The following is a 72089-nucleotide window of genomic DNA, read 5'->3' on the forward strand; positions in this document are numbered from 1 at the left end:
ACAGACATTTTGCTTTCTGACCTCCTGTTTTGATTGTGTGCTGAACTTCGTCTTTGCTGGCTTTGGGACTCTGCACACCTTACCACTTCTATCCAGTGCTTAAGTGCATGTGCTCTGTGTCTACAACATGGTGACATTGGCTTCTCCACAATTGGCATATTTGATTTATTAGTAAGTCCCTAGGAAAATACACTATATGTGCCCAGTGTGGGAAAGTACAATTTTTCTTGACATGTTACCCCCAATGTCTGCCTGTTTGTCAGTATGTTTCCCTGTCTCGTGGGATCCTGCTATCCAGGACCCCAGTGCTCATAGTTTGTGGCCTATATGTGTTGTCAGTATGCTTGACTGTGTCACTGAATTTCTGCTAACCAGAACTCCAGTGCTTATGCTCTCTCTACTTACCAAAGTTGTCACTACAGTTTAGTGACTCCATATTCCAATTCTGAGTAGCACACTGGATCCCCCTTATAAGTCCCTAGTATATGGTATCTAGGTACCCAAGGCATTGGCGTTCCAGGAGATCCTTATGGGCTGCAGCATTTCTTTTGCCACCCATAAGGAGCTTATAGAAACCTTTCATCAGGATTGCCACTGCAGCCTGAGTGAAATAGCGCACACACTATTTCACAGCCATTTTACACTGCACTAAGTAACTTATAAGTCACCTATATGTCTAACCTTCATTTACTGAAGGCTAGGTGCAAAGTTACTGTGTGTGAGGGTACCCTTGCACTAGCAAAGGTACCCCCACTTTGTCCAGGGCCAATTCCCTAGACTTCGTGAGTGTGGGGACACCATGATAAGCTTGCACTACATGCATGTCAATACATATATGTAGCTTCACAATCGTAACTCCAAATATGGCCATGTGAGGTGTCTAAGATCATATAAATGTCCCCCAATCCAAATCTGGTATTGGGGGGCCCATCCCATGCACCCTCGGGGCTCCACCATGGACCCCCAGTACTGCCAAACCAGCTCTCTGAGGTTTCCACTGCAGCCACCTCACAGACAGGTTAGCAGCTCAATCCTAGGGAGGGAGAACAATGCATTTCCTTTAGGAGAGGGGTGTTACACCCTCTCCCATTGGAAATAGGTGTTACAGGCACAGGAAGGATAGCCTCCCAGAGCCTCTAGAAATGCTTTAAAGACCGCTCCCCTGTCCATCACCACCACCCCAGGGGTGGTGTCCAGAGCACCTCCAGACCTCTGAGTTGCCAGTGCCAGCAGGTGAAGTCAGAGACCCCTCCTGATAGGTGCATACCTAGGTAGGTAGCCATTCACCCTCTCAGGGTTGTTTAGAGTCTCTCCTCTGGGTGTTTTCTCAGATTCGGATTGCAAGATTCCTCCAGGACTCCTCTGCATCCTCTGCTTCAGTTTCTGATCGTCGGATCAACCGCAAACTGCTCCAGGAACCGGTGTAACCGACGACTCCTGTGATCTGCAACTTCAGCTCCAGCCAGCATTTGCAACAGGTTCCTGTAAGGAAATGCCTCCTTGGCATGGTTACCCCCTAACTTTTTGCCTTGGCTGATGCTAAGTTATGATTTGAAAGTGTGCTGGGACCCTGCTAACCAGGCCCCAGCACCAGTGTTCTTTCCCTAAACTGTACCTTTGTCTCCACAATTGGCACAACCTTGGCACTCAGGTAAGTCCCTTGTAACTGGTACCGCTGGTACCAAGGGCCCTGATGCCAGGGAAGGTCTCTAAGGGGTACAGCATGTCTTATGCCACCCTAGGGACCCCTCACTCAGCACATGCACACTGCTTCGCAGCTTGTGTGTGCTGGTGGGGAGAAAATGACTAAGTCGACTTGGCACTCGCCTCAGAGTGCCATGCCAGCTTCACACTGCCTGTAGCATAGGTAAGTCACCCCTCTAGCAGGCCTTACAGCCCTAAGGCAGGGTGCACTATACCACAGGTGAGGGCATATGTGCATGAGCACTATGCCCCTACGGTGTCTAAGCAAAACCTTAGACATTGTAAGTGCAGGGTACCCATAAGAGTATATGGTCTGGGAGTTTGTCAAACACGAACTCCACAGTTCCATAATGGCTACACTGAAAGCTGGGAAGTTTGGTATCAAACTTCTCAGCACAATAAATGCACACTGATGCCAGTGTGCAATTTATTGTAACATGCACCCAGAGGGCATCTTAGAGATGCCCCCTGAATACCTACCCGACTTCTAGTGTAGGCTGACCAGTTTCTGCCAACCTGCTACACACCAGACATGTTGCTGGCCACATGGGGAGGGTGCCTTTGTCACTCTGTGGCCAGGAACAAAGCCTGTACTGGGTGGAGGTGCTTCTCACCTCCCCCTGCAGGAACTGTAACACCTGGCGGTGAGCCTCAAAGGCTCACCCCTTTTGTTACAGCGCCCCAGGGCATCTCAGCTAGTGGAGATGCCCGCCCCTCCGGCCACTGCCCCCACTTTTGGCGGCAAGGCTGGAGGAGATAATGAGAAAAACAAGGAGGAGTCACTCACCAGTCAGGACAGCCCCTAAGGTGTCCTGAGCTGAGGTCACCCGTGCCTAGAGAAATCCTCCATCTTGAGTTTGGAGGATTCCCCCAATAGGATTAGGGATGTGCCCCCCTCCCCACAGGGAGGAGGCACAAAGAGGGTGTAACCACCCTCAAGGACAGTAGCCATTGGCTACTGCCCTCCCAGACCTAAACACACCCCTAAATTCAGTATTTAGGGACTCCCCAGATCCCAGGAAATCAGATTCCTGCAACCTGAAGAAAGAAGAAGGACTGTTGACCTACAAGCCTGCAGAGAAGGAGGAAGACGACAACTGCTTTGGCCTCAGCCCTACCGGCCTGTCTCCAACGTAGAAAACCTGCTCCAGCGACGCATCCTCAGAGGACTGCCCTGGACTACAGGACCAAAAAACTCCAGTGAACAGTGGCTCTGTTCAAAACCAGCTACTTCTTTGCAGCAAAGAAGCAACTTCCAAAGACTTCACGTTTCCCACCGGAAGCGTGAGACTTTACACTCTGCACCCAACGCCCCCGGCTCAACCTGCAGAAAACCAACACCTCAGGGAGGACTCCCCGGTGACTGCGAGCCCGTGAGTAACCAGAGACGACCCCCCTGAGGCCCCACAGCGACGCCTGCAGAGGGAATCTAGAGGCTCCCCCTGACTGCAACTGCCCTTAATAAGGGACCCGACGCCTGGAACCAACATTGCACCTGCAGCCCCCATGACCTGAATGAACCGAACTTCAACGCAGGAGTAACCCCCAGGCGACCCTCTGCCTTGCCCAGGTGGTGGCTGACCCAAGAAGCCCCCCTGTGCCTGCCTGCACCGCTAGAGTGACCCCCGGGTCCCTCCATTGAAACCAAACAAAACCCGATGCCTGCTTCGCACACTGCACCCGGCTGCCCCTGTGCCGCTGAGGGTGTGTTTTGTGTGCCTACTTGTGTCCCCCCCAGTGCTCTACAAAACCCCCCTGGTCTTCCCCCTGAGGACGCAGGTACTTATCTGCTGGCAGACTGGAACCGGAGCACCCCTGTTCTCCATAGGCGCCTATGTGTTTTGGGCACTTCTTTGACCTCTTCACCTGACCGGCCCTGAGCTGCTGGTGTGGTAACTTTGGGGTTGACTTGAACCCCCAACGGTGGGTTGCCTATGCCCCAGGACTGAGACTTGAAAGTGTTTTACTTACCTCCTATATCTAACCTTTACTTACCTCCCCCAGGAACTGTTGATTTTTGCAGTGTCCACTTTGAAAATAGCTTATTGCCATTTTTACAAAGACTGTACATCATATTTTTTTCATTCAAAGTTCCTAAAGTATCTAAGTGAAGTACCTTAAATTTAAAGTGTTTGATGTAAATCTTGAACCTGTGGTTCTTAAAATAAAGTAAGAAAAGATATCTTTCAAAATAAAATCCTATTGGCCTAGAGTAAGTCTTTGAATGTGTGTTCCTCATGTATTGCCTGTGTGTGTACAACAAATGCTTAACACTACCCTCTGATAAGCCTACTGCTCGACCACACTACCACAAAATAGAGCATTAGAATGATCTACTTTTGCCACTATCTTACCTCTAAGGGGAACCCTTGGACTATGTGCACACTATTTCTTACTTTGAAATAGTATATACAAAGCCATCTTCCTACAGTTCCAAGATGTGCACGCTCTCAGGACTGCCTGTCTTCACCCTGCACCAAAAGAACCGAAGGAATCTCCTGTGGAGTGACAGGAGTCACTTCCCTGCTTCTGCAGGCACCCTTCTGCGAAGATGACTGGTACTCTGGATCTCCTCTCCTGATGACGAGAGTGCTCCCTGCAACACAGGCGGTTGACCGAAGTGACCCAGACTGTCCAAAGGTCCAGCTGTCCAAATTTGGTCGGAAGTAAGAGCTTGCCACCTTGTGCAGCGATAGTCAGTACTCCTGTGTGTAGGAAAGTACCATCTTGCCTGGCATGTTACCCCCATTTTTCACTGTATATATGTTGTTTTAGTTGTATGTGTCACTGGGACCCTGTTCACCAGGGCCCCAGTGCTCATAAGTGTGCCTGAATGTGTTACCTGTGTAGTGACTAACTGTCTCACTGAGGCTCTGCTAATCAGAACCTCAGTGGTTATGCTCTCTCATTTCTTTCCAAATTGTCACTAACAGGCTAGTGACCATTTTTACCAATTTACATTGGCTTACTGGAACACCCTTATAATTCCCTAGTATATGGTACTGAGGTACCCAGGGTATTGGGGTTCCAGGAGATCCCTATGGGCTGCAGCATTTCTTTTGCCACCCATAGGGAGCTCTGACAATTCTTACACAGGCCTGCCACTGCAGCCTGAGTGAAATAACGTCCACATTATTTCACAGCCATTTTACACTGCACTTAAGTAACTTATAAGTCACCTATATGTCTAACCTTTACCTGGTAAAGGTTAGGTGCAAAGTTACTTAGTGTGAGGGCACCCTGGCACTAGCCAAGGTGCCCCCACATTGTTCAGAGCCAATTCCCTGAACTTTGTGAGTGCGGGGACACCATTACACGCGTGCACTACATATAGGTCACTAACTATATGTAGCTTCACAATGGTAACTCCGAATATGGCCATGTAACATGTCTATGATCGTGGAATTGCCCCCTCTATGCCATCCTGGCATAGTTGGCACAATCCCATGAGCCCAGTGGTCTGTAGCACAGACCCTGGTACTGCCAAACTGCCCTTCCTGGGGTTTCACTGCAGCTGCTGCTGCTGCCAACCCCTCAGACAGGCATCTGCCCTCCTGGGGTCCAGCCAGGCCTGGCCCAGGATGGCAGAACAAAGAACTTCCTCTGAGAGAGGGTGTGACACCCTCTCCCTTTGGAAAATGGTGTGAAGGCAGGGGAAGAGTAAGCTCCCCCAGCCTCTGGAAATGCTTTGTTGGGCACAGATGTGCCCAATTCTGCATAAGCCAGTCTACACCGGTTCAGGGGACCCCTTAGCCCTGCTCTGGCGCGAAACTGGACAAAGGAATGGGGAGTGACCACTCCCCTGACCTGCACCTCCCCTGGGAGGTGTCCAGAGCTCCTCCAGTGTGCTCCAGACCTCTGCCATCTTGGAAACAGAGGTGCTGCTGGCACACTGGACTGCTCTGAGTGGCCAGTGCCACCAGGTGACGTCAGAGACTCCTTCTGATAGGCTCCTTCAGGTGTTAGTAGCCTATCCTCTCTCCTAGGTAGCCAAACCCTCTTTTCTGGCTATTTAGGGTCTCTGTCTCTGGGGAAACTTTAGATAACGAATGCAAGAGCTCATCCGAGTTCCTCTGCATCTCTCTCTTCACCTTCTGATAAGGAATCGACTGCTGACCCCGCTGGAAGCCTGCAAACCTGCAACATAGTAGCAAAGACGACTACTGCAACTCTGTAACGCTGATCCTGCCGCCTTCTCGACTGTTTTCCTGCTTGTGCATGCTGTGGGGGTAGTCTGCCTCCTCTCTGCACCAGAAGCTCCGAAGAAATCTCCCGTGGGTCGACGGAATCTTCCCCCTGCAACCGCAGGCACCAAAAAGCTGCATTACCGGTCCCTTGGGTCTCCTCTCAGCACGACGAGCGAGGTCCCTCGAATCCAGCGACTCTGTCCAAGTGACCCCCACAGTCCAGTGACTCTTCAGTCCAAGTTTGGTGGAGGTAAGTCCTTGCCTCACTTCGCTGGGCTGCATTGCTGGGAACCGCGACTTTTGCAGCTACTCCGGCCCCTGTGCACTTCCGGCGGAAATCCTTTGTGCACAGCCAAGCCTGGGTCCACGGCACTCTAACCTGCATTGCACGACTTTCTAAGTTGGTCTCCGGCGACGTGGGACTCCTTTGTGCGACTTCGGGTGAGCACTGTTTCACGCATCCTCGTAGTGCCTGTTTCTGGCACTTCTCCGGGTGCTACCTGCTGCTGAGAGGGCTCCTTGTCTTGCTCGACGTCCCCTCTCTCTCCTGGTCCAATTTGCGACCTCCTGGTCCCTCCAGGGCCACAGCAGCGTCCAAAAACGCTAACCGCACGATTTGCAGCTAGCAAGGCTTGTTGGCGTTCTTTCGGCGGGAAAACACTTCTGCACGACTCTCCACGGCGAGAGGGATCCGTCCACCAAAGGGGAAGTCTCTAGCCCTTTTCGTTCCTGTAGAAACCTCAGCTTCTTCTGTCCAGTAGAAGCTTCTTTGCACCCGCAGCTGGCATTTCCTGGGCATATGCCCATCTCCGACTTGCTTGTGACTTTTGGACTTGGTCCCCTTGTTCCACAGGTACCCTAGATTGGAAATCCATAGTTGTTGCATTGTTGGTTTGTGTCTTTCCTGCATTATTCCTCTAACACGACTTCTTTGTCCTTAGGGGAACTTTGGTGCACTTTGCACTCACTTTTCAGGGTCTTGGGGAGGGTTATTTTTCTAACTCTCACTATTTTCTAATAGTCCCAGCGACCCTCTACAAGGTCACATAGGTTTGGGGTCCATTTGTGGTTCGCATTCCACTTTTGGAGTATATGGTTTGTGTTGCCCCTATCCCTATGTTTCCCCATTGCATCCTATTGTAACTATACATTGTTTGCACTGTTTTCTAAGACTATACTGCATATTTTTGCTATTGTGTATATATATCTTTTTGCTATTGTGTATATTTCCTATCCTCTCACTGAGGGTACACTCTAAGATACTTTGGCATATTGTCATAAAAATAAAGTACCTTTATTTTTAGTATAACTGTGTATTGTGTTTTCTTATGATATTGTGCATATGACACTAAGTGGTACTGTAGTAGCTTCAACCGTCTCCTAGTTCAGCCTAAGCTGCTCTGCTAAGCTACCATTATCTATCAGCCTAAGCTGCTAGACACCCTATACACTAATAAGGGATAACTGGGCCTGGTGCAAGGTGCAAGTACCCCTTGGTACTCACTACAAGCCAGTCCAGCCTCCTACATTGGTTGTGCAGTGGTGGGATAAGTGCTTTGAGACTACTTACCACTCTTGTCATTGTACTTTTCATAAGAGAAAAATATACAAAACAAGGTCAGTGTATATACACATAGCCATAAAGTTTTGCATTTCCTCTTTTCACTCTTTTCTAAGTGCTGAAAAGTACTTCCAACTTTCTAAAAAGTTCTAAAAAGTTTTAAAAGTTTTTTTCTCTGTCTTTCTAAAAGCTCTGACAAACTTTTTATCTTTTACTATCACTTTAACTCTCTCTAAAAATGTCTGGCACAGGCCAAAATGTTGATCTGTCCAAACTTGCATATGACCACCTTAGCTGGAAAGGAGCAAGGAGTCTCTGTGTAGAGAGAGGTTTGAGTGTAGGGAAGAATCCTTCCTTGGAACTGTTACTTAACATGCTTAGAGAACAGGATAAGGCTAGAAGTGCCCCATCTGTAGAAAAAGTAGCTAATGGTTCCCAATCTGATCCAGAGACTCCCCCAGGAAAAGATTCTGGAAAGAAACTTCCTAGCCTGCCCATTACTAGACAGTCTAGCATAGTTGGTAATGATGATGAGCCACACCATACAAATAGTGTTGTCTCACATCATAGCAAAAGCATTTATTCTCACCATACTGGTAGTGATGTTTCTGTTAGCCAAGCTGTTAGGGTGGCCTCTGTAAGGGACAGGTCTCCTTCTGTCCATTCTCACCATACTTCTGTTTCAAGGCATGTCCCTCCCACCCACCCTGATGACAGATTGTTAGAAAGGGAGCTCAATAGATTGAGAGTGGAACAAACCAGACTGAAGCTCAAGAAGCAACAGCTGGATTTGGATAGACAGACTTTAGAAGTAGAGAAGGAGAGACAGAAACTGGGTTTAGAAACCCATGGTGGCAGCAGCAGTATTCCCCATAGTCATCCTGCAAAAGAGCATGATTCCAGGAATCTGCACAAGATAGTTCCCCCTTCCAAGGAGGGGGATGACATTAACAAGTGGTTTGCTGCACTTGAGAGGGCCTGTGTTGTACAGGATGTCCCTCAAAGGCAGTGGGCTGCTATCCTATGGCTGTCATTTAGTGGAAAAGGTAGGGATAGGCTCCTTACTGTGAAAGAAAATGATGCTAATAATTTCCAAGTTCTTAAGAATGCACTCCTGGATGGTTATGGCTTAACCACTGAGCAATACAGGATAAAGTTCAGAGAGACCAAAAAGGAGTCTTCACAAGACTGGGTTGATTTCATTCACCATTCAGTGAAGGCCTTGGAGGGGTGGTTACATGGCAGTAAAGTTACTGATTATGACAGCCTGTATAACTTGATCCTGAGAGAGCATATTCTTAATAATTGTGTGTCTGATTTGTTGCACCAGTACTTGGTGGACTCTGATCTGACCTCTCCCCAAGAATTGGGAAAGAAGGCAGACAAATGGGTCAGAACAAGGGTGAACAGAAAAGTTCATACAGGGGGTGACAAAGATGGCAACAAGAAGAAGGATGGTAAGTCTTCTGACAAGGGTGGGGACAAATCTAAAAATGAGTCTTCATCAGGCCCACAAAAACACTGTGGTGGGGGTGGTGGGCCCAAATCCTCTTCTAATCAAAACAAGGAAAAGAAACCATGGTGCTATTTATGTAAAATAAAAGGCCATTGGACAACAGATCCCAGTTGTCCAAAGAAAGGCACCAAGCCTCCTACCACTACAACCCCTACTGCTACACCTAGTGTCCCTACTAATAGCAGTGGTGGTGGGAGCAAACCTACTAATAGCCAATCCAGGGGAGTAGCTGGGCTCACTATTGGTAACTTAGTTGGGGTTGGCCTTGTTAGGGAGGCCACAGAGGCTGTGTTAGTCTCTGAGGGGGCTATTGATTTAGCCACCTTAGTTGCTTGTCCCCTTAATATGGATAAGTACAAGCAGCTACCCCTAATAAATGGTGTTGAGGTTCAGGCCTACAGGGACACTGGAGCCAGTGTGACTATGGTCATAGAGAAACTGGTCCACCCTGAACAACACCTACTTGGTCACCAGTACCAAGTAACCGATGCTCACAACAACACACTTAGCCACCCCATGGCTGTTGTAAATCTCAACTGGGGGGGGGTTACTGGTCCAAAGAAAGTTGTGGTAGCTTCAGATTTACCTGTAGACTGTCTATTAGGGAATGATTTGGAGACATCAGCTTGGTCAGATGTGGAGTTGGAGGCCCATGCAGCAATGCTGGGCATCCCAGGGCATATTTTTGCTTTGACAAGGGCTCAGGCCAAAAAGCAAAAAGGACAGGGAAGCTTGGATCCTGGAACAATGGACCAAGTGCTCCCTAAAGCTAGGGCTAGTGGAAGCAAACCACTTCCTACTATCCCTCCCTCTACAGTGGATTCAACTTCTGAGGAAGAAGAATTCCCTCCCTGTGCAGAACCTACACCAGAGGAGCTGGAAGCAGACACTGTTGAGCTTTTGGGTGAAGGGGGGGCTGCCAGGGAGGAGCTGAGTGTGGCACAGCAAACCTGTCCCACATTAGAGGGTCTCAGACAGCAAGCTGTCAAACAGGCTAATGGGGATGTCAGTGACTCTCACAGAGTTTACTGGGAGGACAACCTCTTGTACACTGAGCATAGGGATCCTAAACCTGGAGCTGCCAGGAGATTAGTGATTCCTCAGGAGTACAGAAAGTTCCTCCTAACCCTAGCACATGACATTCCCCTAGCTGGGCATCTAGGACAAATGAAAACTTGGGACAGGCTTGTTCCCCTGTTTCATTGGCCTAGAATGTCTGAGGACACAAAGGAATTTTGTAAGTCCTGTGAAACCTGTCAAGCCAGTGGCAAGACAGGTGGCATCCCAAAGGCACCCCTTATTCCACTGCCTGTGGTTGGGGTTCCCTTTGAAAGGGTAGGGGTTGACATAGTTGGCCCCCTTGACCCTCCTACTGCTTCAGGCAATAGGTTTATCTTGGTGGTAGTGGACCATGCCACAAGATATCCTGAAGCTATTCCTTTAAGGACCACTACAGTACCTGCAGTGGCAAAGGCCCTCCTGGGAATATTTTCCAGGGTGGGCTTCTCAAAGGAAGTAGTATCAGACAGGGGAAGCAATTCCATGTCTGCATACTTAAAGGCCATGTGGAAGGAGTGTGGTGTAACGTACAAGTTCACAACACCCTATCATCCACAAACAAATGGACTGGTGGAGGGATTTAATAAAACTCTCAAAGGCATGATTATGGGTCTCCCTGAAAAACTCCGCAGGAGATGGGATATCCTTCTACCATGCCTCCTTTTTGCCTACAGGGAGGTACCCCAGAAAGGAGTGGGCTTCAGCCCCTTTGAACTTCTTTTTGGACACCCTGTTAGGGGTCCACTCACACTTGTAAAGGAGGGTTGGGAACAACCTTTAAAAGCTCCTAAGCAGGATATTGTGGATTATGTACTTGGCCTCAGATCAAGAATGGCTGAGTACATGAAAAAGGCCAGTAAAAACCTTCAGGCCAGCCAAGAGCTCCAGAAGCAATGGCATGATCAGAAGGCTGTTTTGGTTCAGTACCAACCAGGGCAGAAAGTGTGGGTCTTGGAGCCTGTGGCCCCAAGAGCACTCCAAGATAAATGGAGTGGACCCCACACAATTGTTGAAAAGAAGGGAGAAGTCACCTATTTAGTTGACTTAGGCACTGCCAGGAGTCCCCTTAGGGTGCTCCATGTCAACCGCCTGAAACCCTACTATGACAGGGCTGATCTCACCCTGCTCATGGCAACTGATGAGGGACAGGAAGAAGACAGTGATCCTCTACCTGATCTCTTCTCTTCCACAGAACAAGATGCTCTTGTGGAAGGGGTAGTTTTGGCTGACTGTCTTACTGCTGAGCAGAAAGACAATTGCATAAACCTCCTAGATCAATTCTCTGAACTCTTCTCTACTGTGCCAGGTACCACTTCTTGGTGTGAGCACACTATAGATACTGGAGACAGTTTACCTGTCAAAAGTAAGATCTATAGGCAGGCTGACCATGTCAGGGACTGCATAAAGCAAGAGGTCCAGAAAATGTTAGAACTAGGAGTAGTTGAGCACTCTGACAGTCCATGGACTTCTCCTGTGGTACTGGTACCAAAACCCCATTCCAAAGATGGAAAGAAGGAAATGCGGTTTTGTGTAGACTATAGAGGTCTCAACTTGGTAACCAAAACTGATGCTCACCCTATACCCAGGGCAGATGAGCTCATAGATACACTGGCATCTGCCAAGTATCTAAGCACTTTTGATTTGACTGCAGGGTATTGGCAGATCAAATTGTCAGAAGATGCTAAACCTAAGACTGCATTTTCTACCATTGGAGGCCATTACCAGTTTACTGTAATGCCTTTTGGTTTGAAAAATGCACCTGCCACTTTTCAAAGGTTGGTGAACACAGTCCTGCAAGGGCTGGAAGCTTTCAGTGCAGCATATTTGGACGATATAGCTGTCTTTAGCTCCAGCTGGGATGATCACCTGGTCCACCTATGGAAAGTTTTGGAGGCCCTGCAAAAGGCAGGCCTCACTATCAAGGCTTCAAAGTGCTAGATAGGGCAGGGTAAGGTGGTTTATCTGGGACACCTTGTTGGTGGGGAACAGATTGCACCACTTCAGGGGAAAATCCAAACAATTATTGATTGGGTTCCCCCTACTACTCAGACTCAGGTGAGAGCCTTCCTAGGCCTCACTGGGTATTACAGGAGGTTCATTAAGAACTATGGCTCCATTGCAGCCCCTCTTAATGACCTCACATCCAAGAAAATGCCTAAAAAGGTATTATGGACAGCAAACTGTCAGAAAGCTTTTGAGGAGCTGAAGCAGGCCATGTGCTCTGCACCTGTCCTGAAAAGCCCTTGTTACTCTAAAAAATTCTATGTCCAAACTGATGCATCTGAATTAGGAGTAGGGGCAGTCCTATCACAACTTAATTCTGAGGGCCAGGATCAACCTGTTGCTTTTATTAGTAGGAGGTTGACCCCTAGAGAAAATCGTTGGTCTGCCATTGAGAGGGAGGCCTTTGCTGTGGTCTGGGCACTGAAGAAGTTGAGGCCATACCTGTTTGGCACTCACTTCATTGTTCAGACAGACCACAAACCTCTACTTTGGCTAAAACAAATGAAAGGTGAAAATCCTAAATTGTTGAGGTGGTCCATATCCCTACAGGGAATGGACTATACAGTGGAACATAGACCTGGGAGTAGCCACTCCAATGCAGATGGACTCTCCAGATATTTCCACTTAGACAATGAAGACTCATCAGGTCATGGCTAGTCTTATTGTCCTTCGTTTGGGGGGGGTTGTGTAGGAAAGTACCATCTTGCCTGGCATGTTACCCCCATTTTTCACTGTATATATGTTGTTTTAGTTGTATGTGTCACTGGGACCCTGTTCACCAGGGCCCCAGTCCTCATAAGTGTGCCTGAATGTGTTACCTGTGTAGTGACTAACTGTCTCACTGAGGCTCTGCTAATCAGAACCTCAGTGGTTATGCTCTCTCATTTCTTTCCAAATTGTCACTAACAGGCTAGTGTCCATTTTTACCAATTTACATTGGCTTACTGGAACACCCTTATAATTCCCTAGTATATGGTACTGAGGTACCCAGGGTATTGGGGTTCCAGGAGATCCCTATGGGCTGCAGCATTTCTTTTGCCACCCATAGGGAGCTCTGACAATTCTTACACAGGCCTGCCACTGCAGCCTGAGTGAAATAACGTCCACGTTATTTCACAGCCATTTTACACTGCACTTAAGTAACTTATAAGTCACCTATATGTCTAACCTTTACCTGGTAAAGGTTAGGTGCAAAGTTACTTAGTGTGAGGGCACCCTGGCACTAGCCAAGGTGCCCCCACTTTGTTCAGAGCCAATTCCCTGAACTTTGTGAGTGCGGGGACACCATTACACGTGTGCACTACATATAGGTCACTACCTATATGTAGCTTCACAATGGTAACTCCGAATATGGCCATGTAACATGTCTATGATCATGGAATTGCCCCCTCTATGCCATCCTGGCATAGTTGGCACAATCCCATGATCCCAGTGGTCTGTAGCACAGACCCTGTTACTGCCAAACTGCCCTTCCTGGGGTTTCACTGCAGCTGCTGCTGCTGCCAACCCCTCAGACAGGCATCTGCCCTCCTGGGGTCCAGCCAGGCCTGGCCCAGGATGGCAGAACAAAGAACTTCCTCTGAGAGAGGGTGTGACACCCTCTCCCTTTGGAAAATGGTGTGAAGGCAGGGGAGGAGTAGCCTCCCCCAGCCTCTGGAAATGCTTTGTTGGGCACAGATGTGCCCAATTCTGCATAAGCCAGTCTACACCGGTTCAGGGGACCCCTTAGCCCTGCTCTGGCGCGAAACTGGACAAAGGAAAGGGGAGTGACCACTCCCCTGACCTGCACCTCCCCTGGGAGGTGTCCAGAGCTCCTCCAGTGTGTTCCAGACCTCTGCCATCTTGGAAACAGAGGTGCTGCTGGCACACTGGACTGCTCTGAGTGGCCAGTGCCACCAGGTGACGTCAGAGACTCCTTCTGATAGGCTCCTTCAGGTGTTAGTAGCCTATCCTCTCTCCTAGGTAGCCAAACCCTCTTTTCTGGCTATTTAGGGGCTCTGTCTCTGGGGAAACTTTAGATAACGAATGCAAGAGCTCATCCGAGTTCCTCTGCATCTCTCTCTTCACCTTCTGATAAGGAATCGACTGCTGACCGCGCTGGAAGCCTGCAAACCTGCAACATAGTAGCAAAGACGACTACTGCAACTCTGTAACGCTGATCCTGCCGCCTTCTCGACTGTTTTCCTGCTTGTGCATGCTGTGGGGGTAGTCTGCCTCCTCTCTGCACCAGAAGCTCCGAAGAAATCTCCAGTGGGTCGACGGAATCTTCCCCCTGCAACCGCAGGCACCAAAAAGCTGCATTACCGGTCCCTTGGGTCTCCTCTCAGCACGACGAGCGAGGTCCCTCGAATCCAGCGACTCTGTCCAAGTGACCCCCACAGTCCAGTGACTCTTCAGTCCAAGTTTGGTGGAGGTAAGTCCTTGCCTCACCTCGCTGGGCTGCATTGCTGGGAACCGCGACTTTTGCAGCTACTCCGGCCCCTGTGCACTTCCGGCGTAAATCCTTTGTGCACAGCCAAGCCTGGGTCCACGGCACTCCAACCTGCATTGCACGACTTTCTAAGTTGGTCTCTGGCGACGTGGGACTCCTTTGTGCGACTTCGGGTGAGCACCGTTTCACGCATCCTCGTAGTGCCTGTTTCTGGCACTTCTCCGGGTGCTTCCTGCTGCTGAGAGGGCTCCTTGTCTTGCTCGACGTCCCCTCTCTCTCCTGGTCCAATTTGCGACCTCCTGGTCCCTCCAGGGCCACAGCAGTGTCCAAAAACGCTAACCGCACGATTTGCAGCTAGCAAGGCTTGTTGGCGTTCTTTCGGCGGGAAAACACTTCTGCACGACTCTCCACGGCGAGAGGGATCCGTCCACCAAAGGGGAAGTCTCTAGCCATTTTCGTTCCTGCAGAAACCTCAGCTTCTTCTGTCCAGTAGAAGCTTCTTTGCACCCGCAGCTGGCATTTCCTGGGCATATGCCCATCTCCGACTTGCTTGTGACTTTTGGACTTGGTCCCCTTGTTCCACAGGTACCCTAGATTGGAAATCCACAGTTGTTGCATTGTTGGTTTGTGTCTTTCCTGCATTATTCCTCTAACACGACTTCTTTGTCCTTAGGGGAACTTTGGTGCACTTTGCACTCACTTTTCAGGGTCTCGGGGAGGGTTATTTTTCTAACTCTCACTATTTTCTAATAGTCCCAGCGACCCTCTACAAGGTCACATAGGTTTGGGGTCCATTCGTGGTTCACATTCCACTTTTGGAGTATATGGTTTGTGTTGCCCCTATCCCTATGTTTCCCCTTTGCATCCTATTGTAACTATACATTGTTTGCACTGTTTTCTAAGACTATACTGCATATTTTTGCTATTGTGTATATATATCTTGTGTATATTTCCTATCCTCTCACTGAGGGTACACTCTAAGATACTTTGGCATATTTTCATAAAAATAAAGTACCTTTATTTTTAGTATAACTGTGTATTGTGTTTTCTTATGATATTGTGCATATGACACTAAGTGGTACTGTAGTAGCTTCACCCGTCTCCTAGTTCAGCCTAAGCTGCTCTGCTAAGCTACCATTATCTATCAGCCTAAGCTGCTAGACACCCTATACACTAATAAGGGATAACTGGGCCTGGTGCAAGGTGCAAGTACCCCTTGGTACTCACTACAAGCCAGTTCAGCCTCCTACACTGTGCACCACGTCTTCTGCAGCTCCTAAGGCTTCTGTGCACTTCTTCCAAAAGTTTTTTGTGCACAGCATAGCCCAGGTCCCCAACACTCCATCCTGCGATGCACAGCTCCCTGAGTTTTTGTCCGGCAGCGTGGGACCTTCCTTTGTAGTGCTGCGATGACAGCACTTTGCATCTTCTTTGTCTCCGTGTTCTGGGACTCCCGTGGGTGCTGCCTGGTCTTCTGTGGGGTCTCTGAAGTGCTGAGAGCCCCCTCTGTCTCCTCAGTCTAAGTTGAGACCCCCAGGTGGAGACTGGCTTATGCAAGGAGGGCACCATCTGTGCCCTTCAAAGTATTTCCAGAGGCTCTGGGAGGCTTCCCCTCCCAAGCCTGTAACACCTATTTCCCAAGGGAGAGGGTGTAACACCCTCCTCCCAAAGGAAATGCATTGTTCTGCCTTCCTGGAATTGAGCTGCTCAGTCCCCAGGAGGGCAGAAACCTGTCTGTGAGGTGGCAGCAGCTGGGGCTGCAGTGGAAACCTCAAAGAGCTGGTTTCGCAGTACTGGATGTCCGTGGTGGAGCCCCCAGGGTGCATGGGATTGGCCCCCCCATACCAGATTTGGAATGGAGGGACAATTCCATTATCTCAGACACCTCACATGGCCATATTCGGAGTTACCATTGTGAAGCTACATATATTTATTGACATATACGTAGTGCACGCATGTAATGGTATCCCCGCTCTCACGAAGTCCAGGGAATTGGCCCTGGAGTGTGTGCTGAGGAAAGTTGCTGTACTTTACTCCTGCTTTCCTGGGCTTTGGGGTGGGGTATTTTACTTACCTTTGGTGTTCTCTTACACTCCCAGAGCCCCTCTACACACTACACTTGCCTAGGGTGAATTTGACATTCACATTCCACTATTTTAGTATCTGGTTTGTGTTGCCCCTAGGCCCATTGCAATCTATTGTATGTTCTACTGTTTGCACTAGTCTATGACTGTTTACTTGCCTGATTTTGGTTGCTAGTGTATATATTGTGTATAATACTTACCTCCAGAAGGAGTATTGCCTCTAAGATATTGTTGGCCTTGTGTCTCTAAAATAAAGTGCCTTTATTTTTGGTAATACTGAGTATTGTCTTTTATTGTGTATAAGTACTGTGTAACTATAGTGGTATTGCAGGAGCTTTGCATGTCTCTTAGTTCAGGCTAAGCTGTTCTGCTACAGCTACTTCTGGACAGCCTAAGCTGCTAGAACACTGCCTACATTTCACTAATAAGGGATCACTGGACTTGGCATAAGGTGTGAGTATCTTAGGTACCCACCACAAACCAGGCCAGCCTCTAACATTGGTGGTGCAGCGTGGGATAAGTACTTGCAAATGCTTTACCACTTTGTTACTGGTACTTTTCACAAGAAAAATGTACTCCAATACTTAAAGCTATATACAATAATACCTAGCAGTCATTTTGTCACTTTCAAAAAGTTCTTTCAAACTTTCTAAAAGTTTTAAAAGTTTTGTATTTTCCTCTGAAAAGTTAGGTTAAATAGTTTGCCAACTTTTTACTCTTTTCCCTAACCTTTTCTTTCACTATGTCTGTTGTAGAACCTACTCCTGGGGATGTTATAACTACTTATGAAAGTCTGAATTTCAAAAGTCAGAGGGGTTTGCTTGGAAAGAAGCTTAGGGATTGGGAAGAACCCTAACCAGTAATTTATCTTCAATCTCCTCTTGCAAGATGACCAATAGCATCCTAATGGTCAGGTACAATCTGAAGGGGAGGTAGAGGGAGAGTCCACGCAGGTAGATTCAGGAGAGGGTCCTGAAGATCCAGGGTAGGGTCCTTCCACAGATCTTTCCCTTAACAAACCTCTTAGTGTAGCTGGTAGTGAGAAGGGGTCACACACAGGGAGGGCACCTTTCACACCTAGAGGCCAGGTCACTAGAGTAACTCAAGTTAGGAAAAGGTCAACCTTTGATGATTTCCATGTCACTTCTTTATCAGAAGTGTCCCACACACCCAACCCTGAGGATAAATCACTAGATAGGGAACTCAGAAAGCTGAGGTTGGAGGAAGCCAGACTGAGGCTGCAGCAGCAACAGCCGACCTTGGATAGGGAATCCCTAGGTGTGGAAAGGGAAATACAGGGGTTGGGGTTAGTTCCCCATGGTGGCAGCAGCCGCAGTAGTTTCTTATTTGATTCTAGAAACCTGCAGAAGATTGTCCCCCTTACAAGGAGGGTGATGACATTTACAAGTGGTTTGCTGCACTTGAGAATGCCTGTAAAGTTCAGTGGGTCCCTCAGTTACAGTGGGCTGCTATCCTGTGGTTGTCTTTCTTTGGCAAGGTGAGGGATAGACTCCGTACTGTTAGAGGAGATGACTCAGATAACTACAATGTTCAGAAACCTGGACTGTTGGATGGATTTGGCTTAACCACTGAACAATATAGAATCAAGTTCAGAGAAACCAGAAAAGAGTCTTCACAGGATTGGATAGATTATGAGACTGTTCGGTGAAGGCCTTAGAAGGTTGGTTGCATGGCAGCAAGGTGTCCGACTATGAAAGCTTATACAATCTGATTTTGAGAGAGCCTATTCTTAATTGTGTGTCTGATTTGTTGCACCAGTATGTTGTGGACTCAGATCTGACCTCTCCCCAAGAATTGGGAAAGAAGGCAGAAAAATGGGTCAGAACAAGGGTGAGCAGAAAAGGTCACACAGGGGTTGACAAGGACAGCAAGAAGAAGGATGGGAAGTCCCATGTCAAGGGTGGGGACAAAGATAAAACTTCATCAGAGTCTTCATCAGGCCCACAAAAATCCTCAGGGGGGTCCAAAACCTGTTCTAATCATCAGAAAAAGCCTTGGTGTTATTTATGTAAGAACAAAGGCCATTAGGCAAGTGACACCACTTGCCCCAAGAGAAACACCAAGCCTCCCACCACCACAACCTCCACTGCTTCCACTAGTGCCCCTAGTAATAGCAGTGGTGGAGGGAAAAACTCTACAAATAGCCAAATAAAGGATGTAGCTGGGCTCATTTTTGGTAGTGTAGTGGGGGTTGATCTAGTTAGGGAGATCACTGAGTCTCTGATGGCGGCATTGACCTTGCCACCTTAGTTGCTTGTGCCCTTAATATGGATAAATACAAGCAACTACCCCTAAAAAAATGGTGTTCAGGTTGAGGCCTACAGGGACACAGGTGCTAGTGTCACTATGGTGATAGGGAAACTTGTTGCCCCTGAGCAACACCTACTTGGTCATCTCTACTAAGTTACTGACGCCCATAACACCACTGTTAACCACCCCATGGCTGTTGTGAATCTCAACTGGTCATAAAAAGGTTGTGGTATCCACTGACTTATCTGTAAGGTGTCTATTGGGCAATGATTTGGAAACTTCAGCTTGGGCTGAAGTGGAGTTGGAGGCCCATGCATCCATGCTGGGCATTCCAGGGCATATCTTCGCTCTTACAAGGGCTCAGGCAGGCCAAGAAGCAAAGAGGACAAGGAAACTTGGATCCTGGAACAATGGACCAAGTGCTCTCAAAAACTAGGGGTAGAAAGGGCAAACCCTTGTCCACTATCCCTCCCTCTCCAGAAGATTCCCCTTTTCATAAGGAGGAGTCAACTCCTTGTGCAGAACCTAAACCAGAGGAGCTTCAAGCTGACACAGCTGAACTCTTGGGTGCAGGAGGGGCTGCCAGGGAGGACCAGTCACACACTAGAAGGTCTAAGATAGCAAGCTGTCAAACAGCAAAATAGGGATATCAGTGACTCACACAGAGTTTCCTGGGAGAACAATCTCCTTTATAGTGAGGCAGGGGACCTTAAACCTGGTCTTACCAGGAGAATGTTAATTCCCTTGCAGTATAGGGAATTCCTTCTAACTCTGGCACATGATATTCCCTTGGCTAGACATCCGTGGCTAAGCAAAACCTGGGACAGACTTGTCCCTCACTTTCACTGGCCTCATATGTCAGAAGAAACCAAAGAGGGAGGGAAGCGGTCAAGGGCGGGGTGCCTTGAGACTGCGGAGGCCCCCGGGCGCTTGAGACGGACCGACTGGCTGACCCCGGAGGAAGTGTTGCTGGGGCCTGAGGAGACAGGGTGCGATCCCTGTGCCCCCTCCCTGGGCCACACGCTTGGTGGAGACCGGGGCATCGGCGCCCCTGATTCCCAAGTGGACAGAGAGCGCTCTGGAAAGAAAAGACATTGGTGAGAATGGTCCACCATGACCGGTTTGTGAGGCGCAGATAGAAGAGAGAGATTACGCGCTGACCAGAGGGCAGTTGAAGGTGGAGAAAGAGATGAGAGAGAGGCCATTCACACGTGGGAGCATAGAGAGGTGAGACTCGACGGTGAGACTGAGCAGTTTAGCACCGGGCTTACCCCCTCTGAGTCTGGGGGCCCCTACTCTTGGTTGGCCTTGGCCTGGGGTGGGTGCAGTGACCGGCTGCTTGTCGTGGGGCCACTGAGAAACTGGTGATCCGTAGAGACTTGGTGACGTCTCCCAATGGCACGAGATAAGGAGCCTAAACTGCCTCAGCAGGGCAAAATGGATTGATACAGAAAGGTGGGGTCCCCCGCCGCGCCGATGACGGACTCCGTACCGGTTCCGGACAGTAACACGCTTCTCTCGGCGATACAAACATCCAGGGGAGCTCTTAAGGAGCGGATAGGCGAGGTGCACTCGGAGGTCTCCCTGCTCAGACAGGATCTCCGTAAGGTGGCAGAGCGAGTCACAGCGGCGGAGTCACGCATATCTGAAATGGAGGACACAGTCAGGGACCTACGGAAAGAGGTGTCAGAGATCAAAATCACCAATAAGGACGTAATATGGCGGCTGGCAGATGCTGAAACCGACTGCGACGCAATAATCTCCGCTTTGTGGGCTTTGCGGAGGGACTCGAGGGGACTGACATGAATTGCTTTTTGGAGCAGTGGCTCAGGAGAGTCCTCCCACCTGAAAAATTCTCTGCCTGCTTTGTAATTGAACGTGCCCACAGGGCGCTGGGGGGGAGGCCTCGCCTGGTGCATCCCCTAGGCCTGTGTTAGCCCGTTTTCTCAATTATCAAGACCGAGATATGATCCTAATGGAAGTTCGCAAAATGGGGGAGGTCCGGTATGAAAATTCCAAGATCCTGTTCTTTCCGGACTACACTAGAGAAGTTCAGAGACAACACCACACCTTTGACTCGGTTAAGGCCAGGCTTCGCGGTCTCCAGCTCCAGTACATGCTCCTCTTCCTCGCCAAGCTAAAGGTCCTGTTTCAAGGAAAGACATTCTTTTTTCAGTCTCCGGAGGAGGCCTGGGGATGGATCGAGGAGCGTCCCCGCCTCGCCAAAGGGGGGAGTGGAGAGACTGAGAAGGCACCCCGAGAGAATGAAGGTGCGAGACCTAAAGAGAGGTCCCTCCCAGTACGCAGAGGCAGACCGAGACAAAGAATTGGTAGGGACACACAATGGCAGCTTCCCAGACAAGCAGAAAGAGGAGCGGACACTACTGACTCGGAGGGGAATCGCAGCGCAGGAGCTCGGACGTGTAGTGGAAATGAAGCTGTGGACTCCCTGACGCCTGGAGGTCGACTCGACCCGGGGGGGGGGGGAGTCTCCCCTCCCCCTACTGGAGGCTATTGACAATATGGAGGCGGAGAGAGAGGCCCGGAGAACTAGAAGTCCGGAGGGGTAGCTGCACGACTGGAGGCCAAAGGAGAGTAGAGGCACGGTTCCACTTCGCCCCCACCATGTAGAAGGACTAGGTTCCCTTAAAATGAAGGGGGTTGTAAACAAGTTTTACAAGGTCGTATTGCTGGGAGGGTAGGGTGAGCGAGGGGGGGCTACAGACCTCTTGACTCTTGTGGGGTAGGGATATGGAGAAGTACACTCACAGGGGCCACAGGGAGGCAGGGAGGGGGGTGGGAGGGGTTTCTATTAAAAGAGGGTTCTGTTCATTGTTATTGGTAAGTTGCACTGCTAACCCACAGACACAGACACAAATAGTTGTGCACTATACGATGGGAGAGACAGTTCCCCTATCCCCTCATTTAAGCTCCTGGAGGTCCAAACGGTCTTGGAGCTTAGTTACTGAGATTCGCTGCTTAAAATGGACCCCATGAGTGAAGCCAAGGTGATGCCCTCCGAGAATGAACAGGGCTTTACTATCCTCTCCTGGAATGTAAATGGTCTGGGAGACAAGGTTAAGAGAGGACTAGTCTCCCAATATATCAAAAGACAGAAGCCAGACATAGGCCCTCATTATGAACATGGCGGTTCGTTCCGCTATGCCGGCGGTGGCGGTAGAAACCGCCAACAGAGGAGCGGTCCGGACCGCCAAATAATGATCCAAATGAAACACACGCATCCCGCAAACCACCTACCGCCAGGAAAGGAGTCCCGCCGACGATGGCAGAGTCCACCGACAGGCCGTCGGAAAGGCCCGACCCGCCCATCAAATTATGAACCACCATTCCGCCGCCAGTTCTGGGGCAGGAACCACTGCCACACAAAGCCTGGCGGAAATGAACCAAATATAAGGAAACACTCACCGGAGTTCCACAGAACGTGCAGCGGCAGCCATGGACAGAGAGCTGCTGATCATGCCAGCCCTGCTCCTTGCCATATACCTACACGACCGAGACCGCTGACGAAGACGACGACGGTAAGTACCGCAACCTACGACACAAGGGAGGAAAGGGCACAGTTACATACCCACCCACTCCACCCATCAGGCAATGCCCCCCCAACCCTTCCCAGCAGCACAAGTCAGACACCCCACACCAAGAGGTACGTACCCGACCGAAGGCCACTGCAACTTGACCATCGTACATAAAATAGCCACACACCCATTAAAAATCAAAACAAACACCAGGGTGTAATGGCGTGCAGCCGAAACACAGGCCACACAGAAACGTTAATCATTAGCTCACTGAGCCAAACAGTGCTAACAGGGCCAATGACCAGTCCATAAAATGTATATTGTCCTGGGCCACTAATGGCCACACCTTACTCCCACAAGTGCTGGGTACTCCACAGAACGGGGCTCCATATGAGAATCCAGGCAACTCACGGAAGGGGGGCAGGAGGATGGGGGGGATTTTCGATGGGGGTGGGACTTTGACTTTCTTGTGGAGGTCGGAGGGGGTGGGCTTCTCCTTTGAAGGGGTGGGGGCTATTTGGCTCGGGTGGAGCTGGATGGCCTAGGCTCAGACCGGGCCTTCTTCTTCACGGGGAAGGTGCACAGGAATGGGAAGGCTGGACCGGGGTGGGCTTTCATGTGGAAGGAGCGGAAAGGGCAAGGAGGTGGGCACGTTTGGGGACAAGACGGAGTGGCCCAGTGGGTTGGAAGAGGTCAGAACGGGAGAGGAAACGTTTTTTGGGAGCAATTGTGGTGTAGGTGTGTGTGTTGTGGGTGCAGGTGACTGCTCAGTATGCTGTGGTGTGGTGGATGTCTGATGGGTGGGTGTCTTGGTGCATTTGTGTGTTTTGGGAGGTGGCGGGGTGGACACAGTGGGAGATGACAGATAGCTAGTGTGGATGTATGTTGGGTGGGTGTCTGCAAGTCTGGTGAGTGTGCTGCATGTGTCAACTACAGTAGAGGTGGTGAGTGCAGGTGTGGTGTATGGAGTGCATGTATGGCTGTCTGCTATTGTGGTGAGTGCAGGAAGAGGAGCAGTAACAGTGAGTGAAGGTGTAGTGCATGAGGGTGTGGATGTAGAGGGGACAGACAGGGAGGCGAAAAAGGTGGGCACACTGGGGGAAGTGGACGTTGTTGTTTGTGCAGGTGTCTGTTGGCTGTGTGAATGCTTGTGGTGGGAGGTGTGGTGCTTGTGTTTTGAAGTGTGCTTCTTCTGCGTTGATGTGCCTGTAAGCGGGTCTGATTGTGTGCTTTGGACGGGTGAAGGGAGTGGGGTGCTGGAAGAGGTAGAGAAGTTTGGAGGGGGGACGGAATGGCCAGGGAAACTGGCTGCCATCCAAGAGGAGGCCAGAGCCTGAAAAGATCTCTGTAGGGCAGACACGGCACTGTGAATGCCATCCAGATAGGCATTGGTCTGCTGCACCTCTGATGCCAGACCTTGGATGGCATTGACGATGGTTGTCTGCCCTACAGAGATGGTTCTCAGGAGGTCAATAGCCTCCTCTGTGAGGGCAGCAGGGCTGACTGGGGCAGGGGAGGAGGTGCCTGGGGTGAAAGAGACGGCCACCTTTCTGGGTGGGCGGGCACGGGCAACTTGGTGGGGAGCAGAAGGGAGGGCGGTGATGGTTTGGGTGGTGGCGGAAGATCTCACGGTAGTGGTGTGTGCACTAGGGTCCGCCACCGCCGGAGGACCCCCATCGGAGGAGGTCTCAGAGTCACTACCTCCTGTGGTAGTAGCCTCCCCCGTGGAAATCTCCTTGCCCTCCCACCCACAGGTCCCCTGTCTCTGCTTCGGAGGATCCGTGGGCCGCTGCCTCCCCACTTGCCGATGCCTGAGCTCCCTCGCCTGATGTTGATGCTGTACCAAACCAACACAAAAGAACAGGGATGGGGAGACAAAACAGGAGAGACACTTGTAAATAGCTGAATGCTGATACACAATGGCCAGACATACACCCACCCAGCAAACACACCCAACAGGCAGCACCGTGCACTATGCCCATGGCCATGCCCCAGACTACTGACCAGAATACTGATCTACCACCATCCCCTGAAATACTTTTGGAGCTGAGGTAGGTGAAACCTCACAGGGACACCCCTACACCCTTTGGGGAAAATACAGTAGATGGACACCAGTCAAATTCCCTGCTCTAAGCAGCATGAGCCCTATCACACACACAGTCATCCTTCCAGACTGAGGTATGGTCAGTGAGTACTCACCCCCTGTGAATGCTGGGCAGCCTTCAAGCGCCCATCCAGATCTGGGTACACCACCGCCAGGATCCTTCGCATGAGGGGGGGTCAGTGCCCGACAGGCACCCCTTCCACGTAGGGAGGACTTCCCCAGCTGGGCCTCAGTGATCTTTCGCACCCAGTGCCGCAGGTCCTCCCACCTCTTTCGACAGTGGGTGCTCTGCCAGTTGTAGACCCCCAGGGTCCGTACCTCCTTGGCGATGGCATGCCAATGTGCCCTCTTCTGGTGGGCGCTGACCTAGAAGGGTGACACAGAAATGGAACACAGTCAGGCACTTGCACAATAGGAACAGCTGGCAAATTGCCCAGCATAGGACTGACAGTACTGATAGACATGCAGGACAGTGGCACTCAGCATTCCATGCACCATGGCCCATCCAGGCTCAGAGCAGCACACATGTGCAATCCACACCATCCATTACTCACACAGTGCCCCCCAAACCCAGACTCACCTGTACCTCTGGCCGTCCGTAGAGTCTGCCGTACAGGGGCAGGACCCCTTCCATTAGCTTCTCCAGTTCTTCCTGGGTGAAGGCCGGGGCCCTTTCCCCTGCACCACGTGGAACATCCATAGCCAGAGGCAGGCCACAGCAGTACACAGAGTGGAGTACCTGTCCGCACAAGATCAGGGAGTCAAGTGATCAAACGATGATGAACGCGCGTACGTTCCGCAGCGATATGCACCGTCACCGCCGGTGGCGATCATGATACGCCAGGATTCCCCATAGGCATCCCCATGTTAGCCAATGTGGATGCGAACATCGGTCAACACCGCCGTACGCTGTGACGTCAACCGCTAGCGGTATTAGGTCACTTACACAACAAAGGGGCAGAACTACAGTGGGCAGACATTTTGCCATCACCTACGCATCTTGAAATTCTTACTACTCACAATGCAGGGCCTACTAGCAACATGAAGCACATAGGCCTCTATCCATTCCAAATAGTAGAACACATGAAGTACTCTGTTCCCTACTAGTGATGTACATGTACATCTGTCAGGTAGCAGTTATTGTACAGACACTACTATGAACAATGCAGTGCTTGTATTCTTCACATTTTGCCTATGTATGTGTGCACATCACTCCTTTTTGTAACCCCTCGTAGGTACCGACCCTTGTGGCGAGGAAGGGCGCCATCGGTGTACAGACCACTTGTGGATATGGGGACCATGGTGGAGCATCAGATATTTATCACTTACAGACTCACACGTGCAACTATTCAGGACCTATGTGCATTACTGGATCCTGCACTAACTACTGGAAATCATAATCAGCATGCCATTCCAACTGAGGTGCAGGTGCTCTCCGCACTCCATTTCCTGGCCACAGGCTCTTTTCAAGTGACAGTGGGCATGGGTGCTGGTTTCTCACAGCCAATGTTCAGCCGGGTACTGACAAGATTTCTGAATGTATTTGTACAACATCTGCAATCCTATGTGCGATTCCCGCATAGTGCTGACCTCCCTGCCATCAAGTCTGACTCCTAAGCCTCTGCAAACATTCCCCATGTCATAGGTGCCATCGATGGCACACACATACCCATCACCCCCCCAAGAGTGAGTGAACAGGTGTATAGAAACAGGAAGAACTTTCATTCCATGAACATCCAATTGGTGTGTACTGCAGACCAGTACATTTCCCATGTGAATGCCATGTTTCCGGGTTCAGTCCATGATTAATTTGTGTTGAGGAACAGTAGTGTGCCACAGAAGATGGAAGAACTATAAGAGGACAGAGGGTGGATCATAGGTAGGTTTGCCTGTCACTAACTGACACATTGCCGAAAACCAGCCTGTCTGACTAAGGGACATTACAATGACGACTCTGTATGGAACCATTTTCTAGGTGATTCTGTCTATCCACACTTGTGTTGGCTCCTGACACCAGTGAGGAATCCCAGGACGGATGCAGAGAGGAAATACAATGAGGCCCATGGACGTACTAGGAGGGTGATAGAGCGTTCTATAGGTCTCCGGAAGGCTAGATTCCAGTGTCTACATATCTCTGGGGGTTCCCTGGCCTATGGGCCTGATAAGGTGTGTAGAATAGTGGTGGCCTGCTGCATGCTGCATAACGTGGCAGTGAGACATTCTATCCCCCTTTTGGAGGTGGAGGGTGCTATAGGTCCTGATCAGCTACCTCAGTGAGGTGAAGAGAGTGATGGTGAGGATGTGGAAGGGGAAGATGTCAATTCCAGGAACCAACTGATACAACTCTACTTCCAATAACTGTGTGGGACTTAAGCCTGTCATTGGGGTTAGTGACTGATACTGTCAGTGTGCTCTGTCATATAGGGGGGATTGGTCATGATAGGTGATACATGGACCACTTCTGCATGGCACTGACAAACAATATATGCATTCCCTCCTTGCCTAATTTAAAACACACAGCACCACCATCAAGCACAAATTGACAATAAAGTTGTTCTCTGCCAGTTGCTTCCATACTCCACTTTGTTCGACATTGAAGACAGGGGACAGTGTTACAGGTATGAAATGTGTTTTCTAGAATAGAGTGAATTGTGCTATATACAGTGATGGGAGTCGTAAGGGTTGGGTGTCCTCAAACCCTACTTGGTGGCAGCCCTGTTGGATGTCTTAGATGGGTCAATTTTGTAGAATAGAACTTCAATTTTCCCTCAGCTAAGTGTTGTTGGTGAATGGGTGGGATGGTTGCTTTGCATTAGTAGCAGTGTCAATTGTTGGAGGGGGGCTTGTTCTTAGCTGGGTTTCCAGTGCCATATCTTGACCTAGTACTACGTTTGGATGCCTTCTGTGGAGCTTCTTGGGGTGGCATGGTTGGCCCTTGTGATTCCTGAGAGGGTATTTCCTGTGCTGTTTCTGCTGCTTGGGTCATCTGTTGCTTGTTGTCCAGGGCTGTTGTAGGGGCCTCTTGTCCGGTGTGGGTGTCAGACTGTTTTTTTTACCAACTGCAACAGTGCTCCAGCAATTGTGGCCATTGTGGCATTATGCTCTTTCCACTGCTCCATGGCCTGTTGGTGTTGTTCCAGCTGCACCCTCTGACTTTGCTTCATGGTGGACACAATCTGTGCCAACCTGTCTTCGGTATGTTGATAGGCCCCCAATACCTCTGCAATGACGTCCTGGGCTGCTGCATCCATCTCGTGCCCTACCCCCTGACCCTCTGGGACACTTGGACTTGCCCTAGCTCCCTGTGCCTGTGTCCCTTGCTCAGGTCTTGACGTGCCACTTGTACTGGGGCCCTCGCCTTTCTGCATGTTGAAAGTGGGAGACTGTGGCCTCTGTAGCTGTGTTCCACCAGTCTGTGCCCTGGGTACACTGGTGTGGATACGCCTCACCTGGCCTGCTGGTCTTGACTGGGTGTTAGGGGCGACAGTGGTTTCCTGGGTGGGTCTGCTGCATGGTGAGAATCCAGGACTGTGTGAAGGGCCTGCCTGCTCATCTGTGTCCAGGGATCCTTCGCCAAGGGCTTGTGATGTGCCTCTGTCTCCCTGGAGGGCTGTGGCACTCCTTGTCCCCTCCATTAGTGTTGCATTGGTGGTGGTGCCTGTTGGGGGACATAGACATGTCTGTTACATATGCCTGAAGGTTTAAAGTGTCCAGAGCTGGGCTATTTTGAGCTGGTGTTACTTTCAGTGGCCTTCCAGGGTGCCTTTGTGGGGTGGACATTGCATTTAGTTACAGTGGTGGGGCTGCATTGTGGTGGGGGATATTATTCCATTGTGGGTACGTGCAGCGGTGGGTGGCTGTGCACAGCGGGAGTGATGTGGGCCTGTTAGTGGGTTGTAGGTGATGCCGGGTGGTGGATGTGGTGGGTAATGCCTGGTTGGGGTGTAGGTCGAGGTAGGTGTGGGTGGGGTGGGGTGGTGCATGCATTGCAGATGTGTTGTATATGGGGTAATTGTAGATGACTTACCTGAGTCCATTCCTCCAGTGAGTCCCTCTGGGTGCAGGATGGCGAGTACCTTCTCCTCCCAGTCGGTGTAGTCGGGTGGTGTTGGTGTCGGTCCTCCCCCAGTCTTTGGTGCTGTGATGCGGTTCCTAGATGCCATGGCCCTGGCTTTCCCCTGCAGGTCGTTCCATCTCTTCCGGATGTCGTCCCTGGTGTGTGGATGGTGTCCCACTGCATTCACCCTGTTGACAATGGTCTGCCACAGCTCAAATTTCTGCGCAATGGGTGTGTGCTGCACCTCGGTTCCGAATATTTGTGGCTCCACCTTCAGGATCTCATCCACTATGGTCCTTAGCTCCCTTTCAGTGAAGCATGGATTTTTTGGGGGGAACATGGTGAGAGTGGTGGATGGCGTCAGAACTGGGGACGGGATATGGGTGCTCCTGTGTGGGTCGATATGCTTGTCCTGTATGCTGGCGTTCGCTGTCTGGCTCCGGTGCTCTCCGTCTTCTGGTCCTGGTTTCATTGCAAGGTGATTGGTGGGTGTTTCTGGGGGGGGGGGTTTATAGGGTTCTGGATGTGTGTCAGGTGTGTGGGTGATAAGCCTATCCAATGTGTTGCTGCTGATGTGTCCACTTGCCGCCTGTGGCGGTCGCACCCGCCAATGGTCGTCCGGCTTCCACTGTGCGCTGAGGTGATTTGTGCATCATTATTTGGAGGGCGGGATGTGGGTGTGCTTGGCGGTGGCAGGGTGGTGTAGGCCGGGATTCCCGCTGACAGGGTCCTGGCAGGGAGTGGTGGTCTGGGAATCTTTGGCGGGGTTGGGTTTTTCAATCATTATATGGCGGGTTTCCATTCGCCGCCAATGGCAGGTTTCTGTTCACCGCCAACACGGCGGCCGGTGGTCTTCCCCACCATGTTTATAATGACCACCATAGTGCTCCTCCAGGAAACCCATCTCAGAGGTACGAAGTGTGCATTTCTAAGTAGGGGTCCTTATGTAGTACTTGCACACACGGGGTACACAGGGTACACGTCTGGTTCCAGGGGGGTAGCGATTTTGATCCGTCGGTCCCCCCCTTTCGTGTCACTCGTCGCTGGGAGGACCCGGATGGTCGCTTTGTAGGGGTGGAGGGGTTCTGGGGACAGAGAGAGGTTCTGTTGTTGAGTGCATATGCCCCCGAAGACTCCAGGGCCCCCTTTTAGAGAAGGTAGCAAGGATCCTATTGGGGTCCTCTTCCTCACTTCACATACTGGGAGGGGATTTTAATGATGTGATGGAAACAGGGATGGATAGATCCGGGGGTGGGCTGACCCTGGGCCTGTCTACCCCACTATACGGGTTTGCTGCAGCCTTGGGGCTGACGGACTTATGGAGACAGATGTATCCAACGGAAAGAAAGTACTCATATTTCTCCGAGGCTCATAGGGTTTTCTCCCACCTAGACTATACCTTCGCCTGGCTGGTGAGGCAGGCAAAATACATCGGGCTGGATACCTGGCAAGGGGGCTGTCGGACCACTCCCCTTTGATGGTGCATCTGGGAGGGAGGCCAGAGGGGCGCAAGGGGTGGAGGCTGTGTGCTTGGCATTTGCAAGACCACAAAGTGGCGAGAGGATAACGGGTAGGTACTGACTTATACTTTCAAGAAAATGTGGGGTCAGTGGAATCTGCGGTGGTGTTGCGGGAAGCCTACAAGACAGTGCTTCGAGATAGTGCACAAAATCTAGTGGCTCAGAAAAGGCGAAGGGACAATAAACAACTGAGTGATATGGAAGGTAAGCTCCTAGAAATGGAAGGGGAGGTGGTGCAGACGTCTACATCCTTGCTACTTCGGCAACTAGAGTTGGCGAAAGCTGAGTATCGTGAGACAGCAGAAAAAGAGGCAAGGAATCGCCTCCAGGCGGTCCAACACAGGTTGTACGAGACTGGGGACAAAGCTGGGAAACTTTTTCTCTGGCTTGGGAGGAAGGAAAGAGAGGCTAGATGGATTCAGGAGGTAGAGTCCCAAGAGGGGAACAGAGTCTCCACCAACAAAGATATCGCAGAGACTTCGCTTGCTATTACAGAGACTTCTACAAGGCAAGATCATTAGAAAGCGCGGACCGCATCACTGAATACCTGGACAGGAGAGATATTCCTGTCCTAGACGTGGAGGGACGGGAAGGAATAGAGGGAGACATTGCCCTAGAGGAGATCTCGGCCGCGCTGACGAGGCTTAGACCAGGCAAAGTTCCAGGCCCAGAGATCTTTAAAAGCTTCCGAGAGGTATTGGCTCCTCATCTATTAAATATGTTTCTGGAGGCCCGTGAGCAAGGAGTCCTTCCCCCAGACTTAAGGAGAGCTGATATAGCAGTGATATATAAAGAAGGGAAATCCAAATGTAGGTGTGCATCATACAGACCGATATCCCTGTTAAATGTGGAGGTAAAGGTCTTGGCCACTGTGTTGGCAACCCGAAGGATGGGTGTTATCTCTCCACTAGTTCACATGGACCAGACTGGCTTTATGCCGGGACGATCCACAAGACATAACCTGAGACGGGCGCATGTGTGGCTGTCCACTACCATGGACCGCCCAGAGCCTCACCTGTTCCTAGCCCTGGATGCAGAGAAGGCCTTTGATGCAGTGCACTGGCCCTTCTTAGAGGGTACGCTAACACGATTTGTTTTCAGACCAAAATATAGAGGGTGAGTGCGCCTGCTTTACTGCAGCCCGGTGGTGGCGGTGAGGGTAAATGGAGTCCTCTCCTCAGAGTTCCCTATCGCAAGGGGCACGAGACAAGGATGCCCACTGTCCCCCCTACTGTGCGCCCTTACTCTGGAATCCCTAGCGTGTAGGATCCGCACCGGCTCAAACTTATATGGTTTTAGACTAAGAGAGGAGGAAAAGGAGGAGGAACGTATTTCTTTATATGCGGATAATGTCCTCTTGTACATCACTCGCCCAGAGGTGACCCGTCCGAGGCTTTTTCTCCTGATTGAGGAATATGGGAGACACTCAGGATACTGTATTAACTGGGATAAGTCGATCGTATATGCACCACGAGGGGACACCTGGCTGCCCCCATTGCTGATGCTGTTGCAGTGCACAGACGAGGGCTTCACATATCTCAGAATTTACGTGACACATGAAGCTGACAGATGCAATGGTCGTAACCTGGGAAGGGTGTTGAAGGAATGCAAGAAGGACTTCGACAGATGGAAAACATTGATGGGACGGGTGGCAATGATTAAAATGATTCCTTTACCAAAGCTCCTGTATGTTTTACAAAACACATACTATCAGCTCCCCCCAAGCCTGTTCAGGGCCATAGAAGGGGACATGCGGCTCTTCCTATGGGAGAGGAAACATCCACGAATAGCTCTTAAAACGCTGCAACGCAATCAATACGCAGGGGGTCTTTCCCTACCAGATATAGAGTCATACTACTGGGCGGCAGACCTAGTCAACATTAATGATTGGTTATCCGCATCGGAGGATCACCCCTCCTTCCGCCTGGAGCAATTACAGTGGGCGGGGAGGTCGTGTAGGAAATTCTTATATGAGGGAAACGGGATCAGACACCTTACTCCTGCTACACAGGTGGCCTTGAAGGCCTGGACAAGAGCTAATAATATGATGGGGTGGCATAGACGTCCCACTAAAGAAACCCCACTATGGGAGGGGGGCTGGCCTCGGTAAAGTAAGAAATTGGAGGGTTACTAGGGCTGGGACCGGATTGGCATTCCAAAAGTTGGGGACGTGATGGAGAATGGGGACATTATGCCCTTTGAGTCCATTCAAATGGAGTATGCACTGAGCAGCACACAGAATTTCCACTACACTCGCCTGAGACATGGATGGAAGGCGGAGGGACTCCCGGGAGAAGGAATACCAGAGTAAGCCCCTTTAGAGGGCCGACTACTAATGGATGAGATAATTGCTAAAGCGGCATCCGTAATATATAAGACCATAAACAATAACATGCCAAATACACTGGTAAACCTGCATAATAAATGGGAGGCAGAACTGGGAACGATGGAAGACATTGACTGGGTGGCCGCACTGATGTTCCCCAGAGATGTGGCGATTAGGGCACGACTCAGGCTAATACAGTTTAAAATTTTACACAGAGTATATTACGACTCACAAAAACTACATTTGATGGGGAGGGCGAGACACCCGGACTGCATTAGAGGTTGTGGTAATGTTGGACCCTTTTTTCACGTTTTATGGGAATGCCCCAAGATCAGGGAGTTTTGGAGTAAGGTGATGGGTGAGCTGGCGGGGTGCTGTCGGTGCAGATTCCCCTAGATCCCAAGTACACTCTACTAGGAATACCTAATGATATAGACTTGCCCCGGAGAAAGCTTACACTGTGCGGACTGGGCTTGATGGTAGCCAAAAGGGATATAGCCCGCCTATGGGGCTCAGAGAAATGCCCCTCGATGGGCGTATGGAGGAGGGGAATGGACGGGTTCATGATGGGGGAAAAAAACGATATACACAAATAGAGGATGCCCGTGGAAGTTCCAAAAGATATGGGGAGCTTGGATGATGTACTATTCCCTGGAAATATAGTCGAACGGTGATCATGGATTTATGGGGGATGAGGGAGATACTCCTCTGCGCTCCGCAACAGGAGAGACTGCAGAGACCAACAAGGGTGCTAAAAGAACTGAACCATGGGACTGTTCAATGTGCTGGTGGGTGCTGTAGGGGGATTTGGGGGGGGGAGGGAGGATTGGGGATGTTTTTATATATATATATATATATATATATATATATATATATATATATATATATATATATATACGTGTTCTTTGGTCTGGAGACACTGCAAAGAGATTTCCATGTAAAGTCTATCTGGATATGCTATGTCTCGGTTAAACTGCAAATAAATAAAAAAAAGAATGTTTAAGTATATGAAAAAGGCCACTAAAAACCTTCAGGACAGCCAAGAGCTTCAAAAGCAATGGTATGACCAGAAGGCTGTCCTGACTGAGTACCACCCAGTACAGAAGGTGTAGGTCACCAAGAGCACTCCAGGACAAATGGGTCACCTATTTGGTAGACCTTGGCACTGCAAGAAGTGTGGTTCTAAAAATTCTGGACCCATGTAATTTACTTTGCCACAGCAGTACGATTTTAGTATCAAAAGACCGATAATGACTAGTACACTAAGCATGAGCATTTTCGCTCAATTCCAGCAGCGTTTTCACCTCGAAATCGCCATTTTCGTCCTGCACTCGTGGCTCCCATTTTATACACGGCAGCCATTTTTAAAAGTTGCCTTCACATAGGCTTATAATACAGTCAGATTTGATTCCAAGGACACGTACACCTTGATTGACTTTTCTCTGACCTGGGCAAGCTGGAACCATTGCCTCAGGCCAAACCTGTTTGGTCAGTCCCTCTCCCAGTGGCCGAATCAGATAGCATCAAGGCACACCATGCCATAAAACCCTTATTATCGCTCACAATCCCTGCCTAATCTTGCTCACACCTGCACCTGCTCTTTTCTTCTTCTTACTTTACGAGGGGGAGGTGCCCGTTTTTATTGGGGGTCCACACTTATCTGATGTAAAATACTAGGCCTTGCCGGGTAATGTATTATGGGTTGGCTGACATGAAATATGAGGTTTCATCATGACACTGTTTTTTCCTTTGTAGTGAAAACATGTGAATGACCAACCAAAATGTCAAGAATGTTTGCCTGAAGCTTAAAAAACTGTATATAAGGAAACCTGACTTTGCATTGACACACAGGGCCTGATTCTAACTTTGGAGGACGGTGTTAAACCGTCCCAAAAGTGGCGGATATACCACCTACCGTATTACGAGTCCATTATATCCTATGGAACTCGTAATACGGTAGGTGGTATATCCGCCACTTTTGGGACGGTTTAACACCGTCCTCCAAAGTTAGAATCAGGCCCACAGTCTCCTGAGAACATACAAACCGTGCTGTTGTACTTCTAGGACGCTTGTTACTTGGTTGCAGCCAATAAATTCGATCTTTGACTTCACCTAGAAGACTCTGAGTTTCTGTGGTCTGAATCAGGAAAGTACCCGAGGTCTTTGGGTGTACCCTGGCACCACTGGGTTACCGGATCAGTACCGGTTCTGAAAAACCCAGTACCTCAGTTGGCGCCCAACGTGGGGCGATACCAGCGGTACCGGTCCAAGCCTGAGGTCCGTGAGGAGCTTCGTGTGAAAATTTTGGAGGAAGGCCGCCACTTCATCGACCCCTGCATGACGACGTGGTCCGAAAGTCTTTGCTGCGAGGTTCCCCGCTTCCCGACGGCTACGAAGGACTGCTGCCCTGGCTATCGCCCTGATTTGGACCCTTGATGTTTGGTAGAGCGAAACGATAAGACGAGTCTTCTGGTGACGTCATCGATATTTTCAGTTAAGTATAAGTGGGGCATCTCCCAGTCCTTAGTTGGACACTTGGTTTGGTCCTTAGTTGGACATTTGGTTTGGTATCACTTTGATTTGGAACTTGCAAGTACCAAAGCCGAAGGACTCGTGTATTCACGAGACTATCGTAAACGATAATCCTTTGAAGTTTGAAGCTAGACTAGTGAGCGAAGATGCCTGGTCTTAGCAGACTTGGAAATTTGTTTTGTCTTGGTTGTAAAAGGGACTCCCGGTTGGAGGACTCATGTCCGGTTCCTCCGATTGGAACTCCAACCTATGAACTATATGTGAAGCACGGAGTAGGCCCCATCACATATAATGAAGTATGGATCCGTTACACCAGAAAAGATGGTGTTTTAAAATGGCCCCAAAATGGTAGCTTTGACACAGAAATCTTAGATAACCTCGAAGTTAGACTTTTTAAGAAGAAAGCCCGGCCGGCAATGTTTGATTCTTTCCGCTTATGGCGTAAGGAAGCCAAGCAAAAGGAAATTAAATTAGCTAAGAAAAATAAGAGAGAAAAAGTATTTCGATTATGCAATCTGCTATACAGTTTAAAGATAACGAAGTAGAACAGTTGAATGAGCAGTTGCATAGGCGACATAAAATGACAGTAGATAAATGCTATCCAGTTTTGCCGCCTCTTCAGCAAGATGCAGCAAAAGACTCTGAAAAAGATCCCCTAATGTCGCATTTGCTAAGTTCGCCACCACCCTATGCGCAGAATGCCACGGCACCTCCGCAACCTCTAGTTGCACAACCAGTGGTTGCATTGCCTCCTGCTCCTACACAGCACCCACCAGCTATTCTTCAGTTGGTTCCTATTCCTCCGGTGCAGCCTCCTCAAGGGCCACCGGCTTTGACATCTGCTCTGCCTTTACTTCCTACAACTTTGACTACTATAGCGACTACCACTCCTGGTATTGTTTCTGACACTGCTTCTGTCTCTGCCTTGTCCCATTCTGTTTTTCCTCCTGTTCATTTGTCAACCTCTCCCTCTATCTGTCAGAGAATGACAAACACTGTGACTAGTCTTTTATCCCCTCTCTTTGGGTCATTAGTTACGACCAATGTTCCCTCTAATTTTTTTCCACTGTGTGCGGCAGTGTGCGCACTGCAGCCAAGGATACGTGCGCCAAGAAATTGACCATTCACGCGCGCGCAGCAGCATAATTATTATTCAAAGGCTAACCAGGACTGGTCTTTTTGTTCTGATTAGTCACCTTCAGGCTCATGGCTTTGCGCTTTAAAGCGGCTCCCTTATGTGAAATTGTATTACTATTAATTTTCAGTTTATGTGGAAAGAACAGTCCGGTTAGGAGTTTACAACGCTAATAGCTCTAACTCGAGCAAACGCGAGACCGATTGCATTGTAAAGGCTTGTTTCTGTTGCTCCTGTAAACTGTGCTCTGGAGTCTGCTGATAGTTTGAGTGTACGAGTGTGCGGGAGTACCAGGATCTGTGCCCCTAAGATACCCACTCTGTCCTAGAGACTGCATTGTTAAGAGAATGTGTGTTTATAGGACTGCTCTTTTCTAAAGATGCTCGTCGGCGCTGTGCCTGGAGCAGTGCAATAATCCAAGTGTCCAGCCTTAAAGGCCCAGCTGGTGAACGCTCAGTGGGGTACGGATTTAACAGAAGATGAAAGGGAGAATCTGTCACATCCCCTTGTTGGATGGAATGGCCCCTTTAATAGAAAAGTGAAACTAAACAAACGGACGACACGATGTTCAGATGAAATGTCACTACTTGCAACTCCTCTCTGTTGCGAGGGTAGGTTTAAAGCAGTGGCGGTTTCTACACGAGGGCGTCGGGGCTCCGCCCTCGTAAACATAACAAACAAAAAAAAAAGGTGAAAACAAACTCCCCTAACTCCCAGTCCCTCCCTAAAAGAAATGTACACACCTCTTTCTTGCTTGGGGCTGGGTCACGTCATTTTAGACTGGCAGGATCAGGCCAGGCCCTCCCCTGACTGAGTCTATGCTTGCCGGGCAGATAAGCTCACAGCCTGAGGCCTGTGAGGTCATCAGCTCGGCACAGACATAGCTCAGAGGACCAGTCTCCACCCCCTAATGATGTGGAAATAAACTTAGCCCCGGGCGCTTCAGGTTGAAGCCCTGTAGTGCTAGGGGCTTCACGTCAGTCAGGGTAGTGGAGGATGGTCACCCCACCCTTTCCCAATTTGTCACAGAGTATGGGTGTAGCCCTGTGACAAGTTGGGAAATGGTGGGCGGGGCTTCAGGAAGGCAGCGAAAATCGAGTCTGCGCACTGCGCAGCTAATGCACTGTTAGCAAACACGAGGTGCTTGCTTCCCGCGCCTCCTGCTCCTGAGCAGCCCGCACCAGCAGCAGCACGGCTTCCAGGTGCCTCGTGGCCGTGCTCCGGGCCGGCACAGGTGCTGCCCTCTTGCCCCGCGCAGCGCCCCTGAGAACTGTTGTTTGCAGTAAAGGATTTGCCACCATCAACAGAAATGTTAAAGGGATAACTTTTTGTAATGAGGCCTGCTCTGCTCTTTGCAGGAGTGCTTGGTGTAAGTAAATGGTTTCCCTTTGCAAGTCGTCGACTTACGTTTATTGCCAACGTGAATAATCCCTTTTAGAGTTAAACTTTTCCCCTCTTATTTATACACGTTTTGCCCCATCATATTGTTGCCTCTAATGACAGGTCAGAGACCGGGCGGTGTTTGTATATTACATGCAGATTTCCTGTATTATTTCTATGTAAAGCACGCAAGCGCCTCGAGAGCTGTTCCACACTATATAAAAAACTGCAAAACAAATGAAGATACATTGATTGCTTAACTCGTGTTTAAATATAGCGTACGGTGGCGTGTGCAAGTGGTTTTTGGAGCGATCCTTTCACTACCGTAGAGATAACTGTATTGGATACATTGGGGCACGGATGGAAATAGGGTGGGGGACAATATGTGAAATATAAAAAATCTTGAAGCGCACACTTGCGAGCAGCTAAAAAGTGGAATTTCAGTAAATAAAACTTAAACACCCAGTAACAGGGCTGCGCATCTTAGACACCAGGGATGCAATGGCCCTCATTTACTGTGTGAGCGAGCGCCATTCAAAGAAAGTGTGCGCAACCATATACCGAACCCTTTTATTTCACAGCAAATGTCTCTCAGATGTTTACAAGACAGCCCGTAAACAGCTAGCTGTAAAGCAAAGTGCACTTGCCAAATGCATAGCCCTTGCCCCAAAACTGTTACTACAATACTGGGGGAGGGGGGAAAGGGGGGGGTGGGAGAAGGAGAGAGAGAGAGCGAGCGCGCGAAGGGGATACTGAGGGTAACAGAAAGACCCAATAGAAAGCAATGCCAGGAGGAAAAATTATTACAGTGTGTGTGGTGAACACTGTATGTAAGCTGCAATGTTTATTTTATATATATTTTTTTACATATCTTTGTAGCAGAGCCTTGCCTTTTATAAAGGGCACTCTTATCTATAAAAATGCTTGCGGCTCGCCGCTCACTCGCATGTAAATAAACTTTTCACAATGGACAGAACATAAATAAAATCACAGGGCCTGGGAACTGATTCCAGGGGATGGCGCCAGCATATTGCCTCGGGCTGTACTCTAGTTGTAGGGTGCCCTACAGCCTTTTTATATTTATTCCTTGATGTCACTTTTTTTTTAAATACATTTTCCGGGGGGAGAACCCCCCTGAACCTCTCTTAGGATGGTCGGGCTCACTCACCATGTTCGCTGGCTGCAAAGCACTCACCCCAAACATTTACGCCCCACCACCTTTAAATGACACAAGCCGCCACTGGTTTAAAGGAGACACGAATAGCTCAGTCATCATCTCTTCGAAGCTCCCCAGCTAGAAAAACGTGAGTTTGAAAAAAACACAAGAATGGCCCCGCCCTACGTAGAGAGCACTCACCATTCCCCCCTAAGTAGTGCTCAACACCCATCCCCAGTGTATATCGGAGTGATGACTGAAGCCTTTACCTTAAGCCAAAATGGACTGTGAGCCACCAAAGTAGCCGAACTGAGCATGCACATTGAGGTGAACGGACTAGCACTCACTTATTCAGTAAAAATCAATATATTGAGACTACGGTATCAAAGCATCAAGCATCTTAATGGAGAGAGGCAGAGACAGCTTCACTGATTGCCCTCGGCAGCTGAGCTATCACAGATGGCCACTAGGTGGCAATATACACACACGAAATATATCCTTACCGTTTAATTTCCCTCTTTCCAGGATGTTTATGGGACACAGTGCGACAGAAAGAGACGAGGAAAGAGATATGTTCCCAACAATCCAATTAATCATTGTAAGGTTAGGTCCGTGGACGTCGGCTTGAGGATTAAATTTGGGACATTACTCCCCGCGGCATTTAAACGATGTTTTCACAACGTGCGCGCTTGCCAAATGGGCCTGCGCGATGGGGGAAGGAAAGGTGCGCGCGCGCCTTACAGGGAACATTGGTTACGACCCCAGTTTCAGAGCGTAAACAATTGCGTAGCCAATTGCCTGATGGTAGGGAGAAAGAGATACTGAATTATTTGGTGCATAAATGGGTTACTGAACCAGCGAGATATGAACTAGAGTCTGTTATGGATGTCTTCCATCAGTGGGAAGAACCGAAACAGAGATACGTTTTTGAGAAAATGTGTACTTTTCTTTCTGAGGATTTAGAGGAAAATGGTTTGGAGCCCAATCCGCCTAAGTTGTGTCGTGTACGGTTCGATTTTGCGACAGGTTTGATTGTGGGTTCAGATGTCGAGAAAGCAGTTGCGATGTTATTGTCGTTTAGGACTGAAGGTGTTTCCAGGTTATTGTTTAAATATGATTCTTCTGCTAAAAAGAAAGGGAAACAGTACCCCATGAGAGAAGTTCCCCCACAATGGAGGGAAGGGGACCCAAATGCTAATCCACCTGTCCTGCCTCATTTCCAGGGTGTATGTGTACACGTTCCATGGAAGCGAGCTGAAGTTTTAGCCCTTAAGCAGACATTGCCTGATCCCCGTAAGAATCCCACAGGGTATTACAAGGAATTGTCACAGACTGCGGGGTCTTGCATTAGGAATTTAGCTGACATAGACATGTTGTTTGGGAATGTTGTTCCACAGCCTTTATGGGGAAAGATTCGCCATACAGACCATGCTCAAGAGTTAGGTGACACATGGGCTAATATTGCTGCTGCAGATGCCCGATAAATTGGTGGTGCTAAACCTGAGCCTTTAGTGACAGAGATTCCTGGTAGGATTATTGATTACATGAAAACTATAATGCCTGCGATGCGTGTAAACTGGGATAAATTGTCTGCATGTAAGCAAAAGAAAGAAGAAACTGTATCAGATTTCTTCACCAGGTTTGAAGAAACGTTTGTGGACCACAGTGGTCAAGATATGAGCACGGAAGGTGGTCAACGTTTGTTCGTCGATAAATTTGTGCATAATCTGCTGCCTGAGTTGTGTAAAAAGTTAAAAGATTCAGAAAGTTCTTGGGCAGTTTCCTCTTCAGCGCAGATATTGGCTACTGCACAGTACTACGAAAATAGAGATAAAGATGAGAGAGATAGAGTAGAAAAGAAAACTAAAGAATTGAAAACGAAGGTTCTGTTACAACAAGCGTACCCGCCACGTGGTGGTCAAAATAGTGGTGCACAGAGTAACTATCAGAGCAACTATCAGAATAACTATCAGCCCCAACCGTTTCAGAGAAATTCGCAAAGAGCCGAGTATGCTCAACCACGTATCCCAGTAGGTCCCAATCAGTGTTCATATTGCAAGGAAGAGGGTCATTTCAAGTATAGTTGCCCTGCTTTGCTACAGCGCGCAAATGGTACTTCTGGTTTAAGAGGTCGAGGTGTTCCACAAGCACCTAGAGGAAGAGGACGTGGATATGTTCCCCAGAGCACGCGCCCATTCCTCCCTCAAAACTCAATGAACAGATTTGATCAACAGGTTAATGCATCTGGTAGGACGGCTCAGTACTATACTGATGATTACTATACAGAGGATGAGCATTTGGACAGTAATGATTGCTAGGACAGCCATAGACAAAGAGAGGGAGTTGTTTCAGTTCCAGTAGATCAGAGTGGGCCTTATGTTAAGGTGATTGCATCAGGTGTGTCAGAACCTTTTCTGTTGGATACTGGTGCTACCAAGAGTTCTATTATGCACTCAAAACTCCCTGGGCCACCTTTGTCTGGCGAAACAAATGTATCAGTAGGGTTTTCCGGCGCCCCAGTTAGAAATCCGATTTCTAACCCTATATCTCTTTCTGTTGGACCTTGTAAATTTGAAACACCCCTTATTTTGACGACAGGTTGTGGCGAGAACTTGTTAGGATTAGATCTGTTAAAGAGATTGTATGCGACATTGTATTGCTCTCCTTCTGGAGTGCAACTCACATTGGGTAAGAAAGTGGTTTCACCAATGTATTTGTCAAAGGACAGATTTCCACCAGAATTTTCATCTCTTCCTAATACTCTTTGGGCTACTGGACCTAATGATGTAGGTCTTTTGGAAATTCAGCCATATGTGATAACATTAAAAGCCAATGTTAAAATGCCACGTATTCCCCAATACAAGATCTCTAGTGAAGGGGAAAAAGCGTTGTTAGCAATTATTTGTGATCTGATTGAGAAGGATGTAATTGAAGAGACAAGAGGCAACGTTTGCAATAGTCCTGTTTTGCCTGTCTTGAAGCATACTGACCCTACTCAGCCACATGTTTATAGGTTTGTAATTGATCTTAGAGAGGTGAACAAAATAGTTGTGCCACAGTTTCCAGTCGTCCCCGATATCACTGCATTGTTGACAATGATTCCAGCTTCAGCCACTTGGTTTTCAGTGTTAGACCTGAAAAATGCTTTCTTCAGCAACCCTATTGCAGAAGAGAGCAGGGACATTTTTGGCTTCAATTTGGGAGGACGAAGCTTCAGATTTAAGAGAGCTCCTCAAGGCTATTGTGAAAGTCCATCTATCTATAGTCAGGCTTTGAAAGCACAACTTGACACTCTTATGTTACCTGATGGCGCCACTCTCATTCAATATGTCGATGATTTGCTAGTTGCTGCAGGTACTAAGGAGATCTGCAAAGAAGCAACATTGTCATTATTGCGTCATTTGTCTGATTTACACCACAAAGTGTCCCTTTCAAAGTTACAGTATTGTCAAAAAGAAGTAACCTATTTAGGTCATCTCTTTTCGAAGGAGGGAAGGCAACCGACCCCAGAGAGAATCAGGGCTGTTGCAGCAATGAGTGTGCCAAGAACACAGAGAGAAGTGCGTGCTTTCTTGGGTATTACATCATATTGCAGACAATGGATACCTAATTTTTCGTTAATAGCCAAACCCTTGGTGGCATTAACTTGTAAAGATACACCAAATCCCGTCCCATGGTCTGAAGATTGTCAGAAAAGTTTTGTCGAATTACGTGATGCATTATGTTCAGCTCCTGTGTTGGGTACCCCCAACTACAGCAAGCCTTTTACATTGTATTTCCATGAGAAAGAAGGTTGTGCGTTAGCAGTTTTGACACAACAGTTTGGAGACAGGGAGCGTCCATGCGCCTATTTCTCTTCAACCTTAGACCCAGTAGCTAAGGCACTACCAAGCTGCTTAAGAGCGGCAGCGGCAACTGCTGTTTCTATCCGACAGTCTGCTGGTTTAGTGATGAATAACACATTAATCGTAATGGTTCCACATGCAGTGGACACGTTGTTAAACAGAACCAAGACACAGCATTTAACTAGTGCTCGATTGTCAGGTTACAAGTTGACATTGTTAGCAAGCCATGTACATATAAAAAGATGCACTACACTTAACCCAGCTACGTTATTGCCAATTGTGACGGAGTTAGATACTTCTGAACAACATGATTGTCTCCATAGAACAGAAGAAGAAACGAAAGGGAGAATAGACCTTCTGGACACTCCCCTTGCAAAGAGTGATGGTACTTTGTGGGTGGATGGTTCATGCTTTAAGCTCACGAATGGTGACACGACTGCGGCGTATGCTGTGACAACTTTGTGTACGATTGTTGAAGCTGCACGTATCCCACACAATTCAGCCCAAGCAGCTGAGTTAATAGCCCTAACAAGAGCATGTACAGTATCAAAAGGAATGAAAGTGACTATCTATACCGATAGCCAATATGCGTTTGGTGTGGCCCATAGTTTTGGGCGTTTGTGGAAGGAACGTGAGTTCCTGACCTCGCATGGAACTAAAATACAGCATGGTCAGTTGGTAAATGAGCTCCTTGATTCACTTACTTTACCGTTGCAAGTTGCGATTGTGAAGTGTAGCGCACATAAAAAGGTGACTGATGATGTTGGTCGTGGGAATGCATTTGCTGACGAGGTCGCAAAAGAAACGGCAAGGAATGTGATGAGCCGAATGTATGTCGCGGGCCCTGCAAGATGGATTGGTGATGTTGGAATGTGTGAAGACACGATAGAAAGCGTGAAATCGATTCAAGCTGAAGCCACAGAGAGAGAATTGAGTGTGTGGAGAGAAAGTACGGGTAAATTGGATGCGAATGGTTGTTGGGTCGAGTTGTCAGAACATCAAAGATGGTTGCTACCCGATGCGTATGTGCTTGCAGTAGTTACAATGGCTCATGGAATGGCTCACATCAGTGTGAAAGGGATTTGTAAGTTGTTGGCCCCAGTATGGCAAAATGCAGGAATTCCCAAGTGCGCAGAAAATGTGGTTAAAAATTGCATGGTATGCCTGAAACACAACCCTGGTAGAGGAACCCCAACTCCAGCTGGTCATTTTGCACCTCCTACGTATCCGTTTGAGGTTTTGCAGCTAGATTTCATCTACATGGAGAGGTGCAACAACTTAAAATACGTACTCGTTGTTGTTTGTGCCTTTTCAAGATGGGTGGAAGCCTATCCCCTAAAAGACAATACTGTGCTATCCACAGCCAAAGCCCTTGTGAAAGAGTTCTTACCTAGATTCGGAATGCCGAGAATGATCTGGAGTGACAATGGAAGTGAATTTGTGGGTCAAGTGATGAAGAAAGTATGCGAAGGGCTAGGCATAAACCAAAAGTTTCACGCTGCAAATCACCCCCAATCAGCTGGATTAGTGGAGTGCTATAATGGCACTCTAAAGCTAAAATTGGCCAAGATACAAGCAAGCTCTGGTCTTAAATGGCCTGACGCTCTACCCTTAGCACTCCTATCAACCAGAATGACTGTGCATTCACGAGTGAAACTTAGTCCTTATGAAATAGTCTTTGGCCGCCCGGCCAATATATGGGGAGTGCCCAGGCCCAAGAAGTTTAGCGAGATAGAGCACCCTGTTTTGCTTGACTATCTGTATGAATTGATGGCTAAATTGCGTGTTTTACATCAACAGGTCCACGACACCCTGCCTCCGGTCTCTGAATCTCCAGGTCATCCCATTGAGCCTGGATCCTGGGTTTTAATAAAGAACTTTCAGCGAACCAAAAACGAGCAGCCCAGGTGGCCCGGACCGCACCTCGTTCTAATAATAAAAGGAACACTCACTGAGAAAGAAAGTGATGACATTTTACAATCAGCAGTATCACCGTCAGTTCGATTGGACACTACAGAACCTGAACTCCTTTTTCAGGACCACACGATACCTGGGACTAACCGTTATAATCTACGACCAAGAATAAAGGACAAATAAAACAGTTTACTTTTCTTCCCTTTAGCAAAGTTCTCCAATATGGAAAATTATTTTTGAATGACTTTTTGTTTGTTTTTTGTGTTTTTCGAACCTCCATCCGGGTTCAGCTGTAGGATCGTGGCTGAAAAGACTTAGGGGGGTAGCCTGTGGACACAAGGTCTACAGGTCTGGTTTGTTCTAGGGCGGCCTGGAACATTCAGAACACTCCTAAGTGAAGTAAACCAACCGCCACGAACGGCAACGGTTAGAGGATGGAATCTTTCCAAAATGGAGAACATGTTGAAAGACTGAGTTTCAAGAAGAGAATATGTGAAACGATAACCAGGAAACGGTTTTTGCTGCTGTGCATTTTTATGTTATTTAGTATACTTATGTTTTTTATAGGATATGTTTTATTCTGTTTTAACGTGATATTGGCACCCACTACCTCGTCTACACCTCCTCCTTCCACTGTTTCCCCACATTCTTTTCAACTCCTCCCTAAACATGAATCTGCTAGGAGACTAGAGTTCATTAATAACTCCTTCATCCAGCTTTTGCACCAACACCAACTAGTGATAAATACAACTAACTGTTGGGTGTGTGGCCTTATGCCTCACACAGCAGATAAAGGTATCCCTTATCTGATCCTGCCTTTCAGCCACAATGGTTCTGTGTGGGCATTCAGAACGATATTCATCTATGCACACTACCCCCTACGTTTTGCGGAAGACAACCCTAAGAAAAATGCTTTAGTTAAAGGTATCATAGACATGATGAAGGACAATATCTTCTACGAGACTATCCCCAGAGATGAGACAATAGCATATATAGGATGGAACATGACCGGATATGAAGCCACAATGAGTGAGAAACAGCAAGCTAAGATATCTTCCCTGATTTGGGTTGTACCCCATCAGGGTCACCTGTGTCTGCAAGGTACTGACAAGAATCCCAGAGCTCAGCTAGGGGAAAGCATCTGCACTGAGACATATGTCTTCGCATCTCAGACCTCCCCTCCGCTCTTGGCAGCTAAGGGTACCTATTTCATCTGCCATGATAGAGCCTTTACATGGTTGCCCCCTGACTTTTCGGGCACATGCTTCGTTTCGTTCCTGTTGCCCCCTACCTACACAGCAGCGGCAGATTACCACAAGACAAGGATAGTTAGAGGCGTCTTCAGTGAAGAAGACACTGCAGGACAAGAATTTGGGGACTTCGTAAAGGGTTTTCTGCCGTTCTGGGGACAAATAGGTAACAGCAGGAGCATAAGGCAATTGATAAGAGTGGTTGAATCCACCGTGGCTGAAACCGCTGGTGCCCTTGGTAACTTGACTGCTGAGCTCCAGTCGGATCGTCTTATGACCCTTCAGAACAGGGTCGCATTAGATGTCATACTTGCAGACCAGGGTGGAGTATGTACATTGATCCAATCGAGTTGCTGTGTTTTTGTCCCAGATAACGCTCCAACAGTATACCAGGCCATCTCCAAACTGCATAGAATTTCCGAATCTATTCATTTAGATAGAGGAGATTGGTCATTAATGGGATGGTTCTGGGAACTGATATCAGCATGGGGATGGAAGATACTGATGGTCATTGGGATGATCTTGGCCATTCTTTTCCTGTTCTGTCTATGCGTGCAGTGTGCTCCTGCGATATGTGGCCTCTGTCTTACATCATGCATAAGGAAACCTGCACCAAGAGACGAGCTAAATACTAGGATGATGTTACAGCAACATCTCAATGACTTTAGAAACATAGACCTGGACTCAGATTAGCATGAGAATAGGTTTATTGCCTATGTAAGGGCAAAAGGAGGGTTTGTGGTTCTAAAAATTCTGGACCCATGTAATTTACTTTGCCACAGCAGTACGATTTTAGTATCAAAAGACCGATAATGACTAGTACACTAAGCATGAGCATTTTCGCTCAATTCCAGCAGCGTTTTCACCTCGAAATCGCCATTTTCGTCCTGCACTCGTGGCTCCCATTTTATACACGGCAGCCATTTTTAAAAGTTGCCCTCACATAGGCTTATAATACAGTCAGATTTGATTCCAAGGACAAGTACACCTTGATTGACTTTTCTCTGACCTGGGCAAGCTGGAACCATTGCCTCAGGCCAAACCTGTTTGGTCAGTCCCTCTCCCAGTGGCCAAATCAGATAGCATCAAGGCACACCATGCCATAAAACCCTTATTATCGCTCACACACCCTGCCTAATCTTGCTCACACCTGCACCTGCTCTTTTCTTCTTCTTACTTTACGAGGGCAAGGTGCCCGTTTTTATTGGGGTTCCACACTTATCTGATGTAAAATACTAGGCCTTGCCGGGTAATTTATTATGGGTTGGATGACATGAAATATGAGGTTTCATCATGACACTGTTTTTTCCTTTGTAGTGAAAACATGTGAATGACCAACCAAAATGTCAAGAATGTTTGCCTGAAGCTTAAAAAACTGTATATAAGGAAACCTGACTTTGCATTGACACACAGTCTCCTGAGAACATACAAACCGTGCTGTTGTACTTCTAGGACGCTTGTTACTTGGTTGCAGCCAATAAATTCGATCTTTGACTTCACCCAGAAGACTCTGAGTTTCTGTGGTCTGAATCAGGAAAGTACCCGAGGTCTTTGGGTGTACCCTGGCACCACTGGGTTACCGGATCAGTACTGGTTCTGAAAAACCCAGTACCTCAGAAGTCCCCTTAGGGTACTTCATGTCAATCGCCTTAAACCCTACTATGATAGGGCAGATTTAACCCTACTCATGGCCAGAGATGAGGGGCAGGAGGAAGAGAGTGACGCTGTCCCTGACCTCTTCTCCAACACTGAAGCTGATGGCTTAGTGGAAGGAGTTGTACTTGCAGACTGCCTCACAACAGAGCAGAGGGAAAACTGTAAGAATTTACTAGGCCAATTTTCTAACCTCTTTTCACTCACACCTGGCACCACTACTTGGTGTGAACATACCATTGATATTGGAGACAGTTTACCTGTCAAAAGTGAGATTTATAGGCAGCCTGACCATTTCAGAGCCTGCATTAAGTCTGTGGTGCAGAAAATGTTGGACCTAGGTGTTATTGAGGACTCAGATAGCCCCTGGGCCAGCCCAGTGGTGCTTGTCCCTAAACCTCATAGCAAAGAAGGAGAGAAATGCGGTTTCGTGTGGACTATAGAGGGATCAATACTGGAACTAAAACAGATGCTCACCCTATACCTAGGGCAGATGAGCTCATAGATACACTGGCCTCTGCCAAGTACCTCAGCACCTTTGATTTGACTGCAGGATAGTGGCAGAACAAGTTATCAGAGGATGCTAAGGCAAAGACTGCATTTTCAACCATTGGAGGACATTATCATTTACAGTTATGGCCTTTGGTTTGAAAAATGCACCTGCCACTTTCCAGAGGCTGGTCAACACAGTCCTTCAAGGTCTGGAAGCTTTCAGTGCAGCATACTTAGATGATATTGCTGTATTTAGCTCCACCTGGGATGACCACCTGGTCCACCTGTTTAAAGTTTTGGAGGCTCTGCAGAAGGCCAGCCTCACTATCAAGGCTTCAAAATACAGGATAGGGCAGGGGAAAGTGGTTTATCTGGGCCACCTGATAGGTAGAGAACATATTGAACCACTACAGGGGAAGATACAGACTATTTTAGGCTTGGCTCCCCCTACTACTCAGACCCAGGTCAGAGCCTTTCTTGGTCTCACTGGGTATTACAGGAGGTTCATTAAAAACTATGGCTCCATTGTTGCCCCTCTTAATGACCTCACCTCTAAAAAGATGCCTAAAAAGGTATTGTGGACAGCCAGCTGTCAAAGAGCTTTTGAGGAGCTTAAGCAGGTTATGTGTACTGCACCTGTCCTACAAAAGCCCTAATTACTCTAAAAAAAGAATTGTCCGGACAGATGCATCTGAACTGGGGGTTGGGGGCAGTGCTATCACAACTGAATTCAGAGGGCCAGGATCAACCTGTTGTTTTTATCAGTAGGAGGTTGACCCCTAGAGAAAAGTGTTGGTCAGCCATAGAGAGGGAGGCCTTTGCTGTGGGTCTGGGCCATAAAGAAGTTGAGACCATACTTATTTGGGACTCACTTTATTGTTCAAACAGGCCACAAACCTCTCTTATGGTTAAAACAGATGAAAGGGGAAAACCCTAAAATGTTGAGGTGGTCCATTTCCCTACAGGGGATGGACTTTACAGTGGAAGATAGACCTGGGAGTAGCCACTCCAATGCAGATGGACTCTCCAAATATTTCCACTTAGACAATCAAGACTCATCTGGGCAAGGTAAGCCTTATTGTCCCTCATTTTGGGGGGAGGTGGGAGGGTTGTGTAGGATAGTACCATCTTAATTGGCATGTTACCCCCAATTTCTGCCTGTTTGTCAGTATGGTTTGCCTGTATCACTGGGATCCTGCTATCCAGGACCCCAGTGCTCATAGTTTGTGGCCTATATGGGTTGTCAGTATGCTTACTTTGTCTCTGAAGTTCTGCTAACCAGAACTCCAGTGCTTATGCTCCCTCTACTACTAAATATGTCACTACAGTTTAGTGACTCCATATTCCAATTCTGATTGGCACACTGGATCCCCCTTATAAGTCCCTAGTATATGGTACCTAGGTACCCAGTGCATTGGGGTTCTAGGAGATCCTTATGGGCTGCAGCATTTTTTTTGCCACCCATAAGGAGCTCAGATAAACCTTTCATCAGGACTGTCACTGCAACCTGAGTGAAATAGTGCACACACTATTTCACAGCCATTTTACACTGCACTAAGTAACTTATAAGTCACCTAGATGTCTAACCTTTCTTTTACTGAATGCTAGGTGCAAAGTTACTGTGTGTGAGGGCACCCTTGCACTAGCAAAGGTGCCCCCACGTTGTCCAGGGCCAATTCCCCAGACTTCATGAGTGGGGGGACACTACATACATGTCATTACATATATGTAGCTTCACAATGGTAAACCTGAATATGGCCATGTGAGGTGTCTAAGATCATAGAAATGTCAGCCAGTCGAAATCTAGATTGGGGGGCCCATTCTATGCACACTGGGGGCTCCACCATGGACCCCCAGTACTGCCAAACCAGCTCTATGAGGTATCCACTGCAGTCCCAGCTGCTGCCACCTGACAGACAGGTTTCTGCCCTCCTGGGGATTGAGCAGCTCAATCCCAGGAAGGCAGAACAATGCATTTCCTTTAGGAAAGGGGTGTTATACTCTCTCCCATTGGAAATAGGTGTTACAGGCACAGGAGGGGTAGCCTCCCAGAGCCTCTGGAAATGCTTTGAAGGGCCCAAACAGTGCCATCCTTGCATAATCCAGTCTACACCGGTTTGGGGACACCCAGTCCCTGCTCTGGTGCGAAACTAGACAAAGGAAAGGGGATTGACCACTCCCCTGTCCATCACCACCCCAGGGGTGGTGCCCAGAGCTCCTCCAGAGTGTCCCTGATGTTAGCCATCTTGGATTCCAAGGAGTGGGGACCCTCTGAGGACCTCTGAGTGGCCAGTGCCAACAGGTGAGATGTCAGAGACCTCTCCTGATAGGTGCATACCTGGGTAGGTAGCCAAACCCCCTCTCAGGGCTATTTAGGGTCTCTCCTCTGGGTGTTTCCTCAGATTCGCTTTGCAAGATTCCTCCAGGACTCCTCTGCATCCTCTGCCTCAGCTTCTGACCATCGGATCAACCACAGACTGCTCCAGGAACCACTGTAACTGCAACAAAATATCCAGGACGACTCGTGTGACCTGCAACTTAAGCTGCAGCCAGCATTTGTAACAGTTTTCAAGGTTGCATGCTCTGAGGACTGCCTGTCTTCACCCTGCACCAGAAGAACTGAAGGAGTCTCTTGTGGTGTGACAGAGTCACTTCCCTGCTTCTCCAGGAACCCGTCTGCGATGAGAACCAGTACAATGGGAGTCCTGTCCTGATGACGAGCGGGCTCCCTGGAACAGAGGTGGTGGACCGAGGTGACCCAGACTGTCCGAAGGTCCAGCTACCAGATTTGGTGGAGGTAAGAGCTTGCCTCCCCAGGGTCTTCTGCAGCTCCTTGGGCTTCTGTGCACTTTTTCCAAAAGCTCTTCATGCACAGCATAGCCCAGGTCCCCAGCACTCCATCCTGCGACTCACAGCTCCCTGAGTTATTCTCCGGTGGCGTGGGATCTTCCAGTGTAGTGCTGCAGTGACCGCACTTTCCGTCTTCTTTGTCCCCGTGTTTTGGGACTCTATTGGGAGCTGCCTGGTCTTCTTAGGGCTCTGTAAAGTGCTGAGAGCCCCCTCTGTCTCCTCAGTCCGAGTTTAGACCCCCAGGTCCCTCCTGGGTCCAGGCAGCTCCTTTTTTATGCAAACCGCGTACTTCATTGTTCAAACAGGCCACAAACCTCTCTTATGGTTAAAACAGATGAAAGGGGAAAACCCTAAAATGTTGAGGTGGTCCATTTCCCTACAGGGGATGGACTTTACAGTGGAAGATAGACCTGGGAGTAGCCACTCCAATGCAGATGGACTCTCCAAATATTTCCACTTAGACAATCAAGACTCATCTGGGCAAGGTAAGCCTTATTGTCCCTCATTTTGGGGGGAGGTGGGAGGGTTGTGTAGGATAGTACCATCTTAATTGGCATGTTACCCCCAATTTCTGCCTGTTTGTCAGTATGGTTTGCCTGTATCACTGGGATCCTGCTATCCAGGACCCCAGTGCTCATAGTTTGTGGCCTATATGGGTTGTCAGTATGCTTACTTTGTCTCTGAAGTTCTGCTAACCAGAACTCCAGTGCTTATGCTCCCTCTACTACTAAATATGTCACTACAGTTTAGTGACTCCATATTCCAATTCTGATTGGCACACTGGATCCCCCTTATAAGTCCCTAGTATATGGTACCTAGGTACCCAGTGCATTGGGGTTCTAGGAGATCCTTATGGGCTGCAGCATTTTTTTTGCCACCCATAAGGAGCTCAGATAAACCTTTCATCAGGACTGTCACTGCAACCTGAGTGAAATAGTGCACACACTATTTCACAGCCATTTTACACTGCACTAAGTAACTTATAAGTCACCTAGATGTCTAACCTTTCTTTTACTGAAGGCTAGGTGCAAAGTTACTGTGTGTGAGGGCACCCTTGCACTAGCAAAGGTGCCCCCACGTTGTCCAGGGCCAATTCCCCAGACTTCATGAGTGGGGGGACACTACATACATGTCATTACATATATGTAGCTTCACAATGGTAAACCTGAATATGGCCATGTGAGGTGTCTAAGATCATAGAAATGTCAGCCAGTCGAAATCTAGATTGGGGGGCCCATTCTATGCACACTGGGGGCTCCACCATGGACCCCCAGTACTGCCAAACCAGCTCTATGAGGTATCCACTGCAGTCCCAGCTGCTGCCACCTGACAGACAGGTTTCTGCCCTCCTGGGGATTGAGCAGCTCAATCCCAGGAAGGCAGAACAATGCATTTCCTTTAGGAAAGGGGTGTTATACTCTCTCCCATTGGAAATAGGTGTTACAGGCACAGGAGGGGTAGCCTCCCAGAGCCTCTGGAAATGCTTTGAAGGGCCCAAACAGTGCCATCCTTGCATAATCCAGTCTACACCGGTTTGGGGACACCCAGTCCCTGCTCTGGTGCGAAACTAGACAAAGGAAAGGGGAGTGACCACTCCCCTGTCCATCACCACCCCAGGGGTGGTGCCCAGAGCTCCTCCAGAGTGTCCCTGATGTTAGCCATCTTGGATTCCAAGGAGTGGGGACCCTCTGAGGACCTCTGAGTGGCCAGTGCCAACAGGTGAGATGTCAGAGACCTCTCCTGATAGGTGCATACCTGGGTAGGTAGCCAAACCCCCTCTCAGGGCTATTTAGGGTCTCTCCTCTGGGTGTTTCCTCAGATTCGCTTTGCAAGATTCCTCCAGGACTCCTCTGCATCCTCTGCCTCAGCTTCTGACCATCGGATCAACCACAGACTGCTCCAGGAACCACTGTAACTGCAACAAAATATCCAGGACGACTCGTGTGACCTGCAACTTAAGCTGCAGCCAGCATTTGTAACAGTTTTCAAGGTTGCATGCTCTGAGGACTGCCTGTCTTCACCCTGCACCAGAAGAACTGAAGGAGTCTCTTGTGGTGTGACAGAGTCACTTCCCTGCTTCTCCAGGAACCCGTCTGCGATGAGAACCAGTACAATGGGAGTCCTGTCCTGATGACGAGCGGGCTCCCTGGAACAGAGGTGGTGGACCGAGGTGACCCAGACTGTCCGAAGGTCCAGCTACCAGATTTGGTGGAGGTAAGAGCTTGCCTCCCCAGGGTCTTCTGCAGCTCCTTGGGCTTCTGTGCACTTTTTCCAAAAGCTCTTCATGCACAGCATAGCCCAGGTCCCCAGCACTCCATCCTGCGACTCACAGCTCCCTGAGTTATTCTCCGGTGGCGTGGGATCTTCCAGTGTAGTGCTGCAGTGACCGCACTTTCCGTCTTCTTTGTCCCCGTGTTTTGGGACTCTATTGGGAGCTGCCTGGTCTTCTTAGGGCTCTGTAAAGTGCTGAGAGCCCCCTCTGTCTCCTCAGTCCGAGTTTAGACCCCCAGGTCCCTCCTGGGTCCAGGCAGCTCCTTTTTTATGCAAACCGCGTACTTCATTGTTCAAACAGGCCACAAACCTCTCTTATGGTTAAAACAGATGAAAGGGGAAAACCCTAAAATGTTGAGGTGGTCCATTTCCCTACAGGGGATGGACTTTACAGTGGAAGATAGACCTGGGAGTAGCCACTCCAATGCAGATGGACTCTCCAAATATTTCCACTTAGACAATCAAGACTCATCTGGGCAAGGTAAGCCTTATTGTCCCTCATTTTGGGGGGAGGTGGGAGGGTTGTGTAGGATAGTACCATCTTAATTGGCATGTTACCCCCAATTTCTGCCTGTTTGTCAGTATGGTTTGCCTGTATCACTGGGATCCTGCTATCCAGGACCCCAGTGCTCATAGTTTGTGGCCTATATGGGTTGTCAGTATGCTTACTTTGTCTCTGAAGTTCTGCTAACCAGAACTCCAGTGCTTATGCTCCCTCTACTACTAAATATGTCACTACAGTTTAGTGACTCCATATTCCAATTCTGATTGGCACACTGGATCCCCCTTATAAGTCCCTAGTATATGGTACCTAGGTACCCAGTGCATTGGGGTTCTAGGAGATCCTTATGGGCTGCAGCATTTTTTTTGCCACCCATAAGGAGCTCAGATAAACCTTTCATCAGGACTGTCACTGCAACCTGAGTGAAATAGTGCACACACTATTTCACAGCCATTTTACACTGCACTAAGTAACTTATAAGTCACCTAGATGTCTAACCTTTCTTTTACTGAAGGCTAGGTGCAAAGTTACTGTGTGTGAGGGCACCCTTGCACTAGCAAAGGTGCCCCCACGTTGTCCAGGGCCAATTCCCCAGACTTCATGAGTGGGGGGACACTACATACATGTCATTACATATATGTAGCTTCACAATGGTAAACCTGAATATGGCCATGTGAGGTGTCTAAGATCATAGAAATGTCAGCCAGTCGAAATCTAGATTGGGGGGCCCATTCTATGCACACTGGGGGCTCCACCATGGACCCCCAGTACTGCCAAACCAGCTCTATGAGGTATCCACTGCAGTCCCTGCTGCTGCCACCTGACAGACAGGTTTCTGCCCTCCTGGGGATTGAGCAGCTCAATCCCAGGAAGGCAGAACAATGCATTTCCTTTAGGAAAGGGGTGTTATACTCTCTCCCATTGGAAATAGGTGTTACAGGCACAGGAGGGGTAGCCTCCCAGAGCCTCTGGAAATGCTTTGAAGGGCCCAAACAGTGCCATCCTTGCATAATCCAGTCTACACCGGTTTGGGGACACCCAGTCCCTGCTCTGGTGCGAAACTAGACAAAGGAAAGGGGAGTGACCACTCCCCTGTCCATCACCACCCCAGGGGTGGTGCCCAGAGCTCCTCCAGAGTGTCCCTGATGTTAGCCATCTTGGATTCCAAGGAGTGGGGACCCTCTGAGGACCTCTGAGTGGCCAGTGCCAACAGGTGAGATGTCAGAGACCTCTCCTGATAGGTGCATACCTGGGTAGGTAGCCAAACCCCCTCTCAGGGCTATTTAGGGTCTCTCCTCTGGGTGTTTCCTCAGATTCGCTTTGCAAGATTCCTCCAGGACTCCTCTGCATCCTCTGCCTCAGCTTCTGACCATCGGATCAACCACAGACTGCTCCAGGAACCACTGTAACTGGAACAAAATATCCAGGACGACTCGTGTGACCTGCAACTTAAGCTGCAGCCAGCATTTGTAACAGTTTTCAAGGTTGCATGCTCTGAGGACTGCCTGTCTTCACCCTGCACCAGAAGAACTGAAGGAGTCTCTTGTGGTGTGACAGAGTCACTTCCCTGCTTCTCCAGGAACCCGTCTGCGATGAGAACCAGTACAATGGGAGTCCTGTCCTGATGACGAGCGGGCTCCCTGGAACAGAGGTGGTGGACCGAGGTGACCCAGACTGTCCGAAGGTCCAGCTACCAGATTTGGTGGAGGTAAGAGCTTGCCTCCCCAGGGTCTTCTGCAGCTCCTTGGGCTTCTGTGCACTTTTTCCAAAAGCTCTTCATGCACAGCATAGCCCAGGTCCCCAGCACTCCATCCTGCGACTCACAGCTCCCTGAGTTATTCTCCGGTGGCGTGGGATCTTCCAGTGTAGTGCTGCAGTGACCGCACTTTCCGTCTTCTTTGTCCCCGTGTTTTGGGACTCTATTGGGAGCTGCCTGGTCTTCTTAGGGCTCTGTAAAGTGCTGAGAGCCCCCTCTGTCTCCTCAGTCCGAGTTTAGACCCCCAGGTCCCTCCTGGGTCCAGGCAGCTCCTTTTTTATGCAAACCGCATACTTCATTGTTCAAACAGGCCACAAACCTCTCTTATGGTTAAAACAGATGAAAGGGGAAAACCCTAAAATGTTGAGGTGGTCCATTTCCCTACAGGGGATGGACTTTACAGTGGAAGATAGACCTGGGAGTAGCCACTCCAATGCAGATGGACTCTCCAAATATTTCCACTTAGACAATCAAGACTCATCTGGGCAAGGTAAGCCTTATTGTCCCTCATTTTGGGGGGAGGTGGGAGGGTTGTGTAGGATAGTACCATCTTAATTGGCATGTTACCCCCAATTTCTGCCTGTTTGTCAGTATGGTTTGCCTGTATCACTGGGATCCTGCTATCCAGGACCCCAGTGCTCATAGTTTGTGGCCTATATGGGTTGTCAGTATGCTTACTTTGTCTCTGAAGTTCTGCTAACCAGAACTCCAGTGCTTATGCTCCCTCTACTACTAAATATGTCACTACAGTTTAGTGACTCCATATTACAATTCTGATTGGCACACTGGATCCCCCTTATAAGTCCCTAGTATATGGTACCTAGGTACCCAGTGCATTGCAATGCAAACCGCGTACTTGCTTGAACCAAGGCTTGTTGGCGGAATTCAGCGACTCAAACAGCCTGCATCCAACAATTTGACGTGGGACATCACCTGCACCAAGCAGGAACCCACAGCTATCTTCTTTGGTGCTCTTCTGTACTTTTCTTCTTACTAGAGAATCCACTTTTGCACCATCTTCTAAGTTGGCTGGGGCTCCTGTCCTTCCTGGACTCTTCTATGTCTTCTCTCTTCAGAGGTCTTCAGGTCCAGGAATCTATTGTTTGTTGCTTGCAGTCTTGCTTGGTTCCTGCAGAATCTCTTATCACAACTTGTAGTGTGCCCTGAGGAAACTTGCTGTACTTTACTCCTGCTTTCCGGTGCTCTGGGGCGGGGTATTTTACTTACGTTTGGTGTTCTCTTCACTCCCAGCGCCATTCTACACATTACACTTGCTTAGGGGGGAATTTGTCATTCACATTCCACTATTTTAGTATATAGTTTGTGTTGCCCCTCGGCCCATTGCAATCTATTGTATTTTCTACTGTTTGCACTTTTCTATGACTGTTTACTTACCTGAGTGTGGTTACTAGTGTATATATTGTGTATACTTACCTCCAGAAGGAGTATTGCCTTTAAGATATTTTTGGCCTTGAGTCACTAAAATAAAGTACCTTTATTCTTGGTAACACTGGGTATTGTCTTTTATTGTGTAAAAGTACTGTGTAACTATAGTGGTTATGTGGGAGCTTTGCATGTCTCCTAGTTCAGCCTAAGCTGCTCTGCTACAGCTACCTCTAGACAACCTAAGCTGCTAGAACACTGCCTATATTTCCCTAATAAGGGATAACTGGACCTGGTATACGGTGTAAGTACCTTATGTACTCACTACAAACCAGGCCAGCCTCCTACACCCAGGGCCTGCAAGTCAAATGTTACCAGTGGGCCTGCAGCACTGGTTGTGCCACCCACTAAGGTAGCCTTTCAAACATGTCTCAGGCCTGCCATTGCAGAGCCTGTGTGTGCAGCTTAAACTGCCATTTCGACCTGGCAAGTGTGCCCACTTGCAAGGTCCGAACCCTCCTTCCTATTACATGTAAGACACCCCTGAAGCAGGTCCTGGTTAGCCAAAGGGCAGGGTGCAGTGTATTTAAAAATGTGGACATGTACTTTTAAGTTTTACATGTTCAGGTAGTAAAAAAACTCTTAAACTCGTTTTTCACTATTGCAAGGACGATCTCTCTCATAGGCTAGTATAGGAATTGCCTTAAAATATATTTAAGTGTAATTTCCAATTAGGGAAAAATAGAAAAATGGAGTTTGATGTCTCTGCACTACATCTTTTTGGTAATTGTGGTTTTTAAATTGAAGGTCTGAAAGGCCACTGTTAGAAAAGTTGGCATTTTCTTATTTTAACCATCCTGTGCTTTAGCATGCCTCCAATCCATGTCTGGTCTGTGTAAAGTTAGGTGACAGCTTCCTTTGTGTATTCTATCCAGACAGCCATAAATATAGGACTTTGAACTGCCCCTGCATTCCAGCTGAATACCAATGGATCTTCCTGGGCAGGAAGGGTGGAAGGGCTCTCACACTTCAAAGTGTAGTGGCCTAACCTCACACAAAGGAATTAAAACCCCAACAGAACTCCTGGCAGACGGGACTGGGCTGAAATGCACCTGGGGTACTTCAAAACCACTCTTCGAAGTCTCCCCAGCATTTAAAGGCACATTTAGGTTTAGGTACTGGGCCTCTGAGACCATAAACTCATAACACTTCTGGACTGAGGAAATTCTACCAGGAAGAAGGATCACTGTGCTGTTTGGTCTTCTGTGTAGGCCTGCTGCTTGCTACTTCCTGCCTGGGACTGAGAGGACTGGCTCTAACTCTCTACGTTCTGCAATCTAAAATTCCTCCAAGGGCCTGACTGAGCTTCCCTCCTGTTTCTGAAGTCTCAGGGACAGCAAAGATGTCACCTGCATCTTTCTACCAACACCTGGACTCATCTGCTGAGAGTCCTGCTCTGCCAAGTGGTGCCAGATCTATTCCTCCGCCCTTGGTGGTGAGTGTGGTGCTGCAACGCAAAAACTGACCCCCTGCAGAAAGGCCATTCTTGCTGGTGCCTGAACCGAAGCCACGCCCACCGCATGCTGACTGCGTGAGGCAGCAAACCCGAATGACAATGCAGCCCCGGCCTGGCCGACGCATCGGAAACAGTACTCATTGCTTCTGGACATTGACGGGTCAATGACGTTGCCCGATCAGAAAACGACGCATCGCCTGCAAGCGCGACACATCCAATCTGTGGATGAAATCATCATCCCCGAACCTCGGCACAACCAAGGTACTGTCAGGGGGTCTACTTGACTCCCTTGCCCGGCCTGTGCTCCATTGCGATCGGACTAAACATTTGGATTTGCCGTGGTCCAGTGCAACCAAATAGCCCCGGGTGGGAGCTGTTGTCTTCTAAGCACTGCATTTTGATTTAACCTTTCAAAGTTCATACCTTGACTTGTGTATGTTGAATTTTTGTTGTTTTGGTCTTGTTTAACTCAGATAAATATTGGCTATTTTTCTAAAGTGGTGTGGAGTACTTTTTTGGTGTTTTCACTGTGTTACTGTGAGTGTGCTCAAATACTTTACACTTGGTCTCTTTAGTTTAGCCTGACTGCTCTGAGCCAAGCTACCAGAGGGTGAGCATAGGTGAACTTTTAATCTGTATCTTGCTTGCCCTGACTAAGATTGTTGTCCCTACTTGGACGGAGTGCAACCCTGTGCCAACTAGAGACCCAATTTCTAACCATTTTCCATCTGAAAAAATCTACAAAATATTAATAAGTGGAAAAACTCCTCTTTGGTGTGCAAGGATCAGGCCAAACAACACTTATTCTGCATTGCTTGCACAGCCTGTCCCTGAAGAACAAGTTATTTACCCTTCGTAAGACTTTTCCTGGTGAATAATCCACCTAACTGCATGCTACTCACCTACAGATTATTCCCAGCGTAGTGGTAGCAGCCTTGGTCCTGAACCCCTCCTGAGGTGCTCCTTGACCTATGCTTAGTAGATTTTGATGCAGAGGACTATCAACCTCGTCAAGGTTCTTTTCTGCACCACCTTGCCTTTATCTGGTTCTGAGACCCCTCAAAAGGGTTGACCATCTTCCCAATGGTCATTGGTGCAATCAGTGTAGAAACTCAAAGCTCTTTTGGGATCCAACCGATAAAGTCTCTCCTAATCTTTCGAGGGGTCAGGTGGGGCAAAGAACTTTAGAAGAGTGATGGATTGGCAATTTGAAAAGCACTAACCATTTTAGGCAAAAAGGCCTGTTTGGTTAGCAGTAATGCTTTATCTGGTAAAAAGGTGGTAAAGGTTGGCTGCCCTGGGGGAACCTGTAGTTTGCTCATGCGACAAGCCAAGGTCACTGTGACTAGAGAAACAGTCTTCAGGGTCAGGAGATGTAAAGGGCAGCATTGCATGCATTTGAATGGCATATACATGCGAAAAGTGAGAAACAAATTATGCTCCCTCTTTGGTATCATGAAGGTTTTTGAAGGAACCAAATGAGTTAAACCTTTTAGAAACCTCATCACAGCAGGTTATTTGAACAAGGGTGGCTGGTCCAGTAAAAGTAAAAATACGAAAAGGTTAAAAAAATTAACAGCAAGTCCTTGCAGGACGAGGGGTAAAACAAATAAAATATGCAACAGCTTGGCCTGTAATGGGTCGGTATTGGGAGTGCTACATCAGGCTACAAACTTGAACCTGTGCCTGGCATAGACAAACTTTGTAGAAGAGCACTGTGCAACAAGGATGCCATCAACAATCTCGGGAGGATGATTGAATGCAATCAGATGTGACGGCTTCATCTCTATACATGGAGGTACAGATTCCACAAGCTAATGTGCAGGACCTTGCAACAAGAGATCCTGCCTGTGAGAAAGTAGCCTCTTTCTAGCCTTGTTACCCCCACTTTTGGCCTGTTTGTGAGTGTATATCAGGGTGTTTTCACTGTCTCACTGGGATCCTGCTAGCCAGGGCCCAGTGCTCATAGTGAAAACCCTATGTTTTCAGTATGTTTGTTATGTGTCACTGGGACCCTGCTAGTCAGGACCCCAGTGCTCATAAGTTTGTGACCTATATGTATGTGTTCCCTGTGTGATGCCTAACTGTCTCACTGAGGCTCTGCTAACCAGAACCTCAGTGGTTATGCTCTCTCATTACTTTCCAAATTGTCACTAACAGGCTAGTGACCAATTTCACCAATTCACATTGGCATACTGGAACACCCTTATAATTCCCTAGTATATGGTACTGAGGTACCCAGGGTATTGGGGTTCCAGGAGATTCCTATGGGCTGCAGCATTTCTTTTGCCACCCATAGGGAGCTCTGACAATTCTTACACAGGCCTGCCACTGCAGCCTGAGTGAAATAACGTCCATGTTATTTCACAGCCATTTACCACTGCACTTAAGTAACTTATAAGTCACCTATATGTCTAACCTTTACCTGGTAAAGGTTGGGTGCTAAGTTACTTAGTGTGTGGGCACCCTGTCACTAGCCAAGGTGCCCCCACATTGTTCAGGGCAAATTCCCCGGACTTTGTGAGTGCGGGAACACCATTACACGCGTGCACTATACATAGGTCACTACCTATGTTTAGCGTCACAATGGTAACTCCAAACATGGCCATGTAACATGTCTAAGATCATGGAATTGTCACCCCAATGCCATTCTGGCGTTGGGGAGACAATTCCATGATCCCCTGAGTCTCTAGCACAGACCCGGCTACTGCCAAACTACCTTTCCTGGGGTTTCACTGCAGCTGCTGCTGCTGCCAATCCCTCAGACAGGTTTCTGCCCTCCTGGGGTCCAGCCAGGCTTGGCCCAGGAAGGCAGAACAAAGGACTTCCTCAGAGAGAGGGTGTTACACCCTCTCCCTTTGGAAAAAGGTGTCAGGGCTGGGGAGGAGTAGCCTCCCCCAGCCTCTGGAAATGCTTTGATGGGCACAGATGGTGCCCATCTCTGCATAAGCCAGTCTACACCGGTTCAGGGATCCCCCAGCCCTGCTCTGGCGTGAAACTGGACAAAGGAAAGGGGAGTGACCACTCCCCTGACCTGCACCTCCCCTGGGAGGTGCCCAGAGCTCCTCCAGTGTGCTCCAGACCTCTGCCATCTTGGAAACAGAGGTGCTGCTGGCACACTGGACTGCTCTGAGTGGCCAGTGCCAGCAGGTGACATCAGAGACTCCTTCTAATAGGCTCTTACCTGTGTTGCTAGCCTATCCTCCTTCCTAAGTAGCCAAACCTCCTTTTCTGGCTATTTAGGGTCTCTGCTTTGGGGAATTCTTTAGATAACGAATGCAAGAGCTCATCAGAGTTCCTCTGCATCTCTCTCTTCACCTTCTGCCAAGGAATCGACCACTGACTGCTCTGGACGCCTGCAAAACTGCAACAAAGTAGCAAAGACGACTACTGCAACCTTGTATCGCTGATTCTCGACTGCTTTCCTGGTGGTGCTTGCTGTGGGGGTAGTCTGCCTCCTCTCTGCACTAGAAGCTCTGAAGAAATCTCCTGTGGGTCGACGGAATCTTCCCCCTGCAACCGCAGGCACCAAAAGACTGCATCACCAGTCCTCTGGGTCCCCTCTCAGCATGACGAGCGTGGTCCCTGGAACTCCACAACTCTGTCCAAGTGACTCCCACAGTCCAATGACTCTTCAGTCCAAGTTTGGTGGAGGTAAGTCCTTGCCTTCCCATGCTAGACTGCATTGCTGCGTACCGCGTGATTTGCAGCTGCTCCGGCTCCTGTGCACTCTTCCAGGATTTCCTTTGTGCACAGCCAAGCCCGGGTCCCCGACACTCTAACCTGCAGTGCACGACCTCCTGAGTTGTCCTCCGGCGTCGTGGGACCTTCTTTTGTGACTTCGGGTGAGCTCCGGTTCACTCCTCTTCGTAGTGCCTGTTCCGGCACTTCTGTGGGTGCTGCCTGCTTCTGAGAGGGCTCCTTGTCTTGCTGGGCGCCCCCTCTGTCTCCTCACGCAATTGGCGACATCCTGGTCCCTCCTAGGCCACAGCAGCATCCAAAAACCCTACCCGCGACCCTTGCAGCTAGCAAGGCTTGTTTGCGGTCTTTCTGGGTGGAAACACCTCTGAAAGCTTCTTCACGACGTGAGACATCTATCCTCCAAAGGGGAAGTTCCTAGTCCTCTTTGTTCTTGCAGAATCCACAGCTTCTACCATCCGGTGGCAGCTTCTTTGCACCCTCAGCTGGCATTTCTTAGGCATCTGCCCACTCACGACTTGAGTGTGACTCTTGGACTTGGTCCCTTTGTTCCACAGGTACTCTCGTCTGGAAATCCATCGTTGTTGCATTGCTGGTGTTGGTCTTCCTTGCAGAATTCCCCTACCACGACTTCTGTGCTCTCTGGGGAACTTAGGTGCACGTTACACCTACTTTTCAGGGTCTTGGGGTGGGCTATTTTTCTAACCCTCACTGTTTTCTTACAGTCCCAGCGACCCTCTACAAGCTCACATAGGTTTGGGGTCCATTCGTGGTTCGCATTCCACTTTTGGAGTATATGGTTTGTGTTGCCCCTATACCTATGTGCTCTCATTGCAATCTATTGTGACTGTACATTGCTTGCATTGCTTTCTATTGCTATTACTGCATATTTTTGGTATTGTGTACATATATCTTGTGTATATTTGCTATCCTCATACTGAGGGTACTCACTGAGATACTTTTGGCATATTGTCATAAAAATAAAGTACCTTTATGTTTAGTATATCTGTGTATTGTGTTTTCTTATGATATTGTGCATATGACACCAGTGGTATAGTGGGAGCTTTGCACGTCTCCTAGTTCAGCCTAAGCTGCTCTGCTAAGCTACCTTTTATATCAGCCAAAGCTACTAGACACCTCTTCTACACTAATAAGGGATACCTGGACCTGGTGCAGAGTGTAAGTACCCCTTGGTACTCACTACAAACCAGGCCAGCCTCCTACACTGCCCAAGAAGTATCCTGATCCTAGAATAGATGCTCATGCCAGACGTTCCAGGTACCACACTCTCCGTGCTTGATCTTGACACTAGGATGACTTTGGCCTAATCATTCTTAATCTTCTTCAGAATTTGGGGACTAGCAGCAGCAGTGAAAAGGCCAGCATAAGTGAATTCCTCTGCTCTGAGAGTGCCTTCTTGGAAATTCCAGCACATAAAAGTCTTGATATTGTATCTTAATGGTGGAGGCAAAAAAAATGTAGCCATGTTTCCACTGTTCTTCCCACTGCTGTAAGATGCCCTGTGTCATCTTGGGGTGTAACCACCATTCGTTGTTTGTTTCTCTGCCCTTGCATTTAAAGATCCTTCCAGGTGATCCACGACTGAGGAAATGCCATGTCACTGCATATGGCTCTAGCGGCAAATTGCCTTAAGACACAGGCTTCAGCCTGCTTGTTGCAGTGTCGCTTGGGAGAGGTGCTGTCCGTGAGCAGCAAAACCAGCCTCCCTTTGATGGATGATAGAAAGGCCTTCTGCTCCAGGCCAATGGCAAATCAAAATTAATGTGGAGACAGGTCTCTGCTGGACTCCATAATACTCTGATCTTCACCTCTTTATCACCTTCCCATCCCAGCAGCAATCCATCAGTCACTACCGTCAGCTCTTGCTGATGCTGTGAGAGGGTCTGCCTCCTGTTCAACTGCAGTTGAGCCACCACTGCTGATCCTTTGCAGTCTTCTCTGAAACCTGGATGAAATCTGATAGGTTCCTGTAATGGTGGACCCACTGAGATTTCAGTTTCCACTGCAGGGCTGGCATATACCACCATGCTGAGAGTCCCAGAAGCCTCAGAGTCACTCTCTCCAAGACACAGTGTGAGGCTACAATATTGGGATCATGGCCCAAATGGCCCAAATGTCTTGGACTCATGGGGGGGAGTGAAACTCCACCATACCCAGGATGGTTCCAATGAAAGGAAGACTCTTTGAAGGAGTAAGGTGTAACTTCAGCATGTTGACCATGAACTTCAACGATATCAGTAGGTTTGCCGTCATCTGGAGATGGTTTATGACTGACTGTGTGACAAGTCCACTTCCAACAGTCAGTCATCATGGTAGGGTAAAACTGGGATCTTCAAATTTCAAAGGTGTGCCTAAACAACTGCAGTCACTTTCATGAACACCTGAGAGGCACTACTGCGGCTGAAGGGAAGCACAGCAAATTGAACAAGCTCCAGGGCTACCTGGGACCGCAGGTAGCATCTGTGGGCTACAGGACGGATACATGAAACTAAGCTTCCTGAATGTCCAAAGGCACCAGAAAGTCCCCTGGATCAAGGGCAGACAGAACCTGAACCAGCATGATCATTTTGTATTTTTCCTTTTAGAAGAATTCATTCAGAGGGTGGCGATCTAAAATAGGACCAAGGTCTTCACCCTTCTTCGGCACAGAGAAATAATCCTTCCTTGGCACAAGGAAATAATGGGAGGCAAAACCAATTCCTGTTTTATGGGCCAGGGCCCTCTCTGTGGTTCCTTTGACCAAAGGAGCCTGCAGTTGTTGGAGCAAGGAGAACAAATGCTCTTCTCAGAGAAGTTCTGATGTGAGTGGAAAGTGTGCGGGTCAAAAAGGACTGGCATGGCATAGCCTTGTTGAACAACCTCGATGACCCTCCTGTCGAAAGTTACTTTTGCCACCCTTGGAGGAAATATCTGATCCTGCCTCCCACAGGGTAGGTGTGTGCTGCTAAGTACAAACACAAATGGCTTTGAAGTGGATGCTGGAGGGACAGAGGGCTTTGAAGTTTGCTTTCACAGTTGCCTGGATATTGTCCCCTTGATCCCCAACAGGACTAGGGTGCCTGCTGTGGGGGCTTTGGGGCTTGGCATGAGTTTGTACACCTATCTTCTGGAGTAGCCCTGAAAGGGACAAAACTGTTAAGGATACGGTCTTGCAGGCATAGAAAGGCCTAGGGAACATTTTAGCTCCAAATAGGTCTTCTTTACAAACAGGTAAGACTTTTGAATGGCACGCCCTTTAAAAAGTCCTGTATGTCCCCAGTTAAGCCCGTGGATTACATCCAAGGGTACCTGCAGAGCAGCATGCTATTGCCAAGTCCTGTGCCTAGCAGTCAGTAGTGCCCAGTCCAGAGCTTTTATTGTAGTTTGCGGCATCCTGACCATTGCGCTTGGTGTGTGCCAAATTGGCCCAAAATTCCTCAGGTACAGTCGACAAGACTTGACAGCCATGTCTTAGATAGCATGACTATAGTTCTCGAGCAAGCAGCTGGCATTAACTTTGGTTTTGTTCAAGATGGATTTGGCTCTAAGTCGGAGCGTTTTATAGAGGATTCTGGTCCTAGATTGGCAGATGTTTACTACTTCTCAGTAGAAGGTGGGTTCACAGAAGGAAGCGAGGACAGACCCGATGAAGGCCTCTGGGCTCTTTAAGGCCAGAAGGTGCACAGTGGGATCTAGAAGAGTGCCTACAATTTGCAACATGGCCTCCCTGAAGGTCTCAGTCTACTGTGATGTTGCCAGGAGGCTTGGAAACTCAATTTGCATAGGGATAATCTGTGGAATCTGGGCTTTGATTGGAGACCTAGAGCGAGTACGCAAAGCACCCTGAGGTTCTCTTGACTTATGACTTTGAGAGTGCAGGACTGGGAAAAATCCCGCTTGGTCTTCTTGTGCTTCCAGTTTGATTTTGACTTACTGGAAGGCTCACGGAATTGTGTTTCAAATTTTTACATGTCCACTGTTGTTTTCCTATTAGATGAGGAACCATGAACATGATTGATACCTTCCACGCTACTGGGACTCTTATTAGAAAACAAGGACCTTTTTTAGTAACAAATTGTCTATTTGGGTGATTAGTAACTGTGATTTTGTGGATTTTGTGTTTCTAATTTAAATGTTCTAAACAAGTCTGCATATGGAATCGAAGATGTAATAATACACTGATCAGAGATAATTTTTATGGTTATAATTGAGTACGGTAATAACTTTTGTTGTATCTTCATGTTTTCAATTGCCTACGAAGGACATATAGGGCAAGATTATTGACTGTGAATGTGCTGCCCAGTATACAATCGCCTGGAATAGAGGAGTTTCAGTTTTTCTTTATTAGTTGGTGGAAGCTCTTATTACCCAATCTTTCCACTACTTGTTTGTTGTAGATTACTACTATCGCTGTCATCAAACCCACAGAACGGATGACCGATACGGAGAAAATAAAAATATAAATTCAGTTACATTAAAAAGTTACAATTTTAACAAACACGCGGGGAAACAGCCCTCCTAAGGTGTTTAATTAATTAGTTAGGTATGTTTATTCAAGATCTCTATTCCATTAGGCAATATGATCTGGTTTCAAATGTTTGTTTTTGTGGAACTCTCCACAAAACTAGAATTTTGAACTGCAATTAAGCTTTTATGTAGATGAAAGGAATATTTACTAGTGAAGACTTTAATGAAAAGTAGCATACTTACGGTTTGAATTTGAGACGATACTTTTAAAGAAAATTCATTGATGTTTGTATTTTATTTTTAATTGTATATGTTAAAGCAGTCAGATATATTTTGTATTACAGGATATTAAGGAAAGCTTTCAAACAGTGGAAAGATTGACTTCAAATAAAAAAAACTTAAATTTTGGGTTTGAAAAAGTCCTGTGTCCTCCTCAGCGTAAACCAATGGAAGAGAGCAGTGTTTACCTGAATGACAGACTTCGGAGAAGGCCCTCATTTTCACAGTGGCTTGCTGAGAGAAATAAAGAAATATTCACTAATACTAAAGAAGGGAAAACAAATGACTCATTCAAGAAAAGTAGCCATCAGCTTTGCACGAGCACAGCTACTGAAGATGCTACTCTCAGAGACAGCCAACTGATGGTATTGTATGCCAAGAGTTATTTACACTATGAAATTATTTAAACGTAACCGCAATTTCCTGAAAGTGCCACTCGTAATGAAAAACTGCACACAGCAAGGTTGCGAGGTTATGTTCATCATGAAACATTAATGTGATTACAATGTAACTCCAAAACTCTTCATTGCAAGACAGCTTCCATTCTCGGTTTTCTACCACGTTCCCTTAGCTAGGTCTTTTATACAGCACGAAGAGGTCATCAGAAAGACTGAATGGAGAAATTTACATCCAATTAAAGGTATGTACCTTTAACCCTATATGAAGAATGATCATGCCTGAATAAAGAGAATACTACACTTGAATAAAAACAATATAATTATTTTTTCGGAATTCCTCTCCCTCCGAAGACTCGCTGTTCTAAGGCCTGAGTAAACGGCCAGTTTAGTTAGTTCCCTATCCCCAAAACTGCTCTAGCTCACATCGGTCTTAGTTTAGGATCCTTACTATCAATAAAGTCTACTCACAACAGAATGAGGCGCTGGCACTTTGTGTGACAAGAACGTGGTAGGGTTTTTCGGTGTAAAAAAATAATTTGCGTTGTAGTAATGTCATTAAAGATAACATAATATGACCTTTGCCCCTGTGATGTGATTACATTAAATTGCACCACGTATGACTGTAGGAGTCTGCCCTTTCTTGTGCCCCTCCCTTGAAGGTAATGGTCTTCAAAGTTTTTTATGCTGCACCAACCCTCGTCTAAATAATAATAATAATAATAATCTGTCTCGTCCCTTGAATTAAAACATATTTTTTTCCAATGATTCTATAAAATGAGTACACCTGCACGTATTTACCAATTCATTCATTGAAGTTAAACTCAATTATTCCTTTCAAAATGCAATTCAATACATGATTGCTTACATACCCGGTCTTCCTAAAGTGTAAAAGTGCCCACAGTGTGATTCTTTATCAGAAGTAAGTGAGACAGCACTTTCAGGATTATTTGGAGCCCGTCCTCCTCACTGCCATCCAGAATATGAGTGTAAAAAGATGTTACTGATGGCAAACTTAAAACAACAAACCACTGTTTTCACCATGATGCTGCTCTTCATCAGTGCCTGACGCCCTTCCACGAGATCAAATCAGATCCCCCAGTTTTGAAGATCTCTTCTTCAAGTGCTGATGGCCATCCGGTCTGGCAACAAATGCATTTCTGGTAACAGTTATTGTCGTCTATACTTGAAATACAGTAAATCATCAAAAAGAACTGGGGGAGTGACATTCTTATTAACAGTTCCCCACAGTCATTCCACAAAAGGGTTTTGCACCTGAAATTAAGACTCTTGCCTACGAGTTACTTTTAAACCATGCCTGAGGACGAGTATTTGGGCCAAGTAATTTCGCACAGCCTAGTGACTAGGGGCCAAATGTACAAAGATTTTTAGCAGTCGCAAAGTTTGTGACTGCTAAAATGCCTTTTGGTATGTACTAATGCAAAATTGTGATTCGGTAACCCATTACTAAATCACAATTTTGCAATAGGATTTGGTATTAGGCTGGGGTGTGTTTAGGGCGTCCTTTCCTAATACCGAATCGCAGTGGTATGTTTAAATGTTTTGGCACTGAAATGTGGTCGCAAAACCTTCCTAGGTTACCACCAATTTGAAATTGGTGGTAACCCATTTCCAAACCCTATCTTTTCTGACTGTCTGTAAAAGCGTTTTTTAAAATCAGGCAGTGGTCTCACGAACCACTGCCTACTGTTAAAAAAAGGAAAAAGAAAACTTTTTATTTCCTTTTTTAAATTCATCCCATTTTCCTTTAAGGAAAACGGACTGCATTAAAAAAAAAGATTGCTTTATTGAAAAGCTGACACAGACATTGTGGTCTGCTGACCCCAGCAGGCCACCATCCCAGTGATTTTTGCAAATCCAGTGGGTCGCAAAACGAGACCTACCTCATGAATATCAATGAGGGAGGTCTATTTGTGACCCACGGGGAATGGCAAATGAAACTCAATAGAGTTTCATACATTTGAAATTGTGATTCTTATTAGCAATTGGCATGGAATCGCAATTAGGAACTCGCAATTTCTAAAGTATGTACTATTGGCCCTAAATTTGCCAGGAATATGCCACTTGGTAAATCTGAAGCCTATCCTATAAGTATTATATTTACAGTAGGCTCTGAATGAAACACTTGTATTTGTAATTATGAATCACATCCAGAAGTTGGTTTATTCGCTAATAGAAAGGTGCAAGGTTTTGTTAGAGAAATGGAAAGACTAGAATCACTCATCAATAAAAAGAAAGGACACTGGTTCATCCTGTAGTTGAAAGGAATTCAAGCTGTCCTTTGTACTTGTGTATTATCACATAGAGCCAGATGTACTAAGGTTTTTCTGATGGATACAACTACCTGTGAATTCCTCACCTTATGAATTCTCCCAATGCGCCAGCATTCAACGGCAAATGCTCTTCCCAGCTCTTCATGTCGACGAGGACGTCACAATTGCATGGCTCCGCACGAGACTCCGTCTGACGTCATTGTGGCAATAAGAAGTCCTCGTCTGCGTGCTGACGTCAGTTCCTTTTTTTCTGTTCCTTTGACGCTAACCATTTTCACCCAGCTCTCGAGAAACTACTGTTTCGAAGGTGTCTTATGGTACTGTGTTACAATGTCTCCTCCTAAAAAAAATCAGGACTTAAAGCTTGTTGTGAGTGCGGGGGTCGTATCTCTGTCATGGACCCTCACGAGGATTGCTTATGGTGTCTCAGTTCGGTCCACGATGTAGGAGAGTGCGTGTCTTGCCAAAGGATGAATCCGAAAGTGCTTAAGGGAAGAGAAGCTAAACTCTTTTTAGCTAAGGCGAAGAAAGGACACAGAAGTCATCGGAGGTCTAAGACTAAAGACTCGTCATCCGAGAAGTCACATAAGAAGCGGCACTGACTCGACTCTCGATGTAGTTCGTCTAGAGGTCAGTCTCGATCTCGCTCTCTATCCAGATGGCGTCGTACGGCGTGGGAGGTTAGTCAAACAGGGGAAATTCAAGATGCTGACTCTAGCGCAGGTGCTTCTGGCATTGAACAAAGAGGATTGGATGGTGTCTGTAGTCTTGCAGGATGCTTACTTTCATGTCCTCATTCTCATGTCGCACAGGAAGTATCTCTGGTTTGTGGTGGGGTCGCAACACTACCAGTTTGCGGTCCTTCCTTTTGGTCTTACTTCCACACCTCAAGTCCTTACTAAGATGGTAGCGGTAGTTGCAGCAAATCAAAGAAGGAAGGGAATATCGGTATTCCCTTACCTGGATGATTGGCTGAGCAAAGCTGAGTCTCCGGAGCTTGTGCTGCATCACCTCCAAATGACAACGCAGTTGTTGTTCAGCCTGGGCTTTACGGTAAACGCGCCCAAGTCTCACCTGGAGCCCTCGCAACGCCTCCTGTTCATACGGGCTGTACTGGATACAACATTGAATCGGGCCTATCCTCCGCCTCAGCGGATCCAGGACATTCAGGCGTTGTTTGTAATGTTTCAAAAAGGAGGGATTGTTCCAGTCCTCAAGGTCCTACGTTTGCTCAGTCTGTTTGCTTCTTGCATTCTGTTGGTCACTCATGCACGTTGGCACGAGGGCTCTCTAATGGTGCCTCAGCAAGCAGTGGTTTCAACACAAAAGGGATCTCGAAGAGTCGATAATGATCTCCAGAGACACAGCAACGGGTCTAAGATGGTGGGCTGTGGTCAGCAACCTTTCCCAAGGAAGACTATTTGCTCTACCACCTCCAGTGGCCACGGTCATAATGGATGCTTCCACTCTAGGGTGTGGAGCTCATCTGGGGGACCTGGTGATCAAAGGTCTTTGGTCCGCAGTGGAACAGATGTTTCACATCAATCTGTTAGAATTGTGGGCGATACGTCTGGCTCTCAAGGCCTTTCTCCCGTCCCTTCTTGGTCAGTCAGTTCAGGTCTTGCTGGACAACACTACAGCGATGTGGTACATCAGCAAGCAGGGAGGTGTAGGGTAGTACCTTCTCTGCGGAGAGGCTCTGGTCCTGGGTACAGGACCATAGGATTTGCACAGTGGCAAGCCATTCATTTGGCTGGCGTTCTCAACGTACATGTGGACAGTCTCAGTCAGCATTTCTCGGCCGATCACAAGTGGCGTCTCAATCCAGATCTGGTTCTTCACATCTTCAGGGTGTGGGGTTTTCAACAGATAGACCTGTTTGCCACTCAGGAGAACGCGCACTGCCCGTCGTTCTGCAGCCTCCAGTATCCGGTGCAAAGAGCATTTGGGGTACGCGTTTCAGATGTCTTACTGCGGCCAGTTGCTTTACGCGTTTCCACCCATACCCTTGATTCCTTGGGTTCTGAGGAAGATTCGCCAAGATCGGGCTCAAGTCATTTTAATAGCTCCGGATTGGCTGAGAAGGGTGTGGTACACAGACCTTCTCCAACTCTCACTGTGCCCTCCGCTTTGTCTCCCTCACAGGCCAGACCTCCTCTCGCAGTCGCTGGGGCAGGTTCTACACCCCCACCTCCAGAGCCTGCACCTACATGCCTGGAGATTGAATGGGGCAATCGGAGTTCCTTTTCTCTCCCGCCAGAAGTGGTGGACGTTATCTTATCAGCCAGGCGACACTCCACCAAGTCTGTTTATGCCGGCAGATGGGCGAAATTTGTGACTTGGTGTGGAGAGAGACAAATTGATCCCTTGAAACCCAGTTTGTCTGATGTGCTGATGTTTCCTTTAATTTAGCTTAGAAGGATTGTGCAGTTCCGACTTTCTAGGGCTTTTTATCAGCGCTGTCGGCCTTTCTGCGTCTTCCTGATCAACCTTCCTTGTTCAAATTGCCTATAGTTGTTAGGTTCTTGAAAGGCCTAACTAATAAGTTTCCTCCTACTCCGTTTCTCATGCCTCAGTGGGATTTAAATTTGGTTTTGACATTTTAAATGGGTTCACCGTTTGAACCTATGCATTCTTGTACTTTAAGGTTGTTGGACTTAAAGACAGTTTTCCTTGTTGCTATCACGTCTGCTAGGTATGTGAGTGAGCTTCAGGCTCTTATTGTCAAACCTCCCTTTAGGCCATTCTATGCTGACAAAGTGGTGCTGAGAACCAGGGCGGTTTTTCTTCCTAAGGTGGTTACTCCTTTCCATATAGGGCAGTCTATTACTCTTTCATCCTTCTATCCTCCTCCTCACCCTTCTAAAGAGGAAGAAAGACTTCATTGCTTAGACCCGAGAAGGGCTCTCAGTTTCTATTTTGATAGAACAAAGGACTTTCGTTTGGATGACCAACTCTTT

The sequence above is a fragment of the Pleurodeles waltl genome, chromosome 12, assembly GCF_031143425.1.
Source record: "Pleurodeles waltl isolate 20211129_DDA chromosome 12, aPleWal1.hap1.20221129, whole genome shotgun sequence".
Taxonomy (NCBI): domain Eukaryota; kingdom Metazoa; phylum Chordata; class Amphibia; order Caudata; family Salamandridae; genus Pleurodeles; species Pleurodeles waltl.